Source organism: Nerophis lumbriciformis, linkage group LG03, assembly GCF_033978685.3.
Source record: "Nerophis lumbriciformis linkage group LG03, RoL_Nlum_v2.1, whole genome shotgun sequence".
In the NCBI taxonomy this organism is placed as follows: domain Eukaryota; kingdom Metazoa; phylum Chordata; class Actinopteri; order Syngnathiformes; family Syngnathidae; genus Nerophis; species Nerophis lumbriciformis.
Genome location: NC_084550.2, coordinates 10,548,941 through 10,621,029, shown reverse-complemented (window position 1 = coordinate 10,621,029; position 72,089 = coordinate 10,548,941).

Sequence of the window (72,089 nt, the reverse complement as noted above, 5' to 3'; positions counted from 1 at the left end):
AATAAAAAAGGCACCATGTGTTACCACTTTAAAACTGTCGGAAAACAATTGTTGAATCGATAACAAGTGAAGACGTTAGAAAATGTTTCGCCTCTCGCAAACGCAGAGAGGACAGCTATAGTCTGAGAGCCTGGTGCAGGATCCAAAGTGTTCATTTTTAAGTATTGCTTTTGTGACATGCAAGTTGCACTGAATTGTAATATACCAAACCCGAAACCGGGGAAGTTGGCACGTTGTGTAAATCGTAAATAAAAAACAGAATACAATGATTTGAAAATCCTTTTCAACTTATATTCAATTGAATAGACTGCAAAGACAAGATATTTCCTGTTCGAATTGGAAAATAATCATTAACTTAGAATTTAATGGCAGCAACACACTGCAAAAAAGTTGGCACAAGGGCATTTTTACCACTGTGTTACATGGCCTTTCCTTTTAACAACACTCAGTAAACGTTCGGGAACTGAGGAGACCAATTTTTTTAGCTTTTCAGGTGAATTTCTTTCCCATTCTTGCTTGATGTACAGCTTAAGTTGTTCAACAGTCCGGGGGTCTTCGTTGTGGTATTTTAGGCTTCACATTTTCAATGGGAGACAGGTCTGGACTACAGGCAGGCCAGTCTAGTACCCGCACTCTTTTACTACGAAGCCACGCTGTTGTAACACGTGGCTTGGCATTGTCTTGCTGACATAAGCAGGGGCGTCCATGGTAACGTTGATTGGATGGCAACATATGTTGCTCCAAAACCTGTATGTGTAGTGAGTCTTATTCTGCGTTGTGTGTTTTTTTAAATAAAAGACACTTCACCATGCCGTGGTAACCTGTGTTGGAAACACAAAACACACACACACAGGTCTCAGCCATACTTGCTAACCTTGAGACCTCCGATTTCGGGAGGTGGGGGGTGGGGCGTGGGGGCGAGGTTGGGGGCATGGTTAAGATATATATATATATATATATAAGAAATACTTGACTTTCAGTGAATTCTAGCTATATATATATATATATATATATATATATATATATATATATATATATATATATATATTTTATTACATATATATATATATATATATATATATAAATATATATATATATATATATATATATATATATATATATATATATATATATATATATATGTTAATAAATAAATAAAAGAAATATTTGAATTTCAGTGTTCATTTATTTACACATATACACACACATAACACTCATCTACTCATTGTTGAGTTAAGGGTTGAATTGTCCATCCTTGTTCTATTCTCTGTCACTATTTCAGAACACACACATTATACAAATATACATTATAAAATCAATAAGAAAACGGGAGCTCTAATTTGGGAGTCTGAATTAGGATCAGAAGTTCCTGTATAAACATTGCGCACTCACGTCGCCTTTTTGTATTGATTACTGCAGCTGTGCACTGGATTCATTCACAAATACAAACTACAACTCACAAACACTTTAGAGTTAGGCTCCACCATCAGAATGTGTGCTTAAACGTATAAAGATCACATGGATATTCTTCAGTGAGTTGATTCACCAAAACTAACCTGTTATACAGGAGGAAAAAGCACACAGGACGTTTCAATTGTTCACAGACTGGTCGCGCTCATCAGAATGACAAGACACTTCCGGTCTGCAGGTGATAGCATTCAATTGGGAAGAAACGCCCTACTGCCCCCTACTGACCAATGTGAATACTGATAAATGTGTAATGACAGCTCCAAAAACGAATTCAAACCACAAAATAAAATAAATAAATCAACACAAAAATGTGACACATTATGAGTGGGTCACATATGCATGTACAGTAAATGGCAGTATTGTCCTGTTTAAAAGTGTCACAACATTGCTGTTTACGGCAGACGAACTGCTTTACGGTAGACGAAAACTTGACTGCTGTTGTTGTGTGTTGTTGCCGTGCTGGGAGGACGTTAATGAAACTGCCTAACAATAAACACACATAAGAAACCAAGAACTCGCCCTCCATCATTAGCTGTTTATATTGTGGGAAAGCGGACGTGTGAACAGGCTGTCAACACGTCACTCAGGTCCGCATGGAGCTGGAGGGGGCGTGGCCTCCAGCTCCGCCTGAATTTCGGGAGATTTTCGGGAGAAAATTTGTCCCGGGAGGTTTTCGGGAGAGGCGCTGAATTTCGGGAGTCTCCCGGAAAATCCGGGAGGGTTGGCAAGTATGGTCTCAGCTTTCTGGCGGACTGATTTCTACTCCTGACCAAACAATTCACACAGTCGACAATCTACTTCTTAATTAACGAAATTGTGCAGATAAATAACTTAAAACAACACATCACTTGTACCCACAACATTATTGTGTTAACCTTTAAAGTATTTAGGAAACGTTTAGGAAGAATATTTACAACAGAAGATGAAGAAACACGGACCAATTCAAAAGTCCGAAGCAAGAGGAAGCAAACAACCGAAAAAACAGCAAGGACACTTCCCGCACAGGACATCCGGTTCTTCATAAAATAAAAGCGGTACTTCAAAATAAAATATAACACCCTGTCTAGTTCATAATATAGCGCAACAACATCACACTATTACATATGTACCTTTCAAAATTAATGGTGCCTTCACAGATGTGTAAGTTACCCATGTCTTGGGCACTAATACACCCCCATACCATCACAGATACTGGCTTTTCCACTTTCTGCCTATAACAATCCGGATGGTTCTTTTCTTCTTTGTTTCCGGAGGACACGAAGTCCACAGTTTCCAAAAACAATTTGAAATGTGGACTCGTCAGACCACAGAACACTTTTCCACTTTGTATCAGTCCATCTTAGATGAGCTCAGGCCCAGCGAAGCCGACGGCGTTTCTGGGTGTTGTTGATAAACGGTTTTTGCCTTGCATAGGAGTTTTAACTTGCACTTACAGATGTAGCGACCAACTGTAGTTACTGACAGTGGGTTTCTGAAGTGTTCCTGAGCCCATGTGGTGATATCCTTCACACACTGATGTCGCTTGTTGATGCAGTACACCCTGAGGGATCGAAGGTCACAGGCTTAGCTGCTTACGTGCAGTGATTTCTCCAGATTCTCTGAACCTTTTGATGATAATACGGACCGTAGATGGTGAAATCCCTAAATTCCTTGCAATAGCTGGTTGAGAAAGGTTTTTCTTAAACTGTTCAACAATTTGCTCACGCATTTGTTGACAAAGTGGTGACCCTCGCCCCATCCTTGTTTGTGAATGACTGAGCATTTCATGGAATCTACTTTTATACCCAATCATGGCACCCACCTGTTCCCAATTTGCCTGTTCACCTGTGGGATGTTCCAAATAAGTGTTTGATGAGCATTCCTCAACTTTATCAGTATTTATTGCCACCTTTCCCAACTTCTTTGTCACGTGTTGCTGGCATCAAATTCTAAAGTTAATGATTATTTGCAAAAAAAAAAATGTTTATGAGTTTGAACATCAAATATGTTGTCTTTGTAGCATATTCAACTGAATATGGGTTGAAAATGATTTGCAAATCATTGTATTCCGTTTATATTTACATCTAACACAATTTCCCAACTCATATGGAAACGGGGTTTGTATATATAGTCAATGTTTCTGTGGTTTATCCGTTATACAGTGTTTAATACCGGGGTAGAACGGAATATACGTTAGGTCAGCAAAAAACACAAGAGGCTATACCATCCCTACAAGCCTGTTTCGCAGGTTTCCCTGCTCGTCAGGGGATTTTAGTAGAAATCACATGGACAAAGAAAGATAAGACCTTCGGGAGGAAAGTTATGTGGTCGGATGAAACAAATATTGAGCTGTTTGGCCACAATACCCAGCAATAACCCCCAATTCCAACCCTTGATGCTGAGTGCCAAGCAGAGAGGTAATGGGCATTGGCGTTGTTAGGCCTATTTTGGGGGGGCTCAAGCCCCCCTAAAATACATGCCGACATATTCATTATAAAGTGGCCCGAATATGAGTTTAAATAAATAATAATATAACCTGTCATTATTCACTCAGTTTCCCCTCACTTCATAGCGTAAGGTAGAGAGCCCCTTTAGTGTGTCAGTATCCAATCCATTCCACTTGTTCATATAGAAAATGCCCACATCACTCAAAATCCAGTCTGCATTTTCTATGCGACCTTGCTTGCGGTCCTTGGACTTGTTCATATAGAAAAAAGCCCACATCACTCAAAACCCAGTCTGCATTTTCTCTCTGACCTTGCTTGCGGTCCTGCAGGTGTACGAAGCACATTAGCACACAGCACTGCAGAACAAGAACGTGAACGGATGCAAAATGGACATAAGAAACTTTTTCAAGAAAGTAAGTATTCATCACTGCTTGTAGTAAAATGTATTAGCTCTACTTTACACCAGGTCTGTGTTTGACAAAAAGTTGACATTCCCGCTCTAAAACAATGCTGCTACTTAGTTAGCTAGTTAGCCTGAAATGCATCATTAAGGTCCTGATTATTTATAAAGTTAAATGTGCACTCTTTTTTACCATTTGCTATCTTTGGGGTTACTTCCTTCTGGAGCATCAGCTGTGTTTCTCACTTTACACATGGAGGAGAACAGGAGCTGAGCTCATTCACATATGACTATCATCAGTAGATAATAATAATAATCATCATGCTAGTAATTGTTTCTTGTTGATGCTCTAAACAAAATGTCACTGTGCAAACCCATGTTTGTTGTTGTACTGAACACAGATTGAAAATAAACCGACTGAAATAATAATAATAACAATGAATCATTTCTAAGTCTTTGTTAGCCGTTTGTGAAGTTTTGTGCTCGTGCCCTACGTTCGCTCGCATCCTGTGCATCTCCTGGGGGCTAAGCCCCCCCCTGTCCTTAAAAGCTAGTGACGCCCCTGGTAATGGGTCCAATTTTTATAGTCTTTGGTATGACTCGGCCGGGGTTTGAACTCACAACCTACTGATGTCAGGGCGGACACACTAACCACTAGGCCACTGAGTAGGTGTCAATATTGGCTGCTGAGTTTCATTTTATTATATTTTCTGCTAAAAAGGTGCCTTGGCTCAAAAAAAGGTCGAAACACACCGGCATGGTGAAGTGAATTTTATTTATACGAGTACAGCTCGGCAATTGCATATCATTTCTTGACATGGTGACTTGCTTAACTCGCCATACCACATGTCGTACAACTCCACTGTTAAATTTTGGTCAGTTGATCTGAGGTAGCTTTAGTTAAATGTGTTTTTGTCTTTTTTTGCAAATGTTGTTACAACGTCGGATACTAACGTACTATGCCAAATTCATGCATTTGGGCCTGAACTTGCATAGAGTTTTGGAGTATTTTTTTTTTTAACAGTGTCTACCTACAGTGTTACGTCACAGTGTTGTGGACATTAGGGCTGGGCACAAGGCTGAAAACAGTGTCACGATATAAGTGATTTATATCGATGAATATCGATAATTATTGATATTTTGTTACAACCTATCTATAATAAGGATCTGCAGAAAAAAATATACATTTGTACCCTATGTGTTTTTATTTCGAATGTAAGTAATATAATAGTAATATATAAATATCGCTCAAAGGAAGACATGAAACCGCTACAGGGAAATACCAAAAAAAGAGAAAAAGCCACCAAAATAGGAGCGCAAGACAAGAACTAAAACACTACACACAGGAAAACACCAAAAAAAACTCCAATTAAGTTACGGCGTGATGTGACAGGTGGTGACAGTACACCTACTTTGAGACAAGAGCTATATTGATGCATGGTTGGTTATGGTTTAAAGTAGAGGTGTCCGATAATGTCGGACTGCCGATATTATCGGCCGATAAACGCTTTAAAATTTAATATCGGAAATTATCGGTATCGGTTTCAAAAAGTTAAATTTACGACTTTTTAAAACGCCGCTGTACGTTGTGGTACACGGACGTAGGGAGAAGTACAGAGCGCCAATAAACCTTAAAGGCCCAATCACATAATATCTACAGCTTTTCACACACACATAAGTGAATGCAACTCATACTTGGTCAACAGCCATACAGGTCACACTGAGGGTGGCCGTATAAACAACTTTAGCACTGTGACAAATATGCTCCACACTGTGAACCCACACCAAACAAGAATGACAAACACATTTCGGGAGAACATCCGCACTGTAACACAACATAAACACAACAGAACAAATACCCAGAAACCCTTGCAGCTCTAACTCTTCCAGAACGCTACAATATACACCCCCCGCTACCCCATAGGCCCCCCAACCCCGCCCACCGAGGCATGTTAAAAATAATAATGCACTTTGTGACTTCAGTAATAAATATGGCAGTGCATGTGTACATTTTTTAAGGCATCCAGCGGGGCATCACAACAAAATTAGGCATAATAATGTGTTAATTCCACGACTGTATATATCGGGATCGGTTGATATCGGAAGTTGGACAATATCGGCAAAAAAGCCATTATCCGACATCTCTAGTTTAAAGTCATATCCAACAATTGTGACGACGACTTTTTACTGTCAACTTAGTTTCATTTTTAAAACATTTCTGCTGGTGGTATGCCTGCAGATTTTTTTAAACGCAAAAAATGTGCCTTGGCTCAAAAAAAGGGTTGAAAAACACTGGTATAGATTTACGGAGTCAACAGACCAACTTTGTTGTGTAAATAGTTTTCCCTTGAGAGGATCATTTGTTCATTAATAGGAGTAATTAGTTTTGTCTGTAAACTTCATGCACGCATAATGATTGCACGCCGGTTACCACGGTAACACACCAGTTTTCTCTGATTATAATCCACCAAGCCAGAAAGGAAACACTCAATGTAAACACAATTGCAAAAATAAGATAAAGATTAAGGTGCAAAAATAAGGAATACATAAGAAATGCTCAATAAGGTGTAACAAAATAGTGCCAAGCGTGAAAATGTACAGACAGACAAACCTGAGAACTGTCTTTGCTTGTTAAGTGTCACCTGTGCTTAAGGGTGACGTGGCTATGGTGGTGTGGTATTACAGATTATGAGCGCCTTGGTCTGACCACGGTCCGTTTTAAAAATCCCCAAATCTGTCTGTGATCAGCGCATTGCAGGAGTGAAAGTCAACGCCTCTGTCCATGGTGCTGAAACAGAGCGCCGTCAGATGGGGGCGTGGCATGTACTGACTGCGAGACACAGCTGGCAGATGATTAGATTGCACAGGTGGTACGTGTTAAACTAATCATCTGTTGTCTTTAACAGTGAGAGAGAGACTGGAAAGTCCAAAAAGAAGCCGATTATATGATGTTAGTGTTGAAAAACATTAAAACCTACCGCAAGACAGCGACTTCTACACTGTCATACTGTTGAGGAGACTTTTCCTGTTTTACATCGCTCTTTGCCGTACTGGGGCGGCATAGCTCGGTTGGAAGAGTGGCCGTGCCAGCAACTTGAGGGTTCCGGGTTCGATCCCCACTTTCGCCATCCTAGTTACTGCTGTCGTGTCCTTGGGCAAGACACTTTACCCACCTGCTCCCAGTACCACCAACACTGGTGTAAATGTAACTTAGATATTGGGTTTCACTATGTTAAAGCGCTTTGAGTCACTAGAGAAAAGCGCTATATAAATATAATTCACTTCACACTTTACTTCACTTATGTAGCGCTCCCCAAGAGAGGGCGGTATAGAGACCCGAATATAAGACAACTTCTCTATGGCTTCTTGTCGGGATCCCCAGCAAGAACATCCAGAAGCTGCAATACATACAGAATTGAGTGCGGAAATATGACCATATCACACCAACTCTCAAGTCCCTTCACTGGCTTCCTGTTCCACTCAGGATTGAATTCAAAGTCTCCCTACTAACCCACCAGTGCCTCCATGGAAATGCCCCCCCTCTACCTCAAATAACTACCGTATTTTTCGGAGTATAAGTCGCACCGGAGTATAAGTCTCACCTGCCGAAAATGCATAATAAAGAAGGAAAAAAAAACATTAGGCAACTTTCATAAACTATGAAAAAAACTGCGACTTATATTCCGAAAAATACGGTACTCACCCCCAAATCCTCCACACGACACCTCCGCTCCGGACAGGCTAACCTCCTCCAACCTCCGAGGACAAAGCTACGAACAATGGGACACAGGGCTTTCTGTTGCGCCGCTCCCAGTCTGTGGAACACTCTCCCTGACCACATGAGGGCACCACAGACTGTGGATGCTTTTAAAAAAGGCTTAAAACCCTTATTTTTAAAAAAAGCCTTTTTTTTTTTTTTTAGATACATGCATACTAGTTTTAGCTATTTGGCTGTTCTAGTTTTTATTTTTATTTATTTTTTATTATCTTTTTATTTTTTATTTTATTTATTTTTTATACACCGTAGCACTTTGAGGTTGTTTACTCAATGTAAAGTGATTTTTACAAATAAAATATTGTTATTATTATTATTGTGGCAAAGTTCAAAAAAATATTTCATACAAATATGAATTACATTTTGCGTTGGTAACTGTCGACAATCTGAATATATAGAGCAGTGTTTTTCAACCAATGTGCCGCAGCACACTAATTGGTCCAAAAAATATTTTTTGCAAATTAATAATTATAATCTGCAAATAATGTGCTGTTGCTTAGTGACTTCGCTGTGTAGAGAGCTTGGCAGGGTAACCATGTAGTACTCTTCCATATCAGTAGGTGGCAGCTTTGCTTTGTAAAAGTCGGAATGTGTCGGGTTAAGTTAAAGTTAAAGTTCCAATGATTGTCACACACACACTAGGTGTGGTGAAATGTGTCCTCTGAATTTGACCCATCACCCTTGTTCACGCCCTGGGAGGTGAGGGGAGCAATGGGCAGCTGCGGTGGCCACGCTCTGGAATCATTTTTGGTGATTTATCCCCCAATTCCAACCCTTGATGCTTAGTGCCAAGCAGGGAGGTAATGGGTCCCATTTTTATAGTCTTTGGTATGACTCGGCCGGGGTTTGAACTCACGACCTACCGATCTCAGGGCGGACACTCTAACCACTAGGCCACTGAGTAGGATAGGGTATGTATGTATGTGATGCTTCAACCAAAAGTGAACAAAATGGAAAGGAAAAGGCAATGAAGCATAGGGAAGGCTATGCAAAACGACAGTGAAACTGAACTGGCTACAAAGTAAACAGAAACGGAATGCTGGACGACAGCAAAAACTTGCAGCGTGTCATGTCTGTGTTGATCATGTTTTTGTGTGGCCATGTACTGTTTGGTTTTGGACTCTTTTTAGTTCCTGCTTTTCACTCCCTTGTCTTGTTTCCATGGTTACCCATTAGTTTCACTTGTTCCACGTTTGGACTCATTGTGCACTCTTGTTTGTCACCATAGCAACCCATTAGTTTTCACCTACCCTCACGACTCACGCACCTGTCTTTAATCATGTCACTATTATTTAAACCGATTGTTGCCAGGAAGTCTCGCTGGCGACATAATGTCATGACTTGGTCCTTGGGTTTTGTTTTTCCGGAAGGCAACTGAAAGTTGGCTCGGGCGAGATGGGAATGTAAGTACATGATTTATTAAATATTATCAAAAAAGAACAAACTAAAGGTGCGCACATGGCGGAAGTACAAACTTGACAAATGAAACAAATACTTGCACGTGGGCAAAAAACTAAGGACGTGAACAAAAGTGGCTATCTGTGGCATGAATAGAAACAACTTACTTGGACATGGCATGAAGTGCGCAGAGGTAAACAGAGTGGGAAGCGGAAAGTCAGGGGTATGATGTCGCCAGACAGACAGCCTGGCAACTGGAAGCTTAAATAATAGTGACATGATTAAAGACAGGTGCGTGAGTCGTGAGGGCAGGTGAAAACTAATGGGTTGCTATGGTGACAAACAAGAGTGCACAATGAGTACAAACGTGGAACAGGTGAAACTAATGGGTAACCATGGAAACAAGACAAGGGAGTGAAAAGCCAGAAACTAAAGAGTCCAATAACTAAACAAAACAAAACATGACTAAAACAAAACATGATTACACAGACATGACAGAGCCCCTCCCTTAAGGACAGATACCAGATGTCCATAAAAAAAACCAAAACAAACAATGATCAATAGTCATGGGAGGGCGGGTGGGGGACATGGCGGTGGGTCGCCAGACCACGTGTCCCCATATCCACCGGGGCAGAGTTAGGTGGCGGCGACGCATAGAGCGCCGCTGTACCAGATGAGGTGGGCGACCTGGATATGGCCGCTACCTGGGCGTCCGCCACGCCAGGTTCGCCGACCTCCTCGTCGGCCACGAATGTGGCCATTCCCAGGTCGCCCACCTCGTCTGGTACAGTGGCGCTCTACGCGTCGCCGCCACCTAACTCGGCGACCCACCGCCATGTCCCCCACCCGCCCTCCCATGAATATTGATCATTGTTTTTTTATTTTTATTTTTATGGACATCTGGTATCTGTCCTTAAGGGAGGGGCTCTGTCATGTCTGTGTAATCATGTTTTGTTTTAGTCATGTTTTGTTTTGTTTAGTTATTGGACTCTTTAGTTTCTGGCTTTTCACTCCCTTGTCTTGATAATATTTAATAAATCATGTACTTACATTCCCATCTTGCCCGAGCCAACTTTCCGTTGCCTTCCGGAAAAACAAAACCCAAGGACCAAGTCATGACACAGCGTGCGGAGCAGAGACGTCGTGCGGGGAATAGCGCTCAAAGGAAGACATGAAACTGGTACAGGAAAACACCAACAAAACAGGAAGGCAAGAACTAACGCACCAAACACAGGAAAACACAAACAAACTCAAAAAAAGGCACGACGACCTGGTGAAGTAAAAATTTTTAACGTTTTCTGCTGGTGGTGAGCCTCCGTATTTTTTAATGAAAAAAATGTGCCTTGCCTCAAAAAAGGTTGGAAAACACTGATATAGAGGGGGGAAATCACGTCTTGTATTCGTGTTAATCATCAAGTTTCTTGCTTGCTGATTAAATAAACGCTGCTTCTCCCGACTCATTATAGAACATGATAAATTGTGCAGGCAAAAAAAATGGTGACATTTATCTTCTGCCTTTACTTATCACATCATGCGCCGTTAATAGGAGGATTATTAAAAAACAACATAGCGCAGACACGTATGTTAATATGTGGACAGACTGTATCAGACCAAAGCGTCTGCAGTTACATTAAGAAGCAAAAAAAACGCCCGCGGCTTCAACGCTCCCGGGAATACTTTGTGAATTACATTCCAACCGGGTACTTGATTTGATTTGTAGACAAAGCAAAGGCTTGGAAATTGCCTCAACTGTCCTGATGCTGCCAGTGGATATCTGGAATTGAATCAGTGTCTAATAGAACAAAAACAGTAAATCAAGGCTCACAGTGTGGCATTCCTTTTTAGATGGTGAAACACATTTGGTTAAATTCATGTGTTTTATTCTTTTGAGCTGATCGAATCAAACGCAACACATTGTCACACCTGATGTTATACAGTTCTAAAACCCCTGCAATAATCAAGGGAGCACTCCAATTGGCTGTACTTTACAGTAGACAGTAGGGTTGTCCCGATACCAATATTTTGGTACTGGTACCGGTAATGGGATACAGTCTGGCGTGCCGTGGGAGATGATCTAATTTCACCTATTTGTGTTAAAAATATTTTTTGCAAACCAGTAGTCTGAAAAGGATGTGTTGTTGTTGAGAGCTCGGCAGAGTAACCGTGTAATACTCTTCCATATCAGTAGGTGGCAGCCGGTAGCTAATTGCTTTGTAGATGTCGGAAACAGCGGGAGGCAGGGTGCAGGTAAAAAAGGTGTCTAATGCTTAAACCAAAAATAAAGAAAAGGTGAGTGCCCCTAAGAAAAGGCATTAAAGCTTAGGGAAGGCTATGCAGAGCAAAACTAAAAAGGAACTGGCTACAAAGTAAACAAAAACAGAATGCTGGACGACAGCAAAGACTTACTGTGGAGCAAAGACGGCGTCCACAATGTACATCCGAACATGACATGACAATCAACAATGTCCCCACAAAAGAGGATGAAAACAACTGAAATATTCTTGATTGCTAAAACAAAGTAGATGCGGGAAATATCGCTCAAAGGAAGACAAGGAAACGACAGGAAAATACCAAAAAAAGAGGAAAAGCCACCAAAATAGGAGCGCAAGACAAGAACTAAAACACTACACACAGGAAAACACCAAAAACAATCCAAATAAGTTATGGCGTGATGTGACAGGTGGTGACAGTACACCTACTTTGAGACAAGAGCTATATTGATGCATGCTTGGTTATGGTTTAAAGTAGAGATGTCCGATAATGTCGGTCTGCCGATATTATCGGCCGATAAACGCTTTAAAATATAATATCTTAAAATATCGTTTTCAAAAAGTAAAATTTACGACTTTTTAAAACGCCGCTGCACGTTGTGGTACACGGACGTAGGGAGAAGTACAGAGCGCCAATAAACCTTAAAGGCCCGATCACATAATATCTACAGCTTTTCACACACACATAAGTGAATGCAACTCATACTTGGTCAACAGCCATACAGGTCACACTGAGGGTGCCCGTATAAACAAATTTAGCACTGTTACAAATATGCGCCACACTGTGAACCCACACCAAACAAGAATGACAAACACATTTCGGGAGAGCATCCGCACCGTAACACAACACAAACACAACAGAACAAATACCCAGAAACCCTTGCAAAACCACCGCTACCCCATAGGCCCCCCAACCCCGCCCACCGAGGCATGTTAAAAAAAATAATGCACTTTGTGACTTCAATAATAAATATGGCAGTGCCATGTTGTCATTTTTTTTCCATAACTTGAGTTGATTTATTTTGGAAAACATTGTTACATTTTTTAAGGCATCCAGCGGGGCATCACAACAAAATTAGACATAATAATGTGTTAATTCCACGACTGTATATATCGGGATCGGTTGATATCGGAAGTTGGACAATATCGGAAGATCGGCAAAAAAGCCATTATCCGACATCTGTAGTTTAAAGTCATATCCAACAATTGTGACGACGACTTTTTACTGTCAACTTAGTTTCATTTTTAATACATTTCTGCTGGTGGTGTGCCTCCGGATTTTTTTAAACGCAAAAAAATGTGCCTCGGCTCAAAAAAAGGGTTGAAAAACACTGGTATAGATTTACGGAGTCAACAGACCGACTTTGTTGTGTAAATAGTTTTCCCTTGAGAGGATCATTTGTTCATTAATAGGAGTAATTAGCTTTGTCTGTAAACTTCATAATGATTGCACGCCGGTTACCACGGTAACACACCAGCGCAGATATTCCTTATCCATCCGTCCATGAATGATACATTTCCATTCTCACAGCAGGGGGTCTCAGGTGCATTGCTAATCATGTTTGGCTCCGAGTCGAGACGACTCGAAGAAACGCTTGCAACGGGAGTTTGGAGGGAGTCCAGCCCGCAGCGACCTATTTGACGATAAGCGACCTTTTCATCAAGACGCCACATCTGACCGCCGACAAAAGGGTGCCGTTGGCGAGAGAGAGAGAGAGAGCAGCTCCTAAGCGGGCGACATCAGCTGGCTAAATGTGTACAGAACGTTCTCTATCATGTTCTCCTTCTTTGTCACACTTTACTGCACATTAAGAGAGCGAGGGCGAGTGCTTAACCGCCCCTGTGATGAGGGGTTGCAACCTTCAAGACTGTCCTTTCAATGCACATCTCCTTCATTTTGGAGAGTGGGTAAAAAGGGGAGATGCAGGTGTGCATAAGGAAGAACATCTGTCACAAGGTAAAGATAGAAGAGCGTGCCTCACACAAAGCAGACTGACGCCGGCTCATTATTGAAGACGATGCTGTTATCTTCAGCAGACGCCACTTCATCTGTCCAACACGTGGATTCACACGGAGGGGAAATAGCAAACAACAGTAAATACGAGCGATATAGAGCTTCAGTTGGACATTGTAGGAAAAGTAGCCAAAAAAAAAACTGCTCGGGGTCATTACACTGCAAAAAGTCAGTGTTCAAAAACAAGAAAATAAAATACAAAAATTAGAGGTATTTTATTTGAACTAAGCAAAATTATCTGCCAATAGAACAAGAAAATGTGGCTTTCCAAAACAAGTAAAATTAGCTAAACTCAACGAACCCAAAAATACCTTAAAATAAGTATATTCTCACTAATAACAAGTGCACTTTTCTTGGTAGAAAAAAAAAAAAAAAGAGACGTTTTTGCTCAATATGTTGAAAAATATTCTTAAGTGAAGTAAATGCTAGTGCCATTATCTTGACATAATGAATTACATTTCTTGAAACCAGCAAACTTATACTAAAAACTAATTTATTGTTCTTAATGGAAAGGCAACAAGGCAAGCGCTTGTTACTCTCGGGGTCTCCTAGCCGCTCAGGCAAATCATATTGTCTAAAAATGCATTTTTCCATCGATAACATGACAACATCGAGCCAAGTGCGTGCTCTTTCAGTCAATTAGTGCACATATATACAGCCTGCCCCCCCGGCCAAATTATTTTTTATTGTAATTTTGAAGAATTTATCAGAATGTGCATGAACTATTTCTGTTCAAAATTGTTAGAAATGCCAAATGTTAAATGTTTGAATATTAACTGTCAGTTTACTGTACTGTGCCAACTGTACTACTATATGAGTACGTATTTTCTATTGTTTCATTGAAAATAAAACAGCAAAGTCCATTTGGCTGTCATCTGTTTTAGTTATGAGACACAATTGTGTCAAAATCATGATTTTTTTTTTCATGCTTGAAGTAAGATATTATTACTTTAAAAAAGTAGTTTTATACTTGTGAGTGTTGATGACACAGCTTTGCAACAGTTGATATTCTAGTTTCAAGCATGTTTTACTCAATATAGGTCATCAAATCTTAGCTACAAGATGTAATATCTTACTGAGATCATTTAGGACCAAAACCCTTAAAACAAGTAAAACACTCTAACATAAAATCTGCTAAGTGAGAAGAATTATCTTATAAGACAGAAAATAAGCAAATATATATATATATACACATGCGTCTGTGTATATATATATATATATATATATATATATATATATATATATATATATATATATATATATATATATATATACACACATGTGTCTGTATATATATATATATATATATAATATATTTAATCTTACTTAGATTTCAGTTTCAGTTCATATATATATATATATATATATACATGTGTCTGTATATATATATATATATATATATATATATATATATATATATATATATATATATATATAATATATTTAATCTTACTTAGATTTCAGTTTCAGTTCATATATATATATATATATACATGTGTCTGTATATATATATATATATATATATATATATATATATATATATTTATATATATATATATATATATATATATATATATATATATATATATATATATAAGATATTTAATCTTACTTAGATTTCAGTTTCGGTTCATATATATATATATATATATATATATATATATATATATATATATATATATATATATATATATATCAAGGTTGTAGGGTATACCGGTATTGGTATAGTACCGCGATACTACTGAATCATATTTGGTACTATACCTTCTCTAAAAAGTACCGGTTTTATTTAAGGACAAAATTGCAATAAGAAACATATGTTTAATGCACCGTAAGATTTTTTTGTTAAAATACAACCAATAATGCAATTTTTGTGGTCCCCTTTATTTAGAAAAGTACCGAAAAGTATCGAAATACACTTTGGTACCGGTACCAAAATATTGGTACTGGGACAACACTAATACACGTATATACACATATTACATATATATATATATATATATATATATATATATATATATATATATATATATATATATATATATATATAGGAGAGGGAGTTGCAGTGGGCTGCGAATGACCAAAGATTGGTTATAGAGAGAGGATGCTCTACCAGCGGACACGATGTCCTACACCAGTGTTTTTCAACCTTTTTTGAGCCAAGGCACATTTTTTTCATTGACAAAATCCGGAGGCACACCAAATCATTAAAAAACTCAACTGAGTTGACAGTAAAAAGTCGTTGTCACCATTGTTGGGTATGACTTTGTCATGTCTGTGTGATCATGTTTTTGTTTTGGTCATGTTCGGTTTTGTTTTTGGACTTTTTGTGCACTTTTGTTTTGTCACCATAGCAACCATTAGTTTTCACCTGTCACGTCACGCACCTGTTTCACGTTTTGAGTCACGCACCTGTTTTCGTTAATCATGTCTGTAGTATTTAAGTTCATTGTTTTCAGTTTGTGTTTCTGGTGACATCCCACAATTATGCTCTGCACATTTCTGACACTTGATTTCATGTCCATCGTTCATGCTGCTCCTTTTAGTCCATGCCAAGTAAGTTTTGTTTATTAATGCTATAGTCTTTTGGTTTCATAGTTTGTTCTCCGCCACTGTGCGCGCTTTTCGTTTGTACTTTTTTTTGCTATAGTCTTTTGGTTTCATTGTTTGTTCTCCGCCACTGTGCGCGCTTTTCGTTTGTACTTTATTTTGATATATTAAATAAATCATGTATTTACATTCCCGTCTTGCCCGAGCCAACTTTCCGTTGCATTCCGGAAAAGCAAACACCCAGGACCAAGTCATGACAGACTTTAAACCATAACCAAGCATGCATCACTATAGCTCTTGTCTCAAAGTAGGTGTACTGTCACCACCTGTCACATCACCCCCTGACTTATTTGGAGTTTTTTGCTGTTTTCCTGTGTGTAGTGTTTTAGTTCTTGTCTTGCGCTCCTATTTTGGTGGCTTTTTCTCTTTTTTTGGTATTTTGCTCTAGCAGTTTCATGTCTTCCTTTGCGCGATATTTCCCACATCTACTTTGTTTTAGCAATCAAGAATATTTCAGTTGTTTTCATCCTTCTTTGTGGGGACATTGTTGATTGTCATGTCATGTTTGGATGTACATTGTGGACGCCGTCTTTGCTTCACAGTAAGTCTTTGCTGTCGTCCAGCATTCTGTTTTTGTTTACTTTGTAGCCAGTTCAGTTTTAGTTTCATTCTGCATAGCCTTCCCTAAGCTTCAATGCCTTTTCTTAGGGGCACTCACGTTTTGTTTATTTTTGGTTCAAGCATTAGACACCTTTTTACCTGCACGCTGCCTCCCGCTGTTCCCGACATCTACAAAGCAATTAGCTACCTGCTGCCACCTACTGATATGGAAGAGTATTACACGGTTACTCTGCCAAGCTCTAGACAGCACCGACACTCAACAACAACACATCATTTGCAGACTATAATTACTGGTTTGCAAAAAATATTTTAAACCCAAATAGGTGAAATTAGATCATCTCCCACGGCACACCAGGCTGTATTTCACGACACTAGCCGCGGCACAGTGGTTGAAAACCCCTGCTGTACAACATTCTGACCACAAAATGGCATTTGTGTCTAAATACTAGGCTCTTCTTTCAGTTTATTTAAATTATGTAAGTGAGTAATAACCTGTGATTACTATATATATATATATGGTATGCGAATGCTCCCATTAAAATCTCCTGACGATTGAGGGTACCCCCCCTCATGAAACAGGCCTGTAGAGATGAAATAGTCTTGTGATTTTTTTTCCCACACATACATATATTGCGCTCTACTACGGTATCGAGCACTATTTTTTGGATAACCTTATTAAGACATATACTCCGCTCCAAATTGACATTTGTTGAGCACTGTACGACGATCAGAAATGGAAAAATTCAACATCGACTACTCCACGAAGAACATTCCCATACCCGCGCAGAATGACTACAAGCTAAGGCTCATAGAAAAGACAGAACACTTCCTAAGAAGGATGCGGTGGAAAGCACATTTTTTCCTCCACCCTGAAACAAAAGGAATGCAAAAGGAAACTTACGGATTCAAATCTACCAAGAACCCACCCACAGTTGAGGAACTAAAGGATTTTGAGAACGACATGCTCAAAATGATACAATCAGTCAAATTCAAGCCAATCCGCAACCCACTACTCACCAAGCTGAAAAATGACAAGGAGCGCATCAAGAAAGTAAACAACCTCATCATAGCTGCCGATAAAACCACAAACTTCTACAGAATGGACATACCAGAACACCACACCTTACTGGACAGAAGCATCACCAAATCATACAAAAAAGCGCAACCCAATACCTTACAGAACATCCACCTGGAAAATAAAAGGATCGCGGCTGAACTGGACATTGAGGACAGGGTGGACGCCACAGCCAACAAGGAAGCCTTCATCACATTGAAGGACCACAAACCCAACTTCGCAAATAACCCAACATGCCGACTAATAAACCCAACTAAATCTGAAATAGGAAAAATCAGCAAAATAATCCTGGACAGAGTCAACACAAAAATCAAGGACAAAACACCACTCAACCAATGGAGAAATACAGCAGCAGTAATCAAATGGTTCAACAACATCCAAGACAAACAACAGCACAACTTTATCTCCTTTGATATCGAGGAATTTTACCCTTCCATCACGCAAGACCTACTGACTCAAGCACTAGACTTCGCCTCAGACTACGACTCAATCACAGGCAACGAAAGAAACATCATCATCCACGCAAAAAACTCCATTCTCATCCACAACAGTACACCATGGCAAAAAAAGAACAATGCAACATTTGACGTCACTATGGGAAGTTTTGACGGAGCAGAAACGTGTGAACTCGTTGGGAGTTTCCTCCTCTCCCAGCTCGCTAGCCTCAATCTGAACCTTGGTATTTACCGTGATGAGCAGCGAGAATACCAAGAAGCGCATATGCCAAATTTTCAAAGAGAACGGCCTACGGATCACGATTGAAGCCAACAAGCAAACCGTCAACTTCCTTGACGTCACTTTCAACCTGAGAAATAACAGCTACCAACCATTCACGAAACCCAACACAACACTCCAATATGTGCACCATGACAGCAACCACCCACCCACCACCACGAAAAGAATACCTACCGGAATCAATAAAAGGCTATCGATGCTGTCATCTAGCAAAGCTGAATTTGACCAAGCAACCCCCCCGTACCAAAAAGCCCTTGATGAAAGCGGATACAATTTCACCCTCACCTATGAACCCACGCCAGGAAACCAGCCAAAAAAGAAAAGAAAACGAAACGACATCATCTGGTACAACCCCCCATACAGCAAAAACGTCTCAACGAACATTGGACACAAATTCCTCAATCTGATTGACAAACACTTTCCCAAAGACAACACCCTAAGAAAAGTATTCAACAAGAACAACATTAAATTGAGCTACAGCTACATGAACAATATACGACAAATCATCTCAAACCACAACAAAACAATTGCAAATGAGCCGTCGACCCCCAGTCAGAGCGACTCCAAAACCAACAAAGCATGTAACTGTCGAAAGAAACCTGATTGCCCCCTCAACGGGGGGTGCTTACAAACATCAGTTGTCTACCAATCTAAGGTAATACGCAAGGACATTAACACATCCGACACATATGTAGGATTAACCGAGGGTGAATTCAAAACCAGATGGAACAATCACAAGGCTTCTTTCAGGAACAAAAACCTGCGAAATACCACAGAACTCAGCAAACACATTTGGGACCTCAAAGACAATAATGTTGAATATTCAATAACATGGCAAATTCTTGCATCCAGCACACCTTACAATAGTGGTAATAAAAGATGCAACCTATGCTTGAAAGAGAAGCTGTTTATTATTTACCCTCCAGACCTGTCATCCCTCAACAAGCGCAGCGAAATTGTAACAACATGCCGCCATAGACGGAAACACCTCCTAGGTAACACATGAGCCAATCACCACGCCCCTAGGCCAGCCTGTACCCACCCACTCTGTGCCCTATATAAACCATGGTATGCGAATGCTCCCATTAAAATCTCCTGACGATTGAGGGTACCCCCCCTCATGAAACAGGCCTGTAGAGATGAAATAGTCTTGTGATTTTTTTTCCCACACATACATATATATATATATATATATATATATATATATATATATATATATATATATATATATATATATATATATATATATATATATCTCCTACCCGTGGGGTGGTATCTGTGTCATCCTCCAGCTCGGGTCCTCGACTAGAGGCCTGGGAGTTTGAGGGTCCTGCGCAGTATCTTGGCTGTTCCTAGGACAGTGCTCTTCTGGACTGAGGCTTCAGATGTTGTAACTGGGATCTGTTGGAGCCACTCTCCCAGTTTGGGGGGTTATTGCTCCGAGCGCCCCCAATACCACAGGGACCATCACGCTGGCCTTGACCTTCCACATATGTTCCAGCTGCTCTTTCAAGCCTTGGTACTTTTCAAGTTTCTCGTGTTCCTTCTTCCTGATGTTGGCGTCAGCTGGGATTGCCACGTCTATCACCACCACCCTTTTTCTGCTCTTTGTCCACCACCACTATATCTGGTTGTTTAGCCAGAAGCTGTTTGTCAGTCTGGAAGCTGAAGTCCCACAGAACCTTGGCCCTGTTGCTCTCAGCCACCTTCTGTGTTATGGCCAATTGGGATTATCCATATATATTAGAGATGTCTGACAGTATCGGACTGCCGAATTTATCGGCCGATAAATGCTTTAAAATGTAATATCGGAAATTATCGGCATACTTGGTCAACAGCCATACAGGTCACACTGAGGGTGGCCATATAAAGAACTTTAACACTGTTACAAACATGCGCCACACTGTGAACCCACACCAAACAAGAATGACAAACACATTTCGGGAGAACATCCACACCGTAACACAACATAAACACAACAGAACAAATACCCAGAACCCCTTGCAGCACTAACTCTTCCGGTGCGCTACAATATACACCGCCGCTGCCCCTTCCCCCACCTCCCCCACCTCAACCCCGCCCAACTCAACCTCCTCATACTCTCTCAGGGAGAGCATGTCCCAAATTCCAAGCTGCTGTTTTGAGGCATGTTAAAAAAAATAATGCACTTTGTGACATCAATAATAAATATGGCAGTGCCATGTTGGCATTTTTTTCCATAACTTGAGTTGATTTATTTTGGAAAACCTTGTTACATTGTTTAATGCATCCAGCGGGGCATCACAAAAAAATTAGGCATAATAATGTGTTAATTCCACGACTGAATATGTCGGTATCGGTTCATAAATCGGAATAGGTAATTAAGAGTTGGACAATATCGGAATATCAGATATCGTCAAAGAAGCCATTATCGGACATACAGTACATATATATATATATATATATATATATATATATATATATATATATATATATATATATATATATATGTATGAATATATATATATATATATATATATTAGGGGTGTGGGAAAAAATCGATTCAAATTCGAATCACGATTCTCACGTTGTGCGATTCAGAATCGATTCTCATTTTTAAAAAATCGATTTAAAAAAAAATTGTATTTATTAAAAAAAAATTTTTTAATTAACAATCCAACAAAACAATACACAGCAATACCATAACAATGCAATCCAATTCCAAAACCAAACCCGACCCAGCAACACTCAGAACTGCAATAAACAGAGCAATTGAGAGGAGACACAAACACGACACAGAACAAACCAAAAGTAGTGAAACAAAAATGAATATTAACAGTATCAATATTAGTTACAATTTCAACAGAGCAGTGATTAAAAATCCCTCATTGACATTATCATTAGACATTTATAAAAAAAAAGAACAATAGTGTCACAGTGGCTTACACTTGCATCGCATCTCATAAGCTTGACAACACACTGTGTCCAATATTTTCACAAAGATAAAATAAGTAATATTTTTGGTTCATTTAATAGTTCAAACAAATTGACATTATTGCAATCAGTTGATAAAACATTATTCTTTACAATTATAAAAGCTTTTTACAAAAATCTACTACTCTGCTTGCATGTCAGCAGACTGGGGTAGATCCTGCTGAAATCCTATATATTGAATGAATAGAGAATCCTTTTGAATCGGGAAAATATCGTTTTTGAATCGAGAATCGTGTTGAATTGGAAAAAAAAAAAATCAATTTTGAATCGAATCGTGACCTCAAGAATCGATATTGAATCGAATCGTGGGACACCCAAAGATTCACAGCCCTAATATATATATATATATATGCATATATATCTACATTTATATATATATATATATATATATATATATATATATATATATATATATATATATATATATATATATATATATATATATATATATATATATACATATATATATATATATATATATACATATAAAATATTCAGTCTAATATATTTAGTCTAAGCCTGGGCCCATGGAGAGGGGGTCCAGACTGAGGCCAAGGGGAAAAAACCTCATAGCCATAGCACACATAAGCATATGTGTAAGAGAGAATCATCAAAGAACACAAAGTACATTAAGTACATTAAAAGAGCAGAGCTGATGCAACCCAAGCAGGAATTTTTTTTTGTAATAATAATATAACAAATAAACTCAATGAGTTTTGTGACAAAGACTTAAGCGGATTCCACTGTTTTAGGAGACAACAGCTTTGTGTGTCCACTGTGGAGGCAGCGGAGACGGATTAGGATAATCATAATTTAGGATATTTAGTATGGAACACGGTATTGCTGTTGGGCATCTATAAAATTAGAACAACAGATGGGCAGGTGGGGGTGTTGAGTGGGAGGTGGCGAGTGGGTAACAAGTGTGGAAATGACAGGTGGAAAGTCAATGTTTTAAATAGAAGAGAATAAACTGTAAGGACAACGGGGGACAAAACATTAGTGTGTGTGTGTGTGTGTGTGTGTGTGTGTGTGTGTGTGTGTGTGTGTGGGCTTTGAGCACCACATTCCTGCCAGAGATGACATCTTAATGTGCTAAATGCACTTTTCATGGCTCAGCACATATGCTGCACTGAATTACTTTTAATATGCACACCAGTGGACTATCTTATTGGAGGAGGAACCTTCCCACATTTCCCTCTTTGCTTCCTCTTCCCTCTTGTGTGTTTTCATTTAATTCAGTTATTCCCCCATCCTCACTCTATATCCCTGTGCCATGGATGCTGCTCCTCCCCGCCCCGTGCATAATTGTGCACACTTTGTTTGAGATTTGTCTCATTATGGGCGTGTGGGTGCCTTGATTTGTTTATTTAAATAAGGAAACAGAGGGGGAAAAAAAATAATAGCGTTAATCAACAGCCGTGCAGAGAGAGAGAGACTGAGAGAATGTTTCATATTTGTAAATAAAATAAAACGTCTGACGGCCGCAGAATGCCACGTTGGGGTTATAATCATAATGAACAAACTTCATTTGTGGCGGGTAAACAAAAAAAACACTCAGCAAAAATCAAATTAAGTGCTTTTTTTAATGTTTTTATTTCAAACTGTGTTTACATTGTAAAGTACCGTATTTCCTTGAATTAGCGCCGGGGCGGTAATTAATTTAAAACCTCTTCTCACTCCAGCGCTTACCAAAGGCATGCGGTAAATTTAGGCCTGCGCTTATAAATTTGAGTGTGATGTAAGGATACCATCATGAAACGCACATTTAATAAAAAAAACCGTTATTATGGTCTTACCTTTACTTATAAATGAAGTCCATGCACCGCTCCTTCTGAACAAAAGCATTGATAATTTGTTTATAGAAGTCTTCCTTATCTTTCTTCAGTTTTAAAAGTCTCTCTGTCTCGATGGAGATCTTCCTTTAATTATTACCACCTGCTTCGATTGAAAGTCCAGTTTGGAAAACTGCTGTTGTCACTTCTTCTGCAGCCGAGTAGTCGCAAGAATGATCCCTGGGATCACTAGCGCCCTCTACCACTATGAGGCGGGAGTCATTTAATGTCTCATATTTGACACACGCAGCTATATTAATAAAACATTTTTACTGTTCTTTTTAGCATATTCAATAGCTGGACCTTAAATCCTACTGAATAGCTCTTTATCTTCTTCCCTTTACGCGATTTTAAATCATTGAAATTAGCCTCCTCAATTTTGGAAAATGATGCCTTGAAAGTTGAAGTGTCACTCGTGACGTGACGAGTTTGACCCGGCGGTAAAACGAGGCATATGCTAAATATTCTGCGAAACGAGTTGGACCCGGCGGTAAAACGAGACATGCACTAATTATTTTGCTAAACAAGTTTGACCCGGCAGTAATTCTAAGCATGCGCTAATTATTTTGCGAAACGAGTTTGACCCGGCGGTAAAACAAGGCATGCGGATAATATATACCCGGCGGCAATTCAAGGAAATACGGTAATCAATATTTATTTAGATGTAGTTTTTCATAAAAGTATCAATAGGCTACTGTGGAGGTCTTCCCCCTCCGGGTTCTTCGGACCACCAATCATAATTTTGTAAACTCTTCCAGGTTTACAAAAGTGTTTCATTTTACAAAAAAACGTGCAAAGTCTTTAGGGTGCTTTTCAGCAGTTGTCTGTCTACCAAGTGAGCACACGAATGGTTTCTCTCCAGTGTCGTGTCTCGCTCTCGCTCCCGCTCGTCTTCGCTCTCCACCATCATTCCGACCAACTCTTTTTCAACTCCTTCCCGGCTGCTAACTTTAACAGAGCGACGGGTGATTAGATAAACGCGCCCATGTGGGCCATCTACGCACCTGTCGCTGATCTCGAAGCCGGTCCTGGCACACCCCGCTTCGATGCAGATCTGCAGGCCACGCCCCCCCACAGCTACACTTACAATATCTCGTACGTCGTTATGGGCAGTAACAAGCTACATGTAGTTAAGATAGAAGCCTGTGGCTTATGCCCTGTCTACATTAAGCAGGATAACCCCTTAAATGAATAATCATTTACTGTATTTTCCGGAGTATAAGTCGCTCCGGTGTATAAGTCGCACCGGCCGAAAATGCACAATAAAGAAGGAAAAAAAAAACATATATAAGTCGCACTAGAGTATAAGTCACATTTTTTGGGGACATTTATTTGACAACACCCAACACCAAGAATAGACATTTGAAAGGCAATTTAAAATAAATAAAGAATAGTGAACAACAGGCTGAATAAGTGTACGTTATATGAGGCATAAATAACCAACTGGTATGTTAACGTAACATATTATGGTAAGAGTCATTCAAATAACTATAACATATAGAACATGCTATACGTTTACCAAACAATCTGTCACTCCTAATCGCTAAATCCCATGAAATCTTATACGTCTAGTCTCTTACGTGAATGAGCTAAATAATATTATTTGATATTTTACGCTAATGTGTTAATAATTTCACACATAAGTCGCTCCTGAGTATAAGTCGCACCCCCGGCCAAATTATGAAAAAAACTGCGATTTATAGTCTGAAAAATATGGTAGCCTAATCCCGTTGTATAATTTTTTACACGGGTAAGTGCGCCGTGTATTTCTTGAATCTTCGGCTCTTAGCTTTGTATGGACTCATCGATCGTTTACAAACTGAGTTCGGAGAGGGAGTGACGCCAGAAAGACCGCGCCCCACACAGGAAGCGACGTCAGAAAGAACGCGCCACAGCCAGCTTCATAAGAAGCATCGTAACCATACTTGCCAACCTTGAGACCTCCGAATTCGGGAGATGGGGGGGGGGTTGAGTTGTGGGGGGTGGCAGGGTTGGGGGGGCGGGGTTTGGTGGTAGCGGGGGTGTATATTGTAGCCTGGAAGAGTTAGGGCTGCAAGGGATTCTGGGTATTTGTTCTGTTGTGTTTATGTTGTGTTACGGTGCGGATGTTCTCCCAAAATGTGTTTGTCATTCTTGTTTGGTGCGGGTTCACAGTGTGGCGCATATTTGTAACAGTGTTCAAGTTGTTTATACGGCCACCCTCAGTGTGACCTGTATGGCTGTTGACCAAGTATGTCTTGCAGTCGCTTACATGTGTGTGCAGAAGCCGCATACAACATGTGACTGGGCCGGCATGCTGTTTGTATGGTGAATAAGGGGACGTGACAACAGGTTGTAGAGGACGCTAAAGGCAATGCCATCACGGCACGCCCTTAATATTGTTGTCCGGGTGAAAATCGGGAGAAATTCGGGAGAATGGTTGCACCGGGAGATTTTCGGGAGGGGCAATGAAATTCGGGAGTCTTCCGGAAAAATCGGGAGGGTTGGCAAGTATGCTGTAAGTTTCTCCTCAATTGAGCCAAATTTAATTATGTCTCTGTTTGATTCCTTGCTTCTTGTCTCGTTTCATAGATGTCATCAGTGTTTGAACCTGACATTGTCATTCTGCTTTTGCAAGACGCACATTCCCTCGCAGCGTACAACGGCCCCCGGATGCCAAAAGCTGTCTCGCAATAACGGGCGGAAGCACACAATACAAGTGCACGAGCCGTGGTGTCGTTCCAATCTGCTTGGAGATCCTGAGCGTACAAGCTGATGGAACATTTATGGACCCTCCAGCCAGGCATCGGAGCGCCGGCGTAATTGCAGCTAGAGCGTCTTCCTTTTCCCCGAGACTGAACACAAACACTCTGCACGTCGTCCGCGCGATGAAGCCGTAAAAAGAAGAAAGAAAAAAAAAACAACAGATAAGCGAGACTGCATTTAATGCTTTGCCGCTTTTATTGTGGATGTTAGATCGGAAACAGTTCCTGTATTTATAGAGGCAGGAGTCGTTCCGCTCTTCTCGTAATTTAACAGGACGCTTAAACCTCATCCGGCAGATGCCACCAAGCCATGACTCATTCTGGGCTCATACTTTAATAAGACCTTAAAGTGCAAAAAGAAACGGCGTTATTGCAAATGATCTCATACTGTTTATGGCCCTCCTCGCCCCGGAGATTCATAGACAATCAAGTCAATTACAAAACACAATAGAAACAGCATAAAGATGGTGGTTGTGCAAACTGTATTTTTCCCTTTCATATATCACGGAGAGAGAACGCTTTATGGACGAGCGCCGTTGTACAATCCTTTCATCACGTTGACAGACCTGTCCGTCACGACTTGTGAATACGTCTGTGATTAGTGGCCAAGGCCGCCCGATGCCGTGCCACTCATATAGACGTTGTTGTGCACCACTCGATCTGCCGGCTTTTACATGACCTCCTTCGCATCTTCAAAAAGCTTTTGATTTTGGTTTATCTGTTGTGTCAGAGTTGCAACATTTTGGAATAGTCGCGATAAATAGCACTGATATGCAAAACCCAAACGCCGTGCATTGAGGTCATGTTCGCTGTATTTTTTTAAAGTGTCAAAAAGAAGATGATGTGACTGGCTGCAAATATACTTCGTGTAGGACAGGGGTTTTCAACCACTGTGCCGTGAAATACAGCCTGGTGTGCCGTGGGAGATGATCTAATTTCACCTATTTGGGATTAAAATATTTTTTGCAAACCAGTAATTATAGTCTGCAAATGATGTGTTGTTGTTTAGTGTCTGCACTGTCTAGAGCTCGGCAGAGTAACCGTGTAATACTCTTCCATATCAGTAGGTGGCAGTAGGTAGCTAATTGCTTTGTAGATGTCGGGAACAGCGGGAGGCAGCGTGCAGGTAAAAAGGTGTCTAATGCTTGAACCAAAAATAAACAAAAGGTGAGTGCCCCTAAGAAAAGGCATTGAAGCTTAGAGAAGGCTATGCAGAACGAAACTAAAACTGAACTGGCTACAAAGTAAACAAAAACAGAATGCTGGACGACAGCAAAGACTTACTGTGGAGCAAAGACGGCGTCCACAATGTACATCTGAACATGACATGACAATCAACAATGTCCCCACAAAAAAAGGATAAAAACAACTGAAATATTCTTGATTGCTAAAACAAAGTAGATGTGGGAAATATCGCTCAAAGGAAGACATGAAACTGCTAGAGGAAAATACCAAAAAAAGAGAAAAAGCCACCAAAATAGGAGCGCAAGACAAGAACTAAAACACTACACACAGGAAAACAGCAAAAAAGTCCAAATAAGTCAGGGTGTGATGTGACAGGTGGTGACAGTACACCTACTTTGAGACAAGAGCTATAGTGATACATGCTTGGTTATGGTTTAAAGTCATATCCAACAATGGTGACAACGACTTTTTACTGTCAACTGAGTTGAGTTTTTTAGTGATTTGGTGTGCCTCCGGATTTTGTCAATGCAAAAAATGTGCCTTGGCTCAAAAAAGGTTGAAAAACACTGGTGTACAGGAATCTTTTGTAAATCTTCTTGATACTTGTTACTTGCACGTCATGTATTTACTCAGGACTTGCTCAAAATAGTTTTATGCATACTTAGTGCAAAAAATTTGAAAACATTTAAATGTACAGATGATCTCGCCCACCCGGGCAGTTTCTCCTTCAAACACGAGTCCTCTAACTGAGGTCTGAGAGCTTGAGGGTTCTGCGCAGGATCTCAGCTGTTCCCGGTATTGCACTTTTCTGGACGAAGATGTCAGATGTTGCTCCTGGTATCTGCTGGAGACATCTACCAAGCTCGGCATACCCAATAACTAAAGGCACCACTGTTGCCTTCACACCACACATTTTCTTCAGCTCTTCCTTCATTCTTTGGTATTCTTCAGGCTTTCTGTGTTCCTGTTGCTTCCACTCAGGATTGCTACATCTATCACCACCGCTGTCTTCTGATGTTTATCTATTTCGGGGTGGTTGGCCATAGTCCATTTGTTATTCTGGATCTAGAAGTCCCATGGCCTGGTTGTTCTCAACTACCTTTGGTAGTATCTGCCATCTTGATTCTGGGACCTCCAGTCCATATTTTGTACAGATGTGCCTGCTATGTGGTTATGGTGCTCCACGTACGCCTTGCCTGTCAGAATGTTGCACCCTGCTGTGCTGCACGGTCTCTGGGGCTTCTTTGCACAGCCTGCACCTGGGGTCCTGTCTGATGTGGTAGACCTCGGCCTCTATTGACCTTGTGTTTAGGGCCTGTTTTCTGTGCTGCCATGATTAGTGCCTATGTGCTCTGTTTCAGTCCAGCCACTGGTATGTTTTCTCAATGTCAGCTACTTCTTCAATTTGTCGGTGGTACATGCCATGCAGGGGCTGGTCTTTCAATGACAGCGTGTCCTTACTGCCAGTTGTACAATAAAGTGATTGTTGGTCGACCACTTCCTCAATATCCTTAACCCTTGTGTAATGTTCTTATTGTTGTTACTCAGCCAGCGTTTGTGGGTCTGATGGACCCGTTGCATGTTGTGGCTTTTAATGCCTCACAATCAAACACTTTTATGTTAAAATACTGAACAGATGTTTACCTTATCCCAATAAACATCTGTTCAGTATTTTAACATAAAAGTGTTTGATTGTGAGGCATTAAAAGCCACAAAATGCAACGGGTCCATCAGACCCACAAATGCTGGCTGAGTAACAACATTATGAACATTGCACGGAAAATTTCTCTGCCAGTTACTGCATCCCACAGGGATTCTTCTTTTGTGTTTCTGCACCTGCGGTTCCCACACAAGGTTGCAACATTGTTTGGCAACACTGTCTGCTCTCATTTTCTCGCACATTTGACCCTCTGATGTTCTGTGTACCTACACTCTGTCCTCCTCCTGTCTAGGCCTGGTGTGTGTGTGTGTGTGTGTGTGTGTGTGTGTGTGTGTGTGGGTGTGTGTGTGTGTGTGTGTGTGTGTGTGTGTGTGTGTGTGTGTGTGTGTGTGTGTGGTACACAGACATCAATTTCCACACTTCTATTAGCCCCGGGTCCAGTGGACCCGGACATCTTATATGTAATAGAAATGTGTATGGTGTGTGGTCATTAAATATGTATTCTGATATATGTTCTTCACAGAAAATGAGCCAAAGTCAGTGAGTCTCAGTTTGAAAAATGTATTAATTGTATAATTTTTCTTTCAATAAAAAATGAAAACGGGTCCCACAGACCCGAACACCACACAAGGGTTAACTCTACCGTCTTATTAGGAGACGGTACAGTTGTGCGGTATGCCGGTACTAACGAAATATCGCAGTACTAATGAAATAAAAACGGTGCTATACTGCCTTTGGAAAATACGGGCACATTTTTTTTGAAGTACAGAGGTGAGACGCATGATGTTGAGTGTGTCAAAATGCACACACAAAGCGCATACAAGCAAAAACATCGTGGGGAGAAAGAATGGTTACGCTTTAAACAAGGAGGTGCCGCGCTACAAGTGCGTACGCCTATACTGGCTCACCTGCACTGGCTTCCTGTGCACTTACGATGCGACTTTAAGGTTTTACTACAAACACTGCAAAAAGTCAGTGTTCAAAAACAAGAACAAAAAAAATACAAAAATTAGGGGTATTTTATTTGAAATAAGCAAAATTATCTGCCAATAGAACAAGAAAATTCGGCTTGTCAAGACTTTCCAAAACAAGTAAAATTAGCTAACCTCAATGAACCCCAAAATACCTTAAAATAAGTATATTCTCACTAATAACAAGTGCACTTTTCTTGGTAGAAAAAAAAAAAAAGACCTTTTTGCTCAATATGTTGAAAGATATTCTTAAATGAAGTAAATGCTAGTGCCATTATCTTGACATAATGAATTACATTTCTTGAAACCAGCAAACTTATACTAAAAACTAATTTATTGTTCTTAATGGAAAGGCAACGAGGCAACCGCTTGTTACTCTCGGGGTCTTCTAGCCGCTCAGGCAAATCATATGGTCTAAAAATGCATTTTTCCATGGATAACATGACATCATCGCGCCAAGTGCGTGCTCTTTCAGTCAATTAGTGCGCATATATATACAGCCCGGCCAAACATTTTTTAATTGTAATTTTGAGGAATTTATCTGAATGTGTATGAACTATTTCTGTTCAAAATTGCTTGAAATGTTAATTGTTTAAATATGAACTGTCAGTTTACTGTACTGTGCCAACTGTACTACTATATGAGTACGTATTTTATATTGTTTCATTGAAAATAAAACAATAAAGTCCATTTGGCTGTCATCTGTTTTAATTATTAGACACAATTGTGTCAAAATCATGATTTTTTTCACTTTAAAAAATTAGTTTTATACTTGTGAGTGTTGATGACACAGCTTTGCAACAGTTGATATTCTAGTTTCAAGCATGTTTTACTCAATATAGGTCATCAAATCTCAGCAACAAGCTATAATATCTTACTGAGATCATTTAGGACCAAAACCCTTAAAACAAGTAAAACACTCGAACATAAAATCTGCTTAGTGAGAAGAATTATCTTATCAAACAGAAAATAAGCAAATATCACCCTTATTTCAGATATTTAATCTTACTTGGATTTCAGTTTTTGCAGTGTACGTATAGAATAATAAACGGTCTAGCTACCTCCTATCTTGCCGATTGTATTGTACCATATGTTCCGGCAAGAAATCTGCGTTCTAAGAACTCCGGCTTATTAATGATTCCCAGAGCCCAAAAACAATCTGCGGGCTATAGAGCGTTTTCTATTCGGGCTCCAGTACTCTGGAATGCCCTCCCAGTAACAATTAGAGATGCTACCTCAGTAGAAGCATTTAAGTCCTATCTTAAAACTCATTTGAATACTCTAGCCTTTAAATAGAACCCTCTTTTAGACCAGTTGTATCAATATACATTTTGGTACCGGGGGAAACGCTAAGCAACGACAGGTTTTTTTTCATTCCCGGGTCCTGCGGTTGTGTTTATGTGATTTTGCTATCATTAAAAATAATCGATGTTTGAACATTTGCTGGTGGATATTGACCATCACATGTCATGATGTATTGAAATTTCTACGAATTGGCTCAACCCATCGCTACTATGAAGTATGGAAAAGCGTAATGAATGGAAAATGTGCACATAATAAGAATCAAACAATGATCTCCCACTGTAAGAACTATTTATGATGATTGTCCAACATTTGGTTTTGATCTGATAAGCGACAATTGCTATTCTGTCCCACATCTGCGCTAAAACACGCCGCTGTGTCGAGGAGGCACCCTGCTGGTGGAAAAGGACTCACATCGGAAAATAAAAAAATAACGTTTTGATCTAAAAAGAACACAACGCACTACAAAGAAGTCTCCCAAGACTTTTCACAACAAGGACTCGGAAAACAAATCACATTGGCGCTCCATCGCACTATTATTTACTGATAGAAGAGATAAAAAGGAAAATAGAGATTGACAAGCGAGTGTAGCGTGCAAGGACGGGAGTGGAAGAAGTGTCAAAAGATGGGGCTAACTGTTTTAATGACAATCAGACTTTACCTCAATCAATAACAGAGCAGCATCTCCTCATCCGTGGCTCACTAGTGCAACAACAACAACGCCGGAAATGTGTCCCGTGAAAAACCGTACGACCGGAACTCCCTAATACCTTAAGTTTCTTGGGTGATTAATGTAAACTCACCACACCGGTATGTTTTAGCGCTTTCATGGCGAGTTTACTGACAGATATAAGTAAGAACTTTGCGCTACTCTATATTAGAAATGGCAACAGCGTAAGATGAATGCAACATGGGGCGGCATGGCGTAGTGGGTAGAGCAACCGTGCCAGAAACCTGAGGGTTGCAGGTTCGCTCCCCGCCTCTTACCATCCAAAAATCGCTGCCGTTGTGTCCTTGGGCGGGACACTTCACCCTTTGCCCCCGGTGCCACTCACACCCGTGAATTGAATGATGAATGACAGGTGGTGGTCGGAGGGGCCGTTGGCGCAAATTGCAGCCACGCTTCCGTCAGTCTACCCCAGGGCAGCTGTGGCTATGAAAGTAGCTTACCACCACCAGGTGTGAACGAATGATGGGTTCTACATGTAAAGCGACTTTGGGTACTTAGAAAAGCGCTATATAAATCCCAGTTATTATTATTAGTTATTAACATAAGAAGGTAAAGAAAAAGAAGAAGTTTATGGACTACAGTGGCGGACGCGCTCAAATTTTAAGTACTTATGCAGATCCCAAATACAGATCAGCAGGTACCAGAAGGTAAGAAAAGTTGCTTTTTCATAATATTGCAAAACTAAACGGCAGATAATGCCTGCTAATTGGTGCCATTTTGCGGTCCTTATACACACACACCATAATAATACTCGCATGTCTAATGGACTGACAATCCATAAAGCGGTGCGGCTTCATAGTTTACCGAAGTCATACTAAAAACATTTTGACTGATTTTTGAGCGCCGTGTGTAATGTTCTATATTCTCAGTGGAACATTTAAAGTGTTGGTGTTGTTTACCGGCGCCATCTTGCAGTCTCCACGTGTCTCTTATGTGTGACTGCCATCTACTGGTCACATGTACCAAATAAAATAGCTTCGAGGTCGGTAAGCACAGCCAGTATTATTCCTTACATTAGGCGCACCGGGTTATAAGGCGATTTTTGAGAAAATTAAAGGATTTTAAGTGCGCCGTATAGTCCGAAAAATTCGGTATTTTGCAACATTGGGCAGCACGGTGCTACAGGGGTTAGTGGGTCTGCCTCACAATACGAAGGTTCTGGGTTCGATCCTGCACTCGGGATCTTTCTGTGTGGAGTTTGCATGTTCTCCCCGTGACTGCGTGGGTTCCCTCCGGGTACTCCGGCTTCCCCCCAAATCCAAAGACATGCACCTGGGGATAGGTTGATTGGCAACACTAAATGGTCCCTAGTGTGTGAACAAACAAAAATACAAAAGTGAGGGGTATTTTATTTGAACTAAGCAAAATTATCTGCCAATAGAACAAGAAAATTTGGCTTGTCAAGACTTTCCAAAACAAGTAAAATTAGCTAACCTCAATGAACCCAAAAATACCTTAAAATAAGTATATTCTCACTAATAACAACTGTACTACTATATGAGTACGTATTTTCTATTGTTTCGTTGAAAATAAAACAGCAAAGTCCATTTGGCTGTCATTTGTTTTAATTATGAGACACAATTGTGTCAAAGTCATGATTTTTTTTTTTCATGCTTGAAATAAGAAATGATTACTTTAAAAAAGTAGTTTTATACTTGTGAGTGTTGATGACACAGCTTTGCAACAGTTGATATTCTAGTTTCAAGCATGTTTTACTCAATATAGGTCATCAAATCTCAGCAACAAGCTGTAATATCTTACTGAGATCATTTAGGACCAAAACACTTAAAACAAGTAAAACACCCTAACAAAAATCTTAGCCGCGCAAGTCCCGGGATGCCCAAAATGTCCATAACACACCCAGCCGAGTCCCACGGGAAGGGGGGATAAAAGTTGGAAAAGTCGGCAAAAGTCCCAAAAATGTTCAAAATACCTACCCAGGTTCGAGTCCCACAAGTCCCGATGCCCAAAATGTCCAAAACGCGCCCAGCAAAGTCCCACGGGAAGGCGGGGAGAAAAGTGAGAAAAGTCGGTAAAATGTTCAAAAATCACACCCGGGTTCGAGTGCCACAAGTCTTAAGACTTGTGGCACTCCATGTGGGACTCGAACCTGCGTAGGTATTTTGAACATTTTTGGGACTTTTGCCGACTTTTCCAACTTTTATCCCCCCTTCCCGTGGGACCCGGCTGGGTGTGTTGTGGACATTTTGGCCATCCCGGGACTTGGGCGGCCGGCGGCGAGACTTGTGGGACTCGAACCTGGGTAGGTATTTTGAACATTTTTGGGGACTTTTGATGACTTTTCTCACTTTTCTCCCCCGCTTCCCGTGGGACTTTGCTGGGTGCGTTTTGGACATTTGGACAAAAATAGTTTCAAGCATGACTGGAACCCGGGGAGGTATTTTCGGACAAAATTGGGACTTTTGACCATTTTGGCCGCCTTTTCCCCTCTTCTTCCCCGCCTTCCTGTGCACCATTGCTGGGTGTGTTTTGGACATTTGGACAAAAATAGTTTCAAGCATGTTTTACTCAATATAGATCATAAAATCTCAGCAACAAGCTGTAATATCTTACTGAGATCATTTAGGACCAAAACCCTTAAAACAAGTCAAATACTCTAACAAAAATCTTAGCCGCGCAAGTCCCGGGATGCCCAAAATGTCCATAACACACCCAGCCGAGTCCCACGGGAAGGGGGGATAAAAGTTGGAAAAGTCGGCAAAAGTCCCCAAAATTTTCCAAATACCTACCCAGGTTCGAGTCCCACAAGTCCCGATGCCCAAAATGTCCAAAACGCGCCCAGCAAAGTCCCACGGGAGGGCGGGGAGAAAAGTGAGAAAAGTCGGTAAAATGTTCAAAAATCACACCCGGGTTCGAGTGCCACTTGTGGCACTCCATGTGGGACTCGAACCTGCGTAGGTATTTTGAACATTTTTGGGACTTTTGCCGACTTTTCCAACTTTTATCCCCCCTCCCTGTGGGACTCGGCTGGGTGTGTTATGGACGTTTTGGCCATCCCGGGACTTGGGCGGCCGGCGGCGAGACTTGTGGGACTCGAACCTGGGTAGGTATTTTGAACATTTTTGGGGACTTTTGATGACTTTTCTCACTTTTCTCCCCCACTTCCCGTGGGACTTTGCTGGGTGCGTTTTGGACATTTGGACAAAAATAGTTTCAAGCATGACTGGAACCCGGGGTAGGTATTTTCAGACAAAATTGGGACTTTTGACCATTTTGGCCGCCTTTTCCCCTCTTCTTCCCCGCCTTCCTGTGCACCATTGCTGGGTGTGTTTTGGACATTTGGACAAAAATAGTTTCAAGCATGTTTTACTCAATATAGATCATAAAATCTCAGCAACAAGCTGTAATATCTTACTGAGATCATTTAGGACCAAAGCCCTTAAAACAAGTAAGAATTATCTTATCAGACAGAAAATAAGCAAATATCACCCTTATTTGAGATAATTAATCTTACTTAGATTTCAGTTTTTGCAGTGTGAGATAGGCTCCAGCACCCACGCGACCCCGAACGGGACAAGCGGTACACTGCAAAAACTGAAATCTAAGTAAGATGAAATATCTCAAATAAGGGTGATATTTGCTTATTTTCTGTCTAATAAGATAATTTTTCTCACTAAGCAGATTTTTTGTTAGAGTGTTTTACTTGTTTTAAGGGTTTTGGTCCTAAATGATCTCAGTAAGATATTACAGCTTGTTGCTGAGATTTGATGACCTATATTGAGTAAAACAAGCTTGAAACTAGAATATCAACTGTTGCAAAGCTGTGTCATCAACACTCACAAGTATAAAACTGCTTCTTTTAAAGTAATAATTACTTATTTCAAGCATGAAAAAAAAATCATGACTTTGACACAGTTTTGTCTCATAATTAAAACAGATGACAGCCAAATGGACTTTGCTGTTTTATTTTCAATGAAACAATAGAAAACACGTACTCATATAGTAGTACAGTTGGCACAGTACAGTAAACTGACAGTTAATGTTTAAACATTTAACATGTGACATTTCTAACAATTTTGAACAGAAATAGTTCATGCACATTCAGATAAATTCTTCAAAATTACAATTAAAAATGTTTTGGCCGGGGGCCGGGCTGTATATATGCGCACTAATTGACTGAAAGAGCACGCACTTGGCGCGATGATGTCATGTTATCAATGGAAAAATGCATTTTTAGACCATATGATTTTGGAGACCCCGAGAGTAACAAGCGGTTGCCTTGTTGCCTTTCCATTAAGAACAATAAACTAGTTTTTAGTATAAGTTTGCTGGTTTCAAGAAATGTAATGCCGAGCGCATATCATTATGTCAAGATAAAGGCACTAGCATTTACTTCATTTAAGAATATTTTTCAACATATTGAGCAAAAAGGTCTTTTTTTTTCTACCAAGAAAAGTGCACTTGTTATTAGTGAGAATATACTTATTTTAAGGTATTTTTGGGTTCTTTGAGGTTAGTTAATTTTACTTGTTTTGGAAAGTCTTGACAAGCCAAATTTTCTTGTTCTATTGGCAGATAATTTTGCTTAGTTCAAATAAAATACCCCTCATTTTTGTATTTTTTTTTCTTCTTTTTGAACACTGACTTTTTGCAGTGTAGAAAATGGATGGATGGATGGATGTTTTAAAGTCAGTTTTAAAGGACTTGTATGTGTTATCAACATTGTATCAATGTCTTGTGCCTGCTGGGAGAGGGCGTAAACGAACAAGGGTGAGATTTGTTTGGCGTCCGCATCAATTGGATACTTCTTATCTGCACTTTCTGGGACGTCGCCTCCACCTTGACAGCACCCGGCAATATGTGTAATTATATGCGGGATTTATTTACGTGTCCGTGACTTCCTTAGAAGAATGCACGTGCGCGCATGTATGTGTGTGTGTGTGTGTGTGTGAGTGTGTGTGTGTGTGTGTGTGTGTGTGCAGACAGATAACGCTCTGAGCTGGTGAGATGTGTCAGAAATCTAACGGCGGTCCTGATGCCCTGGCCCGCGCAATCAAAGAATACGAGGCTTCTTTCATTACCTTTGGACGGAGGAACACTTTTGGATGTTTGCCTGCTTCTCGCTCATCCGCCCGGCTGGGAGTGGAGAGGGGTCGGCCATCACAGAAGCCTTTTTTTAATAAGGCGGAGGGAAAAAGGCAAGAAAAAGGTTGCTGTGAGATTGGTGAAGGAGGACGACGGGGGTGGCTGCACTGCTGATGCACGCCCTCATTCACCAATGAACGTTTGAACACTTGCATGAATTTCCAACAAGGTTGTAACGTTTGCCAATGTTTTTGTATCCGGTGAGCGGCGTATCCTAAAGTGTGTCAGAGCTTTTCTGCCCATCGCACGCACTCCAGTGACCAGGCAAGATGCAGCCCACCAGCCAGCAGGCCGAATGCCCGGTCTACCAACACACTGAGTGGCTCGTTAAGCTTTTCAACCACGCCCGTTCCAAATTATTTTGTTTAAAATAGAGATGTCCGATAATATCGGCCGATAAATGCTTTAAAATTTAATTTATCGGTATCGGTTTCAAAATTATCGGTATCGGTTTCAAAAAGTAAAATGTATGACTTTTTAAAACGCCGCTGTGTACACGGACGTAGGGAGAAGTACAGAGCGCCAATAAACCTTAAAGGCACTGCCTTTGCATAATATCTACGGCTTTTCACACACACAAGTGAATGCCAAGGTCAACAGCCATACAGGTCACACCGAGGGTGGCCGTATAAACAATTTTAACACTGTTACAAAAAAGCGCCACACTGTGAACCCACACCAATCAAGAATGACCCCCGCTACCCCTTACCCCTAAACCCCACCCGCCCCAACCCCGCCCACCTCAACCTCCTCATGCTCTCTCAGGGAGAGCATGTCCCAAATTCCAAGCTGCTGTTTTGAGGCCTGTTAAAAAAAAAATAATGCACTTTGTGACTTCAATAATAAATATGGCAGTGCCATGTTGGTCTTTTTTTTTTTCCACAACTTGAGTTGATTTATTTTGGAAAACCTTGTTACATTGTTTAATGCATCCAGCGGGGCATCACAACAAAATTAGGCATAATAATGTGTTAATTCCAAGACTGTATATATTGGTATCGGTTGATATCGGTAATTAAGAGTTGGACAATATCGGAATATCGGATATCAGCAAAAAAAAAGCCATTATCGGACATCTCTAGTTTAAAACTTTCCTCCAATTATTCCTCCAATCGTTGGAATGTGGGCATTTTTATACATACTTTTCGGACTATAAGGCACACTTAAAATCCTTCCATTGTCTCCAAAATCGACAGTGCGCCTTATAATCTGGTGCGTCTATCGTACGGAATAATTCTGGTTGTGCTTACCGACTTCGAAACAATTTTTTTAGGTACATGGTGTCATGATTGTCATGTCTGTGTAATCATGTTTTGTTTTAGTCATGTTTTGTTTTGTTTAGTTATTGGACTCTTTAGTTTCTGGCTTTTCACTCCCTTGTCTTGTTTCCATGGTTACCCATTAGTTTCACCTGTTCCACGTTTGGACTCATTGTGCACTCTTTGTCACCATAGCAACCCATTAGTTTTCACCTGTCACGTCACGCACCTGTTTCACGTTTTGAGTCACGCACCTGTTTTCGTTAATCATGCCTGTAGTATTTAAGTTCATTGTTTTCAGTTTGTCTTGCTGGCGACATCCCCCATTTATGCTGTGCACATTCCTGACACTTTCTTCATGTCCATCGTTCATGCTGCTCCTTTTGTCCATGCCATGTAAGTTTTGTTTATTAATACCACAGTTAGTGTTTTTGTTTAATTGTTCATAGTTTCTGCCTTTGTGCAAGTATTTGTTTTCATAGCCAAGTTGTTTCTCCGCCACTGTGCGCGCTTTTCGTTTGTTTTTTGGATACAATTAAATAAATCATGTACTTACATTCCCTTCTCGCCCGAGCCAACTTTCCGTTGCATCCCGGAAAAGCAAACACCCAGGATCAAGTCATGACAATGATAAGTGTGACCAGTCACACGTAAGAGATATGTGTAGACTGCGATATGACGCCAGTAAACACCAAAACTTTAAATGTTCCATCTACTCAGTGGCCTAGTGGCTGGAGCCCTGAGATCGGTAGGTTGTGAGCAGAGATGTCCGATAATATCGGTATAGTTTTTTTAAATTTGTTTTTATTTTTATTTTTATTAAATCAACATAAAAAACACAAGATACACTTACAATTAGTGCACCAACCCAAAGACCTCCCTCCCCCATTTACACTCATTCACACAAAAAGGGTTGTTTCTTTCTGTTATTAATATTGTGGTTCCTACATTATATATCAATATATATCAATACAGTCTGCAAGGGATACAGTCCGTAAGCACACATGATTGTGCGTGCTGCTGGTCCACTAATAGTACTAACCTTCAACAGTTAATTTTACTCATTTTCATTAATTACAAGTTTCTATGTAACTGTTTTTAAATTGTTTTACTTTCTTTTTTATTCAAGAAGATGTTTTTAATTTATTTATCTTATTTTTTTAAATTAATTTTTAAAAAAGTACCTTATCTTCACCATACCTGGTTGTCCAAATTAGGCATAATAATGTGTTAATTCCACGACTGTATATATCGGTTGATATCGGTATCGGTAATTAAAGAGTTGGACAATATCGGAATATCGGATATCGGCAAAAAGCCATTATCGGACATCCCTAGATGTGAGTTCAAACCCCGGCCGAGTCATACCAGAGACTATAAAAATGGGACCGATTACCCCCCTGCTTGACACTCAGTATCAAGGGTTGGAATTGGGGGTTAAATCACCAAAAATGATTCCCGGGCGCGGCCACCGCTGCTGCGCACTGCTCCCCTCACCTCCCAGGGGGTGGAACAAGGGGATGGGTCAAATGCAGAGGACACATTTCACCACACCTAGTGTGTGTGTGACAATCATTGGTACTTTAATTATTTAAACTGAAAATAAAGGACATTACACTCGGCGCACAATAATCTGTCAAAATGGTTTAGTGCGACTTTGGTAAGCTGTGAAGCCGCTTCAACATACAAGTATTATTATGGTGTGTGTATAAGGTAAGACATATTATCTGCCGTTTTGTTTCGCAGTATTAAGCAAAACCAACATTTATCTTCTGGTACCTGCTGATGTGTATTTGAGATCTGCATAAGTCCTGAAAATTTGCGCACGTCCACCACTGTAGTCATAAATCTATCTTCTTGTTATGGGATATTCATCCTGTTGCCATTTCTAATATAAAGTAGTGTAAAGTTCTTACTTATATCTCGCCGTGAAAGTGCTAAAACATACCGGTGTCGTGAGTTTACATTATTCACCCAAGGAACTTTAGTTATCAGGTCGTACGGTTTTTCACGGGACACATTTCGGGCGTTGTTGTTGCACTAGTGAGCCACGGATGAGGAGATGCCGCTCCGTTATTTATAGAAGTAACGTGTGAATGTCATTAAAACAGTTAGCTCCATCTTTTGACACTTCTTCCACTCCCGTCCTTGCACGCTACACCGCTACAACAAAGATGACGGGGAGAAGACGCTGCCGAAGGTGAGCCACGTAAATAAGACCGCCCACAAAAAGGCGGTCAGAAAGCGACTTGAAGTTGATCTGTAAAACGTCATCTATGCAACATTTTGACCAAAGAACTACCATTACTTGTTATGTAGACCACAAGGAAGTGTTTTACATTTAGAAAAAAATCATAACATGACCCTGTGGGGAGGCGTGGCCGGCAGACCGACAGCGAGGCGGGGCGCGCCGGGATCGTTGCCGTAATAAACATCAGGAGCGTGCACAATTGTGTAATCCCCTCCCAGTGTCTAAAAGGGCGGCAGCGCGAAATCAACAGAGAGCGAGGGACAGACGACGAAGCGGGAGGCTGAAAAGTGACCGGAAGAGCGAGCAGTGGAAGAGGAAGGAGCTGAAAAGCGACCCAACCAGAGACTGAGTACTATTGAAAAATAAATAAAGGCACAAACTGCTTGCAGTCATGTCAGTCCTTGGTGGTCCATGGAACCCCGACAGGGAGAGACTGTCACATGCGCCTTTTTGTATGAAAAAAGACCTGAAAAGACCCGCTCATTGGCAGTGCGCCTTATAATCCGGTGCGCCCTATGGTCCAGAAAATACTAAGATCACCTTCACAGCCTTTACAGCCCGCTCCAGGCTGACAAGGCACGAAGGAGAGTGGGCGGGGTTTGTTTACAAAGTAGCCAGCGTGATAACAAGCTCCTCCCCCTCTGGCACAGAACTTGACTTAATGTCCAAATAAGTAGGAGCCAGACTGCAACACCCCACAAACGGAGGCATCCAAAACTGCGTTCAAGCTAACGGCGAAATGCATAAACTGAATGAGTTGATGCTTGGACATTGTATCCAACATTGGAACAACTTTTATCAGTCAGAAAAAGAAAAAAAACATTCTTTACATGTGTCCTTGAAGAGTTGCATATGCTTGGAAGAGTTGAAAGTTGGAAGAGAAAAAAGTCTTCTTTAATCCAAACTCTTCTTCTAATACAGCGGTGTCACACTGGTTTTCATTGAGGGCCATATCGCAGTGATGGCTTCCATCAAAGGGCCGCTTGAAACAGCAAATGTTATGAATTATGCATTTGATTATTGAAAATATTTTTTTATGTGCACAGTTAAAAAAAAATAAAAAAAACATCTGTAGATTTTACAGGAAAAACATGGCAACTCTTCCTACCAGAACTTTACTGTGAAATATATACGTGTTTTTGGAAATGGAAAAACAATTACAATTCTTTTTAAAATTTTGCCACTTGAGCAGTCAGATTTTTACGGTAATTTTTAGGTTTTCCATTAGCGGTAATACACGTTAAAAACAACAACAAAAACTGGCAGCTCAACGTCACGCGCTGACGTCATCATACCGAGACGTTTTCAGCAGGATATTTCGCGCAAAATTTAAAATTGCACTTTAGTAAGCTAACCCGGCCGTATTGGCATGTGTTGCAATGTTAAGATTTCATCATTGATGTATAAACTATCAGACTGCGTGGTCGGTAGTAGTGGGTTTCAGCAGGCCTTTAAAGTTCTATTCCTAAATGTCAGTAGCACTCACAAACGTTCTGACTGCTGTGTAGAAAAAGTCTTTCAAAAGAGCGCAAGACTGTGAACGGTTCAGGGACAGTTCCACATTTACCTTTGTTTGCACCTTGTTTATATTAGTCAAAACATGAAGTCTTAGCAAGATTGTTGGCCTCATTTCCAAGTAATTTTTCTTTTGAACGCTGGCTCTACTTTTCTGAGCAGATTGTGGCGTTTACCAGTGTTTTCCTGTCCAGCGATGTTAAAAGTAGGAGGTCAGGGTTTTTTTCTTGCATTTGTCACCCAAAAGTGACTTCCCTTCGGAGTCGGAGCTTTTCTTCCTGCTTTTGAATGCCAGGACAAAATTTCTGATGAAACAAATGTTTTCGTATCTGGCTAACAATAAAAAATTGCCCGAGTTCAAGGTATGAGGTTTTTGGTAAACTTTGTATTTATTTGTTGAGCTCGCAACAAAAGCAAGGAGAGTTCAAGGCAGGAGGTTATTGTTTATTGTGTGACGTGATAGCGAGAGAAGAAGACGACAGGGAGACGATGACGTCGTTTAGCTGTCAGCGTGTTTTATTGACAGCTTGGTGTGTGAATGAGATGTGTAATTAAACCAAAGAGATGAAGTGTGACTAAATGTGGAACTTATCTGAGTATGGTTGCCAGAGGGTGTTGAGAGTGCGTGTTGATCCAGGCGGAAGTCCAAATAAGGGCAAGGCAGGCTCGAGTGTTGGAGGACAGGCGGGTGGTCGAGGACAGGAGCGCAGCGTCGTAGTAAGTGGGCAGGCGTGAGGTCGAAATCCAGGAAGGCAAGGGGGATCCACAGGGAGGTCCAATGTGACAAGACACACAGCTTGACGACGAGGAAGGATGACGGGGAGCTGGAGAACGACACAACACAAGAGACGATGAGAACGACGGGGAGGAAGCACAGGGAGAGAAAATGCACAAGTGGGTGAGCGAGATACGTGTGGGCTCACTGTACTGGGTACGAGAAGCTACGTTCTGGCGTCGGATCTCAGGTTGTGTTGGCTCTTGAAGGCAGATCGCTCATCACGGGCAGGTGTGTAGATTACAGATTGGCAGCAGGCGCGAGGAGGCGCGCCCGCAGCGGAGGGAATGCGTCTGTGGGCGTGGTCCGTGGTGCGCTTGTCAGGACGCACAGCAGGAAGAGAAACAGCAGTAGTTTGATCCATAACAGGACCCCCCCCCCTTATGCGAGACTCCCGGCGAGCTTCGGGGTGCCTCAGGGTGAGCTCTGTAAAAGTCTTCGATAAGGGAGGGGTCGGCGATGTAAGAAGCCGGTACCCAGGACCTATCCTCAGGACCATAACCCTCCCAGTCCACAAGGTAGACCCATCCCCTCCCCTGTCGCCGGACCCTGAGAATCTCCTTGACTGTCCAGACTTGGTCCCCATCCTCGAGGACCCTAGGAGGGGGAGGAGCAGGGGTGGGGGAGGACAGGGAACTGCTAACTACTGGTTTGATTTGGGATACATGAAAGACAGGGTGAAATCTCATGGAATGTGGAAGATCCAAATGTACTGCAGCAGGGTTGATCTTGGATTTTACCGTATACGGTCCAACAAAACGTGGTGCAAGTTTCTGGGAGGAGATCGGGAGATGGAGGTCCTTGGCCCGAAGCAGCACCTGCTGTTCGGGCTGGTAGTCGGGAGCCGGAATGCGCCGCCGGTTGGCATTGCGACACATCCTTTCAGATGCCTTTAGTAGGGCAGCGCGGGCGGACCTCCACACTCTGCGACATCGTCTCAGGTGGGCCCGGGTGGAAGGAACTGCCATCTCGATCTCCTGGGAGGGAAACAAGGGAGGTTGAAACCCCAGCCAGCACTCAAACGGGGACATACCAGTAGCTGCGCAGGTCATGGAGTTAAAAGAGTATTCCACCCATGGAATAAATTTTCTCCAGGGGTTGGGCTGTTGCGCAGCCATACATCGCAGCATGGTCTCCACCCCCTGGTTAGCCCTCTCTGCTTGACCATTGCTTTGGGGGTGGTAGCCGGAAGTCAGACTAACCATGGCCCCAACCCCCTTACAGAAGGCCTGCCAGACCCGAGAAATGAATTGGGGGCCACGATCAGAGACAATGTCGGAGGGGATCCCGTGGATCCTGATAACATGCTGGACCAGCAGGTCTGTCGTCTCAGCAGAGGATGGGAGTTTGGGCAATGGAATAAAATGTGCCGCCTTGGAAAACCTGTCGATGATGGTGAGGATTGTGGTGTTACCTCTAGAGGAGGGAAGCCCTGTGATGAAATCAACAGCAATGTGGGACCAAGGTCGACTGGGGATGGGAAGGGGGTGTAAGAGACCGGCAGGAGGCCTGTGGCCTGCCTTGTTCCGGGCGCAGACGCTGCATGCGGCGACGAACTCACAGGTGTCTGCCTCCATGGAAGGCCACCAAAAACGGCGTTGAATAAAACTTACAGACTGACAGGTAAACAAACTTGAGTGAGCCCAGTCATGTACCTTGGCCCTTAAAAGTTCAGGAACGAACAGTCTATCAGGCGGTCCGTTTCCGGGACCAGGGTCGGAACGTAGGGCCGTCTTGACCAAGCCCTCGATTTCCCAAGTTACCATCCCGATGATGCGGTTAGGGGGAAGGATGGTCTCAGGAGTGGATTTAATGGTGGGTTCCTCTGAGAAGATCCGAGAAAGAGCGTCCGCCTTGCCATTACGTGAACCAGGTCTGTAGGTGAGGGTGTAGTTAAATCGACAAAAAAATTGTGCCCAGCGAGCTTGCCTGTCATTCAGTCTTTTAGCGGATCGGATGTGTATGAGGTTGCGATGGTCGGTCAGGACCAGGAACGGATGCTTGGCCCCCTCCAACCAGTGTCTCCATTCAAGCAGTGCCTCGTGGACTGCCAACAGTTCTCGGTTCCCTGCATCGTAGTTCCTCTCGGCTGGAGAGAGGCGTCTAGAAAAAAATGCACACGGGTGCAACACATTATTCCCACTGGAACGTTGGGACAAAACTGCCCCAATCCCAGAGTCAGAAGCGTCCACTTCAACCGTGAACGGCACGTCCGGGTCAGGGTGTACGAGAACGGGGGAGGAACTGAAGCTCCTCTTGAGTCTCTGGAACGCCATGTCTGCCTCCTTGTTCCAAACAAAAGCAGTAAGTGTAGATGTAAGTGCGTGGAGAGGTGCAGCTACCTTACTGAAGTTGAGTATGAATCGATGGTAAAATCCAGCAAAGCCTAGGAATCTCCTCAGTTCAGTACGAGAGGTTGGTTGAGGCCACTCCACCACTGCCTTGACCTTCTTGGGGTCGGCTCGGGTGTTACCCCTTTCGATGATGTGGCCCAGGAAGTTTACGGAAGAAGAATGGAACTCACATTTCTCTGCCTTGATGAACAAGCGGTTCTCCAGGAGGCGCTGTAGAACCAGACGTACGTGCTGCTGATGTTCCTGCCTGTTGTGAGAGAAGATCAGAATATCGTCCAGGTAAACAACAACAAATTTCTCGAGCATGTCTCTTAAAACATCATTGACCAGAGCTTGGAAGACGGCTGGGGCGTTGGTCAGGCCGAAGGGCATGACCCGATACTCGAAATGGCTTAGGTGTGTGTTAAAGGCTGTCTTCCACTCGTCCCCCTTCCTAATGCGGACGAGATGGTAAGCATTGCGGAGGTCAAGTTTGGTGAAGACTGTTGCAGGGGCCAGAGGTTCGAAGGAGGAGCTCATGAGTGGAAGAGGATACCTGTTCTTGACTGTGATGGCGTTGAGTCTTCGGTAATCGATGCAAGGGCGTAGGGAGCCATCCTTCTTGCCGACAAAGAAAAATCCAGCGGCTACTGGTGACTTGGAGGGAGTGATGATTCCTGAAGCGAGTGAGTCCGTGATATAGTCAGACATGGCCTTCTTCTCTGGTATGGACAGGTTGTACAGGCGGCTAGAAGGGAGTACCGCGTCGGGTACGAGATCGATGGCACAGTCGTACGGTCTGTGCGGGGGTAGGGATAGTGCCCGGGCCTTACTGAATACGGCTGCAAGGTCATGGTAGACAGCAGGAACCCCGGACAGGTCGGACGGGGATGACTCGGGCTTGGGGTTCTCCGAGACGGGGGCTGCTGCCTTGAGGCAGTTAGCATGGCATGCCGTGCTCCAGGCCAAGATTCTCCCTGAGACCCAGGAAATATGGGGTCGTGCTGGCGAAGCCATGAGCGGCCGAGGACAAGAGGAGCTACGGGGGAGTTGAGGATCAAAAAACTGATTTGTTCTGTGTGGTTACCTGACAGGGTTAGTGTGACCAGTGCTGTACGGTGGGTGATGGGTCCCAAGGGGTGTCCATCCAAGGCCTGAGCTGGTAAATTCAATCCCGGCTTGACAGGCAAAATCATGGTCCAGGAAGCTCTCATCTGCACCTGAGTCCAAATATGCTCCCACCCTCAGACTCTTTGACTCCCAAGATAAAGTAGCAGGGAAGAGACTGCCAGGGTCACTGCGACCCTGGGGGAAGGTGGTATGGCTCACTAGTACTCCCCTTACTAGTGAGCCTGATCTTTTGGTCGTGTGGGGCAGGTCTGGATCATGTGACCCGCACAACCACAGTAGAGGCAGAGGCGCAGCCGGAACCTCCTCTCCCGTTCCTCAGTGGCAAGTCGAGTTCTGCCCAACTGCATGGGTTCCACCCCAATGGAAGGTGCGGGAAGAAACCCAGACTGGTCCACCAAGGGGGCACCTTCAGCCCGAAATCTGGGAGCAGCAGGGGAATAGGACGCGGTCCGATTCTCCCACGCCGGTCGTCTGGTCCTCTCGCGGGCTGCGAGTCTTCGTTCCGCTGCCCGTTCCTTTAGCCTCTGGTCCATGAGCAGGGCCAACTGGATGAGGTCATGGTAGGTGGCCGGGCGGTCTCGCAACAATCCGTCCTTGATTTCGTCGGAGAGGCCCCGACGGTAAGCGCTCAACAAGGCCTTATTATCCCACCCACTGTCAGCGGCCAGGGTGCGGAACTCGAGGGTGTAGTCTGCAACAGACCGAGAACCTTGCTGGAGGGAGTGAAGACGTGAGGCGGCGTCTCCTCCATCCGTGGGGTGATCAAAAACTGCCTGGAACTCAGGGCGAAACGCGGCAAAGTTAGTGCTGAGGCCAATGTTGTGGTCAACTGCTGCCGTGGCCCACTGGAGGGCCCTTCCTGATAATGAAGAAAAAATAAAGGCTATTTTGGCTCCGTCAGAAGTGTAACGAGAGGGCTGGTGACGAAAAACCATGTCACATTGGACCAAGAAGCCAGGGCAAAGTTCAAAATTCCCTTTGAAGGCTCTGGGACTAGCGATCTTCGGCTCGCAGGAAGCAGGGGGCAGTATGGGTTCTGCAGCGGCAGAGGCGGCTTGCTCGGGCGCCGATGGAGCGGAAGAGCCTGGGGAAATCAATTCAAGTCGAGCTAAAATGTCAGCAAAAGCAGCATCTAACTTGTTTTCTAGTACACAAAAACGCTCTTGGTGCTGCTGGAGTGCCGAGTGCACGCCTGTGATGTTGGATAAAGGGGAGGTTCTGGAAGTGAGCGGGGTACGCGTCATGTCTTTGCCGTCTGGTTCTGACATGGCCAGAACGTACTGTGACGTGATAGCGAGAGAAGAAGACGACAGGGAGACGATGACGTCGTTTAGCTGTCAGCGTGTTTTATTGACAGCTTGGTGTGTGAATGAGATGTGTAATTAAACCAAAGAGATGAAGTGTGACTAAATGTGGAACTTATCTGAGTATGGTTGCCAGAGGATGTTGAGAGTGCGTGTTGATCCAGGCGGAAGTCCAAATAAGGGCAAGGCAGGCTCGAGTGTTGGAGGACAGGCGGGTGGTCGAGGACAGGAGCGCGGCGTCGTAGTAAGTGGGCAGGCGTGAGGTCGAAATCCAGGAAGGCAAGGGGGATCCACAGGGAGGTCCAATGTGACAAGACACACAGCTTGACGACGAGGAAGGATGACGGGGAGCTGGAGAACGACACAACACAAGAGACGATGAGAACGACGGGGAGGAAGCACAGGGAGAGAAAATGCACAAGTGGGTGAGCGAGATACGTGTGGGCTTACTGTACTGGGTACGAGAAGCTACGTTCTGGCGTCGGATCTCAGGTTGTGTTGGCTCTTGAAGGCAGATCGCTCATCACGGGCAGGTGTGTAGATTACAGATTGACAGCAGGCGCGAGGAGGCGCGCCCGCAGCGGAGGGAATGCGTCTGTGGGCGTGGTCCGTGGTGCGCTTGTCAGGACGCACAGCAGGAAGAGAAACAGCAGTAGTTTGATCCATAACATTTTGTTTTTGTTTTGTGTGGTGTTCGGGTCTGTGGGACCCGTTTAAATTTTTTATTAAAAGAGAAATGATACAATTAATTAATTTTTCAAACTGAGACTCACTGACTTTGGCTCATTTTCTGTGAACAACAGCGTGGGGTGGGGGAGCGTGGCCTGCGGACCTGCAGCGAAGCGGGGTGTGCCAGGACCGGTTTCGAGGTTAGCGACAGGTGCGTAGATGGCACACCTGGGCTGGCTTATCTAATCACCGGTCGCTCTGTTACAGAGCAGCAGCCGGGAAGGGTGGAGAGAAAACCAGAGCACGAACGAGAGTGAGGGCGAGACGGACAGAAATGACTGAAAACGAACACAAAAAACATTTATTGCAAAATAAATCATTGTTCAGAAAGATGAACGAGGCGGTCATGTCTGTGATTGGTGGTCTGAAGAACCCGGAAGAGCAAGTCTTCCACAAACATGTATCAGAATACATATTTACACAATACACCCCCACTACGCGTTTCTATTACATATAAGATATTCCGGGTGCACCGGAAATTTATGTTCTGTGTACCACACACACCCAGTCACCCACACACACACACACCCTTTCTAGATATGTAAAGAAGTGTATTTACAACATCAATAATATATACATACTATGCAAATATAAAAAAGCTTGTTGTGAAAAATGAGTTGTAATATTACAAGAAAAACTCTGACAGTATTATAATAAAAGTCACAGTTAAAATTTTACAAAAAAAAACGGAACATTTGTGCAATATAATGACAAAAGTTGGAATTTTACTCAATTAAAGTAGCAATTTTACAAGAAAAAGCTTAACATTTTGGCAATTTTGTGAAAAAATGTTGGCATAATAATAGCGTTAATATAATAATAATCGGAATTTTACTCGACAAAATTACGACAAAAGTCATATTTTTACTCCAAAAGTGTCACTATTTTAGAAGGACGACAAAAAAATTGGCAATATTGTGATAAAAGTCAGCATTTTATATGACAAATGTCGCCATTTTTCAATAAAAAGTAATAATTTTACACAAAAAAAGTAATATTTTGACCAATTGTGTTATTTTTAACCGAATAATCATGGATTGTGTTACTTGGCGCCACCCTAGAAGTATGCTAGCTGTTCCCCTATTAGCATGTTAATGTTTTTTACTGAGATTTTAGCTAATTTTGTTCTTATTGACCTAATAATCATGGATTTTTTTTACTTGGCGCCATGTTCATTGGTCAACTGCTGAATATTTTTGAACTTTTTGAAGCTGAATATAGGGAGGACGAACCGCTGATTATTCCACCATCACCAAGAGTTATTTGTTGTTGTTTCGGAATCTACTGCAAAAAACGCAGGTCACGGATTCTTCCTCTAATAGCATGTCAGATTTAGCATTACAAAATTAGCATGCTAGCATTTTTTTATGCGAGCATCTTAGCTAACTTTGTTATTTTTAAGCTAATAATGGCGGATTTTTTTTACTTCCTCTAATAGCATGTTAAATTTAACAATACAAAATTAGCATGCTAACATTTTTTTATGCTAACTTTGTTATTTTTAAGCTAATAATGGCGGATTTTCTTACTTGGCACTATCTTAAAAATGTGTTATCTGTTCGCCTGTTAGCATGTTAATGTTAGCCTGCAAACGCTAATGTTTTTTGCTAGCATTTAAGCTAATTTTCGTCTTTTTAACCTAATAACCATGGATTTTGTTACTTTTGGCGCCGTCTTAGAAATATGACAGCTGTTCCCCTGTTAGCATGTTAATGTTAACCTGCAAACGCTAATGTTTTTTGCTAGCATTTAAGCTAATATTCTTCTTTTTAACCCAATAACCATGGATTGTGAAACTTGGTGCCGTTTTAGGAATATGACAGCTGTTCCCCTGTTAGCATGTTAATGTTAGCCTGCAAACGCTAATGTTTTTTGCTAGCATTTAAGCTAATTTTCTTCTTTTTAACCTTATAACCATGGATTTTGTTACTTGGCGCCGTCTTGGAAGTACGCCAGCTGTTCCTCTAATTGCATGTTACATTTAACATTACAAAATTAGCATGCTAACATTTTTTTATGCGAGCATCTTAGCTAACTTTGTTATTTTTAAGCTAATAATGTCGGATTTTCTTACTTGGCACCATCGTAAAAGTGTGTTAGCCGTTCCCCTGTTAGCATATTAATGTTAACCTGCAAATGCTAATGTTTTTTGCTAGCATTTAAGCTATTTTTCATCTTTTTAACCTAATAACCATGGATTTTGTTACTTGGCGCCATCTTGGAAGTACGCCAGCTGTTCCTCTAATAGCATGTTAAAATTAACATTACAAAATTAGCATGCTAACGTTTTTTTTATGCGAGCATCTTAGCTAACTTTGTTATTTTTAAGCTAATAATGGCGGATTTTCTTACTTGGCACCATCTTAAAAGTGTGTTAGCCGTTCCCCTGTTAGCATGTTTATGTTAGCCTGCAAACGCTAGTGTTTTTTGCTCGCATTTAAGCTAATTTTCGTCTTTTCAACCTAATAACCATGAATTTTGTTACTTGGCGCCGTCTTAGAAATATGACAGCTGTTCCCCTGTTTGCATGTTAATGTTAACCTGCAAACGCTAATGTTTTTTGCTAGCATTTAAGCTAATTTTCTTCTTTTTAACCTAATAACCATGGATTTTGTTACTTGGCGCCAGCTTGGAAGTAAGCCAGCTGTTCCTCTAATAGCATGTTACATTTAACATTACAAAATTAGCATGCTAACATTTTTTTTATGCGAGCATCTTAACTAACTTTGTTATTTTTAAGCTAATAATGGCGGATTTTCTTACTTGGCACTATCTTAAAAGTGTGTTAGCCGTTCCCCTGTTAGCATGTTAATGTTAGCCTGCAAACGCTAATGTTTTTTTCTCGCATTTAAGCTAATTTTTGTCTTTTCAACCTAATAACCATGGATTTTGTTACTTGGCACCGTCTTAGAAATATGACAGCTGTTCCCCTGTTAGCATGTTAATGTTAGCCTGCAAATGCTAATGTTTTTTGCTAGCATTTAAGCTAATGTTCTTCTTTGTAACCTAATAACCATGGATTTTGTTACTTGGCGCCGTCTTGGAAGTACGCCAGCTGTTCCTCTAATAGCATGTTAAAATTAACATTACAAAATTAGCATGCTAACATTTTTTTTATGCGAGCATCTTAGCTAACTTTGTTATTTTTAAGCTAATAATGGCGGATTTTCTTACTCGGCACCATCTTAAAAGTGTGTTAGCCGTTCCCCTGTTAGCATGTTAATGTTAACCTGCAAACGCTAATGTTTTTTGCTCGCATTTAAGCTAATTTTTGTCTTTTCAACCTAATAACCATGAATTTTGTTACTTGGCGCCGTCTTAGAAATATGACAGCTGTTCCCCTGTTAGCATTTTAATGTTAACCTGCAAACGCTAATGTTTTTTTGCTAGCATTTAAGCTAATTTTTGTCTTTTTAACCTAATAACCATGGATTTTGTTACTTTGCGATGTCTTAGAAATATGACAGCTGTTCCCCTGTTAGCATGTTTAAATAGTAAAATGAAATAATTGATAATAAATAAAGAATGTAATAATTGTCATGATCAGAGAATAGAATAGAATAGAATATATCTTTATTGTCATTGTATGTTGTACAACGAAATTGTAAGCAAAACTAATTTATTGCAAATTCATAATAACACATAAAAACAGATAAATTATCATCATCATACTAATAATCTTGATAATAATAGTTATAGGAAGACGTGAACATTTCCAAACTGCTCCAGTGTAAAAAGTCTGCAAACTTCTAATGAGATCCATCATCTTGAGGCAGCGTTTCTAAAGCCGGCGTTCAACTTTGATGAATACATTTATTAAAAGCCACGTTGCAAATGTGACTGCAGAGAGAGGAATATGAAGGTGTCACCGAAAAAAAAAAAAAAGCAGGAATGAAAACTCGGGGGGTGAAGGACGGTGAAATGTTGCCGACCGCAGCAAAGAGAAAGCAAAAGTAGAAGGGGAGCGTGATGAAGGTGAATACAAGAGTGAGGCATATCTCAGTCAAGTGCTGTGTGAAGATGGCGACTTATTCTCTCTCACGCTCTCTTGTGGCTCTCACTCTGCTAAAAGTGTGAGTTGTCAAAAAAAGGTCCTGCGAGGTCGATTACGCAACAAGCTAATATTGTCACAAAGACCTTCTGGAGACAGATGGCGGCTCCGACTGCAAACGCAACGACCGCAAGGAGACAAAACCTGCTCGTCAATACGAAAGAAAGCCACTGAAAAACAATTTCTCCTAAAACAGACATTAACTCAACTGCAGAGGGTACTAGGTGTTAATTGAAAGTCAAACATTTACAGTTTCAGCCTGTGGATTGGTCAACTGCTGAATATTTTTTAACTTTTTGAAGCTGAATATAGGGAGGATGAACCGCTGATTATTCCACCATCACCAAGAGTTCTTTGTTGTTGTTTTCGGAATCTACTGCAAAAAAAACGCAGGTCACGGATTCTTCTTGTCAAGAACACTCCTCAAAGATCTTCTATACCAGGGGTGTGAAACTCATTTTAGCTCAGGGGCCGCATGGAGGAAAATCTGTGCAGACTATTAAAATCATGGCATTAAAACTAAAAAATAAAGATCGGATCTGCTTTTAACCAGTGATTAGTGTTCTGTGTCTTGTAATGTCCCGTCTTGTAAATGTCCAGTATTATTACGTATTTTACAATGTATCCATCCATCGATTTTCTACCGCTTGTCCCTTCCGGGGTCGCTGCAGCCTATCTCAGCTGTACTGCTTTTATATTTCCTGTATTTTATATTATTACTTTGAACTGTTTTATATTTAAATTGTTTATCCTGTAAAGCGTCTTTGAGTACTCTGAAAAGCGCTTTTTTTAATTAGTATTTATTTCATATACTAACAGCATTACATGATTAATATTTATAAATTAAGATTCCTAATAAATGACACTATAATAAGCACACATTTGATTGGTAAATCATATTGTAACGACCTGGAATGACACTTTCTGTGTGGTGTTGGAGTTGTCCGACTTTTTGTGTGGCTGTAAACGCATCACTGGCTAAGTGCCATATGTGCACGTGTTGGCGCAAGTGAGAAAGAGCGAGCGGCTGCAGTTGATATAACAAAGTTGTTTTTGGTCTGGTTTGTACTGCAGAAAATGACCACTTTTCATACTTGCCAACCTTGAGACCTCCGATTTCGGGAGGTGGGGGGTGGGGGGCGTGGTCGGGGGTGGGGCGGGGGGCGTGGTTGGGGGCGTGGTTAATATATATATATATAAGAAATACTTGACTTTCAGTGAATTCTAGCTATATATACATATATTTTATTACATATATATATATATATATATATATATATATATATATATATATATATATATATATATATATATATATATATATATATATATAAATATGTGTATACATATACATATATATATATATATATATATATATATATATATATATATATATATATATATATATATATATATATATATATATAAATAGAAGAAATACTTGAATTTCAGTATTCATTTATTTACACATTTACACACACATAACACTCATCTACTCATTGTTGAGTTAAGGGTTGAATTGTCCATCCTTGTTCTATTCTCTGTCACTATTTCAGAACACACACATTATACCAATATAAATTATAAAATCAATAAGAAAACGGGAGCTCTAATTTGGGAGTCTGAATTAGGATCAGAAGTTCCTATATAAACATTGCGCACTCACGTCGCCTTTTTGTATTGATTACTGCAGCTGTGCACTGGATTCATTCACAAATACAAACTACAACTCAGAAACACTTTAGAGTTAGGCTCCACCATCAGAATGTGTACTTAAACTTATAAAAATCACATGGATATTATTCAGTGAGTTGATTCACCAAAACTAACCTGTTATACAGGAGGAAAAAGCACACAGGACGTTTCAATTGTTCACAGACTGGTCGCGCTCATCAGAATGACAAGACACTTCCGGTCTGCAGGTGATAGCATTCAATTGGGAAGAAACGCCCTACTGCCCCCTACTGACCAATGTGAATACTGATAAATGTGTAATGACAGCTCCAAAAACGAATTCAAACCACAAAATAAAATAAATAAATCAACACAAAAATGTGACACATTATGGGTGGGTCACATATGCATGTACAGTAGATGGCAGTATTGTTCTGTTTAAAAGTGTCACAACATTGCTGTTTTCGGCAGACAAACTGCTTTAGGGGGGACGAAAACTTGACTGCTGTTGTTGTGTGTTGTTGCCGCGCTGGGAGGACGTTAATGAAACTGCCTAACAATAAACCCACATAAGAAACATAGAATTCGCCCTCGATCATTAGCTGTTTATATGGTGGGAAAGCGGACGTGAGAACAGGCTGTCAACACGTCACTCAGGTCCGCATGGAGCTGGAGGGGGCGTGGCCTCCAGCTCCGCCTGAATTTCGGGAGATTTTCGGGAGAAAATTTGTCCCGGGAGGTTTTCGGGAGAGCCGCTGAATTTCGGGAGTCTCCCGGAAAATCCGGGAGGGTTGGCAAGTATGACTTTTGCTAGATACAATTTTTTTTACTAATGTTTTGGTGATGTGTTTATGGCCGACAATAAAGAGTTTTGCTCAGTAAAGTGATGGATGGAATTCATGTCCTCAAAAAGCGTCTCGACAGACGTTACAATATTTGAACAATGATGACGAAAACTGTTTTCTCTGTCGTGTCCGTGTGTCGAAAATTGTTTTGCGCTTATTTTTTTATTTGATTTTGTGCGTGGCGTAGATTTGCCGTGCGCAGAGGACGCTTGAGCAGTGCGCAATTGCACAGGCGCGCACCTTAGAGGGAACATTGATCATGATGTGTTGGTACTGGTACCAAAATGTATTTTGATACTTTTCGTTATTTTTTAAAAATAAAGGGCACCACAAAGAAACATTTCAAAGAAAGTCTTATGATACACTAGATTCCTATAAACAGCAGAACATGAAAATGTCTAGTAAACACAATTTACAAGACAAGAGACATTTTAATTGACGTTGGCTTCTTTAAAATGGAGAATGCATGCAGTGTGATGTTGCACGCTCAACTAAAGCAGCAAAAGAGGACAAAAAGTCGCTGGATTCGGCGCGAGGGCGACAAATCAAATGTCAAAGATGTCCTGAGGCCTTTCCTCTCTTTTCTCTCGCGGGAAATCAGCAGAGACAGCGGGATAAATCCAGACGTGGTAATTGGACAAAGATGATGCGAGCGACTCCCATAAACCCGGGAGGTTAGAAGTCGACTTCCTGTCAGGAGCGGGGCCCCGCGCTTCCTGGAGGTCAGAGGTCAGGGATGGGGGTCAGCGTCCTGCTTCACGTCAAGCTTTGGCGTCTTTTGTTCGGTCACATTCGGGCTTCGCATGGCGATCCCTCGCCACTCGCCATCTCCGGCCCGCCGCCCCGAGGCCAGCACGCCGCCACACACTCCCAGATCAAATTAGCATGTGGACAACACGGCGTAATAAAAGCTAATGGCTTGTTATACGAGCGACACACTCCCAGGCCTTGGGTCTTGCTGCTGCTTGCTTACTTACTTCAAATGTTTGGCCCACTCGGCTCCTCACAACAATTGTCATTGTGTTGTTTTTCCAATATGACTGATTTTTTTTTATGACTTTTTCACTAATATCTTCATATTGCGTCCCCGGGAAATGGAATGTATAAACGGTCCGAGGGAGAGAAGTGTGTGTTGTCATGTGGAAAGACTCCAAAGGTGGAATTTGTACGCTGCTTAGGAAAGTACAGACATTGTTTTTGTTCATAAAAACGGCAAAACACTCCTGATAAATAGAGGATCTTTGATTTGCATTTTTTGTACTGGATTCCCATGAACAGCAACAGAATCCTGACCTATATATTAAGGATCTTTGGCTTACTGTTTGCACTTGATTCATAAAATAAGCAAAACACTCCTGATGTATAGAGGATCTTTGACTCGCGTTTTTGCACAAGATTTATAAAAACAGCAAAACACTCCTGACAAATAGAGGATCTTCGATTAGCATTTTTTGCACTGGATTCCTATAAACAGCAACAGAATCCTGATCTTCATATTAAGGATCTTTGGCTTACGTTTTTGCACTTGATTCATAAAAAGAGCAAAATACTCCTGATGTATAGAGGATCTTTGACTAGCGTTTTTGCACAAGATTCATAAAAACACCAAAACACTCCTGACAAATAGAGGACCTTTGATTTGTATTTTTTTTTAACTAGATTCCTATAAACAGCAACAGAATCCTGACCTATATATTAAGGATCTTTGGCTTACGTTTTTGCACTTGATTCATAAAAACAGCAAAACACTCTGATGTATAGAGGATCTTTGACTAGTGTTTTTGCACAAGATTCATAAAAACAGCAAAACACTCCTGACAAAGAGAGGATCTTTAATTGCATGTTTTGCACTAGATTCGTATAAACAGCAACAGAATCCTGACCTATATATTAAGGATCTTTGGCTTACGTTTTTGCACTTGATTCATAAAAAAAGCAAAATACACCTGATGTATAGAGGATCTTTGACTAGCGTTTTTGCACAAGATTCATAAAAACAGCAAAACACTCTTGACAAATAGAGGACCTTTGATAAGCATTTTTTGAACTAGATTCCTATAAACAGCAACAGAATCCTGACCTATATATTAAGGATCTTTGGCTACATTTTTGCACTTGATTCATAAAAACAGCAAAACACTCCTGACAAATAGAAAATCTTTAATTAGCATGTTTTCCACAAGATTCCTATAAACATCAACAGAATCCTGACCTATATATTAAGGATCTTTGGCTTACGTTTTTGCACTTGATTCATAAAAACAGGAAAACACTCTGATGTATAGAGGATCTTTGACTAGCGTTTTTGCACAAGATTCATAAAAACAGCAAAACACTCTTGACAAATAGAGGACCTTTGATAAGCATTTTTTTAACTAGATTCCTATAAACAGCAACAGAATCCTGACCTATATATTAAGGATCTTTGGCTACATTTTTGCACTTGATTCATAAAAACAGCAAAACACTCCTGACAAATAGAAAATCTTTAATTAGCATGTTTTCCACAAGATTCCTATAAACATCAACAGAATCCTGACCTATATATTAAGGATCTTTGGCTTACGTTTTTGCACTTGATTCATAAAAACAGCAAAACACTCCTGATGTATGAAGGATCTTTGACTCACGTTTTTGCACTAGTTTCAAAAACGTGCTAAACACCCCTGATGTATAGAGGATCTTTGACTGGTGTTTTTGCACACGATTCATAAAAACAGCAAAACACTCCTGACAAATGGAGGATCTTTGATTAGCATTTTTTTCACTACATTCCTATAAACAGCAACAGAATCCTGACCTATATATTAAGGAACTTTGGCTTACGTTTTTGCAGTAGTTTCAAAAACGTGCTAAACACCCCTGATGTATAGAGGATCTTTGACTAGTGTTTTTGTACAAGATTCATAAAAACAGCAAAACACTCCTGACAAATGGAGGATCTTTGATTAGCATTTTTTTCACTACATTCCTATAAACAGCAACAGAATCCTGACCTATATATTAAGGATCTTTGGCTTACGTTTTTGCACTTGATTCATAAACGTGCTAAACACCCCTGATGTATAGAGGATCTTTGACTAGTGTTTTTGTACAAGATTCATAAAAACAGCAAAACAATCCTGACAAAGAGAGGATCTTTAATTGGCATTTTTTTCACTAGATTCCTATAAACAGCAACAGAATCCTGACCTATATATTAAGGATCTTTGACTTACATTTTTTCCTCTTGATTCATAAAAACAGCAAAACACTCCTGATGTATGGAGGATCTTTGACTAGCGTTTTTGCACTAGTTTCAAAAACGTGCTAAACAATTCTGATGTATAGAGGATCTTTGACTAGTGTTTTTGCACAAGATTCATTAAAACAGCAAAACACTCCTGACAAATAGAGGATTTTGATTAGCATTTTTTGCACCAGAGTCCTATAAACAGCAACAGAATCCTGACCTATATATTAAGGATCTTTGGCTTACGTTTTGGCACTTGATTCATAAAAACAGTTAAAAACTCCTGATGTATAGAGGATCTTTAACTGGCATTTTTGCACGAGCTTCATAAAACAGCAAAACACTCCTGATGTATAGAGGATCTATGACTAGCGTTCTTTTGCACAAGTTTCAAAAAAGAGCTAAAAAACACTGATGTATAGAGGATCTTTCACTAGCGTTTTGCACAAGATTCATAAAAACAGCCAAACACTCCTAAAGTATAGTCAATCTTTAACTAGCATCTTTTGCACAAGCTTCATAAAAAAGCAAAACACTCCTAATGTATAGAGGATCTTTGACTAGCGTTTTTGCACCTTGTTCATTAAAACAGCAAAACACTTCTGATGCATAGAGGATCTTTGACTAGCGTTTTTGCACCTTGTTCTTTAAAACAGCAAAACACTCCTGATGTATAGAGGATCTTTGACCAGCGTTTTTGCACCTTGTTCATAAAAACAGCAAAACACTCAAAGTATAGACGATCTTTAACTAGCATTTTTTTGCACAAGCTTCATAAAACAGCAAAACACTCCTGATGTATAGAGAATCTTTGACTAGCGTTTTTGCACCTTGTTCTTTAAAACAGCAAAACACTCCTGATGCATAGAGGATCTTTGACTAGCGTTTTTGCACCTTGTTTTTTAAAACAGCAAAACACTCCTGATGTATAGAGGATCTTTGAGTAGCGTTTTTGCACCTTGTTCTTTAAAACAGCAAAACACCCCTGATGTATAGAGGATCTTTGACCAGCGTTTTTGCACCTTGTTCATAAAAACAGCAAAACACTCAAAGTATAGACGATCTTTAACTAGCATTTTTTTGCACATGCTTCATAAAACAGCAAAACACTCCTGATGTATAGAGGATCTTTAACTAGCGTTTTTGCACTTTGTTCTTTAAAACAGCAAAACACTCCTGATGCATAGAGGATCTCTGACTAGCGTTTTTGCACCTTGTTCATTAAAACAGCAATACACTCCTGATGTTGAGAGGATCTTTGTCTAGTGGTTTTGCACCTTGTTCTTTAAAACAGCAAAACACTCCTGATGTATAGAGGATCTTTGAGTAGCGTTTTTGCACCTTGTTCTTTAAAACAGCAAAACACTCCTGATGTATAGAGGATCTTTGACTAGCGTTTTTGCACCTTGTTCATAAAAACAGCAAAACACTCAAAGTATAGACGATCTTTAACTAGCATTTTTTTGCAGGAGCTTCATAAAACAGCAAAACACTCCTGATGTATAGAGGATCTTTGACTATCGTTTTTGCACCTTGTTCATTAAAACAGCAAAACACTCCTGACGTATAGAGGATCTTTGTCTAGTGGTTTTGCACTAGATTCATAAAAACAGCAGGGTTGTCCTGATACCAAATGTATTTAGATACTTTTCGTTATTTTTCCAAATAAAGGGGACCACAAGAAACATTTCAATGAAAATCCCCACTCGGCTCTTCACAACAATTGTGATTGTGTTGTTTTTCTCTCTCGCAGGAATGAATATGACAGCTTTTTTTTTTTTATGACTTTTTGGTTAATATCTTTATATTGCGTCCCCGGGAAATGGAATGTATAAACGGTGCGAGGGAGAGAAGTGTGTGTTGTCATGTGGAAAGACTCCAAACGTGGAATTTGTCTGCTGCTTAGGAAAGTACAGACCCTCCATTGTTTCCCTGCCGGGTGCTATCTTCTGTGTACACATGCTATCTGCCTGACCTTTTCACCTTTGACCTTTGGGAGTGTCGAGGAAGGAGTGTTCATTGTTGAGGCGCTCGCAATGGTGGAGACAAAGTGGTGTGTGTCAGGAATGTCACCTCAAAGCCTTTTATTAAAAATGGTTTCTTAATGTTGTTGTCAATAAAGTTGCCATCCTATGATTCCACAGCTGCAAAATCAAAAACCGTGAATGTTTTGGGGAATACTGCCACGTTGTCATCTGAAGTGGATCTGGATTCAGCCGTAATTAGGGGTGGGAAATCCGTCGATATGGCAATATATCGCAATTATAATCTCAAGGTGGAAACTGGTGACTAAACCTCATGCTAAACTCCTGACGTTTTTGCACCAGCTTCACAAAAAACAGCAAAACACTCCTGACAAATAGATGATCTTTGTCATCTTTTATGAATTGATTATGGGTCTATGAACATGTGAGCAAAACTGCTGGGTCAAAAGTATACATACAGCAATGTTAATATTTGCTTACATGTCCCTTGGCAACTTTCATTGCAATAAGGCGCCAGTTGATGTTGATAGGAGTCCAGTGCAAAAATGCTAGTTAACGGTCCTCTGTTTGTCAGGAGTGTTTTGCCGTTTTTATGAATCTTGTGCAAAATGCTAGTCAAAGATCCTCTATACATGTTTAGCTCTTTTTTGAAACTAGTGCAAGATTTGATGGCATTTTAATGTTTTGCTGTTTTTAGGAATATAGTGCAAAAAGTCTAGTTAAAGATCCTCTGTATGTCAGGGGTGTTTTAAGCTGGTGCAAAAACACGAGTCAAAGATCTTCTATACATCAGGAGTGTTTTCCTGTTTTATGAAGCATGTGCAAAAATGCTAGTTAAAGATCTTCTATACAGCAGGGGTGTTTAGCACGTTTTTGAATCGAGTGCAAAAGCGCTAGTCAAAGATCCTCTATACATCAGGAGTGTTTTGCCGTTTTTTTTTAATCTTGTGCCAAAATGCTAGTCTAAAGATCCTCTATACATCGGAAGGTGTTTAGCTCTTTTTTGAAACTAGTGCAAGATTTGATGGCATTTTAATGTTTTGCTGTTTTTAGGAATCTAGTGCAAAAAGTCTAGTAAAAGATCCTCTGTATGTCAGAGGTGTTTTAAGCTGGTGCAAAAACGCGAGTCAAAGATCTTCTATACATCAGGAGTGTTTTGCTGTTTTATGAAGCATGTGCAAAAATGCTAGTTAAAGATCTTCTATACATCAGGGGTGTTTAGCACGTTTTTGAATCGAGTGCAAAAGCACTAGTCAAAGATCCTCTATACATCAGGAGTGTTTTGCCGTTGTTATGAATCTTGTGCCAAAATGCTAGTCTAAAGATCCTCTATACATCGGAAGGTGTTTAGCTCTTTTTTGAAACTAGTGCAAGATTTGATGGCATTTTAATGTTTTGCTGTTTATAGGAATCTAGTGCAAAACGTCTAGTTAAAGATCCTCTGTATGTCAGGGGTGTTTTAAGCTGGTGCAAAAACACGAGTCAAAGATCTTCTATACATCAGGAGTGTTTTGCGGTTTTATGAAGCTAGTGCTAAAATGCTAGTTACAGATCTTCTATACATGAGGGTTGTTTAGCACGTTTTTGAATCGAGTGCAAAAGCGCTAGTCAAAGATCCTCTATATATCAGGAATATTTTGCCGTTTTTATGAATCTTGTGCCAAAATGCTAGTCTAAAGATCCTCTATACATCAGAGGGTGTTTAGCTCTTTTTTGAAACTAATGCAAGATTTGATGGCATTTTAGTGTTTTGCTGTTCATAGGAATCTAGTGCAAAAAGTCTAGTTAAAGATCCTCTGTATGTCAGAGGTCTTTTAAGCTGGTGCAAAAATACGAGTCAAAGATCTTCTATACATCAGGAGTGTTTTGCTGTTTTATGAAGCATGTGCAAAAATGCTAGTTAAAGATCTTCTATACATCAGGGGTGTTTAGCACGTTTTTTAATCGAGTGCAAAAGCGCTAGTCAAAGATCCTCTATACATCAGGAGTGTTTTGCCGTTTTTATGAATCTTGTGCCAAAATGCTAGTCTAAAGATCCTCTATACATCGGAAGGTGTTTAGCTCTTTTTTGAAACTAGTGCAAGATTTGATGACATTTTAATGTTTTGCTGTTTATAGGAATCTAGTGCAAAAAGTCTAGTTAAAGATCCTCTGTATGTCAGAGGTGTTTTAAGCTGGTGCAAAAATACGAGTCAAAGATCTTCTATACATCAGGAGTGTTTTGCTGTTTTATGAAGCATGTGCAAAAATGCTAGTTAAAGATCTTCTATACATCAGGGGTGTTTAGCACGTTTTTTAATCGAGTGCAAAAGCGCTAGTCAAAGATCCTCTATACATCAGGAGTGTTTTGCCGGTTTTTTTTATCTTGTGCCAAAATGCTAGTCTAAAGATCCTCTATACATCGGAAAGTGTTTAGCTCTTTTTTGAAACTAGTGCAAGATTTGATGGCATTTTAATGTTTTGCTGTTTATAGGAATCTAGTGCAAAAAGTCTAGTTAAAGATCCTCTGTATGTCAGGGGTGTTTTAAGCTGGTGCAAAAACACACGTCAAAGATATTCTATACATCAGGGGTGTTTTGCGGTTTTCTGAAGCTAGTGCTAAAATGCTAGTTACAGATCTTCTATACATCAGGGGTGTTTAGCACGTTTTTGAATCGAGTGCAAAAGCGCTAGTCAAAGATCCTCTATACATCAGGAGTGTTTTGCCATTTTTATGAATCTTGTGCAAAAATGCTAGTCAAAGATCCTCTATACATCGGGGGGTTGTTTAGCTCTTTTTTGAAACTAGTGCAAGATTTGATGGCATTTTAATGTTTTGCTGTTTATAGGAATCTAGTGTAAAAAGTCTAGTTAAAGATCCTCTGTATGTCAGGGGTGTTTTAAGCTGGTGCAAAAACGCGAGTCAAAGATCTTCTATACATCAGGAGTGTTTTGCTGTTTTATGAAGCATGTGCAAAAATGCTAGTTTAAGATCTTCTATACATCAGGGGTGTTTAGCATGTTTTTGAATCGAGTGCAAAAGTGCTAGTCAAAGATGCTCTATACATCAGGAGTGTTTTGCTGTTTTTATGAATCAAGAGCAAAAACGTAAGCCAACGATCCTTAATATATAGGTTTGTTGCTGTTTATAGGAATCAATTGCAAAACAAGCTAATCACAGATCCTCTACTTGTCAGGAGTGTTTTGCTGTTTTAATGAATCTTGTGCAAAAACGCCAGTCAAAGATCTTCTATACATCAGGAGTGTTTTGCTGTTTTTATGAATTAAGTGCAAAAACGTAAGCCAGAGATCCTTAATATATAGGTCAGGATTCTGTTGCTGTTTTTATGAATGTTGTGCAAAAACGCCAGTCAAAGATCCTCTATACATCAGGAGTGTTTTGCTGTTTTTATGAATCAAGAGCAAAAATGTAAGCCAAAGATCCTTAATATATAGGTCAGGATTCTGTTGCTTTTTTTATGAATGTTGTGCAAAAACGCCAGTCAAAGATCCTCTATACATCAGGAGTGTTTTGCTGTTTTTATGAATCAAGAGCAAAAACGTAAGCCAAAGATCCTTAATATATACCGTAGGTCAGGATTCTGTTGCTGTTTATAGGAATCTAGTGTATCATAAGATTTTCATTTAAATGTTTTTTGTGGTCCCCTTTATTTTGAAAAATAACGAAAAGTATCGAAATACATTTTGGTACCGGTACCAAAATATCATGATCAACCCTACTGTTTTTATGAATCTAGTGCAAAAACGCAAGGCAAAGATCCTCTATACATCAGGAGTGTTTTGCTGTTTTTATAAATGAAGTGCAAAAACGTAAGCCAAAGATCCTTAATATATAGGTCAGGATTATGTTGCTGTTTATAGGACTCTAGTGCAAAACATGCTAATTAAATATATTCTATTTGTCAGGAGTGTTTTGCTGTTTTTATGAATCTTGTGCAAAAACGTAAGTGAAAGATCCTCTATACATCAGGGGTGTTTTGCTGTTTTATGAAGCTAGTGCAAAAATGCTAGTTAAAGATCCTCTATACTTTAGGAGTGTTTTGCTGTTTTTATGAATCAAGTGCAAAAACGTAAGTCAAAGATCCTCAATATATAGGTCAGGATTATGTTGCTGTTTATAGGAATCTAGTGCAAAAATGCCCATCAAAGATCCTCTATTTGTCAGGAGTGTTTTGCTGTTTTCATGAATCTTGTGCAAAAACACTAGTCAAAGATCCTCTGTACATCAGGGGTGTTTAGGACTTTTTTTGAAACAAGTGCAAAAAGTTGTGGAACTTACTCAAGTAAATGTAACAAAGTAAATGTAGCGTGTTACTACCCACCTGTGGTATAAATACAGCATAATTATGTGTTAGCGTGTTTAGTAAACCTAAAACAGGTCAGATTACATAAACCTTGTTTTTTATACGTGCCATTTCACATATGAGTCAGTTAGTAGCCAGGCGGCAGCAGGCGGGTGCATTCAATCGGCTCAATCAGCAATCTTCACACCTGTCGCTGATGAGCTTCCGTGCCTTCTTAAGCCAGTGCAAACCTGCGTTCCGGGCCAGAACGTAGTTTCCTGTTTCGTACAGTAAACCAACTCGTATCAAGCTCTATGCTTTCTCTCTCCTTTCCCGCGTTACGAGCTGTGTGTCTCGATTCCCAGTATTCCCTCTGGTTCCCTGGCTGCCTCTGGGATCTGGACCTCCCGCCTGGAGACGGACTTTGACGCCTCTCGACCTCACACCTGCTCACGGACCTCCGAGCTTGTCTTGCCCCCTTGGACTTTTGCACCGCGCTCAACACTCCCGGTAACACACTACAGCTAATCTTTACACACAGTCGTTCACCACACTTTTGGATTAGTTTCACACTCCATTCTATTGTGTATATATAATAGTATATATTTTTGCAACATTAGAAACTATTAGTAAATCAGAGGCTACTCAAAAGGTGAGATAACTCCTGGAAAATACTGGCTTTTAATGGCCAAAGGAGTGTCCAAATTAGAGGAAACGTCTTCTTATAATGGATTTATTACAATCTTTGCAAGCTGGGTAATGTTTGCTGTGGTCTGGAACAACATGATCTGAAATGCAGCCAATATTACACACAGATAATGTGTCATGAGACATGCAAATATAAATTATATAAAAAGAGGATAAAAGTAAAGGATATTAAATCAGCTCAAATATACCTACAAATGATGCAATATGTACAAACAGCTAGCCTAAATAGCACGTTAGCATTGATTAGCTTGCAGTCGTGCACTGACCAAATATGCCTGATTAGCGCTCCAACAAGTCCATAACATCAACAAAGCTCACCTTTTGCGCATTCACGCACAGCCTAAAACGTTTGGTGGACAAAATGAGACGAAGAAGGAGTGGAAGATTTTACATGTAAACAAACTGTTGCGTCACAGTCCACACTATGGTGGGTTCAAGAACCATTAAAATTAGTAGGACACAACGGTGTTCACCAAATAGTGTCATCAGTGAAGCATACACACAAACATATTAAAAAGTGGGCGTTCTAACAATTGGGAAGGTTTGTGTCCTCAAACAAAAAACATGCTAAAACAAAAAAAATTATTTTCCCCCCATCTTTTTCCATTTTTAATAATGTTTTAAAAAATGCTCCAGGGAGCCACTAGGGTTGCTGACCCCTGGCCTTTAACAAACTAGTCCTTTTCTTATCATTACGCAGAATTGAGTGTCCACACAAAGAAAACCACTTGTTGCTCTCTGTGCTTTTTTTTTTTTAAGGAGCACCAGTGCAAAGTCAGCCACCATGGGGCCGAAGAATGTTGTGAGTGCCAGCACTTGGATATATTTACACTATGAATAAAAAATTTAAAAAAACTCGAAGCAAAGTACAAAGGTGCTCATTACCATCTTTTCCAGCATAATAGACCAGATTGTGTTCAACCTTAGATGCCTCTTCATACTACTAATAATAATAATAATAGATTTTATTTGTAAAAAGCACGTGCTACAGTGTATTAAAAAACTGAATAAATAAAAAGATAATAAAAAAATAAATAAAAATAAAAACTAGAACAGCCAAATAGCTAAAACTAGTATGCATATATCTAAAAAATATTTTTTTTTAAAAGAAGGGTTTTTAAGCTTCACAGTCTGTGGTGCCCTCAGGTGGTCAGGGAGAGCGTTCCACAGACTGGGAGCGGCGGAGCAGAAACCCCGGTCTCCCATTGTTCTTAGCTTTGTCCTCGGAGGTTGGAGGAGGTTAGCCTGTCCACAGTTTGGAGTTCTGTCCCAATTGCGGTACACTTTTAACACAACAAAGCTGCAATACATAGCTTTCCCCAGCACCGGACGATAAAAAAAAAAAAAGTTAGCCCTTTGTAGTCACTTCACAAATGTCAGGGCCGGCTTTTTTTTTGTTGTTGTTGTTTCTGCCGTTGATTACAGTGGTGAGGAACACAAAAAAGGGGGTTTTGACAGCATTTACTGGCGACTTTGTTGTTTTACAAAGGAAGCTGTCTGGCAGCAGCGAGAGATGGAGTCCCACAACAAAGGACGAGAGGGACGAGAGGAAAGCCAGCAATGACACATGGACGCAGCAGGCAGCGCTGCAATAAAACAGCAAAAGAAAGACCACCTCATGGGGACACAAACACAAGCTGGCCTATTAAGGGTCGAGTGGAGACCGGACACACGCTTAAAGACCAGGAGATGTTCATGGAATCAGACGGGGACACAAGATTGATACAGGAATAAGTATCATGCCCTCATCTTTTTAAATAGACTCAATGACAATTGGGACAAAATTGCAGGCTTTCAAGTCTAACTCTGCATCCCTGCCGTTGATGTTTGCTACATGCAACTCCATCTTGTGTTTAGGCCCACTTACAATGACAATAACAAAAAAATATTGTTTTTCATGAACTGTGTACTTGTATTGTTTGTCTGGGTGGAGGTCCTGCTTTGGAAATAATTTGTACCCCTTTCAGACATTGCATTTAGTTCCCATTAAAACATTCACATGTTGCACAATGAGATGTAAGCAGGGGATCATGTGTACATTTCTGCAGCTTCCTGTTTGTAAAAAATATATTAGTATTTATTTCATATACTAACAGCATTTCATGATTAATATTTATAAATGAAGATTCCTAAAAAAAATGACACACATTTGATTGGTAAATCATAGTGTAACGACCTGGAATGACACTTTATGTGTGGTGTTGGAGTTGTCCGACTTTTTGTGTGGCTGTAAACGCATCACTGGCTACGTGCCATATGTGCACGTGTTGGCGCAAGTGAGAAAGAGCGAGCGGCTGCTGTTGATATAACAAATGTCAGGATTTGTAGGAGCCGAACCCCAAGATGCAGAGAAGGCGGAAGGCATTGTGCAAGAAAACATGATTTAATTAAACACCAAGGCAAAACAACAAACAAAAGGGTAATAACAAAAGGCGCGCACAAGGCGGAGAACAAACTTGGTTTTGAACTAAAATAGCACAGAGGCTAACTTTGGACAAGGAACAAAAACACTTACTGTGACACGAAGGAACTAGGACATGAGCAGAGTGAAACAAAAGTAGACAGAGCACAAGTTTTAAGACAGGTAGTAATGAAAATGACAATGACAATGACAATGACAATGACAATAATCCAGCACTGACTGGAGGGGAAGGCAGGTTTAAATAGCAGCTGGCTGATTGACACCAGGTGTGGCCAGGTGCCAATCAGCCACAGCTGAGGGGAAGCAGCACTCAGGGAGACAATCAGGAATATAAGACAAAATAAAAAGCGCTGACAGAAAACTAAGACAAACGCAGAGGAAAAACTAAAACACAGTCAAACTGTCAGGGACAAGTCTGACAACAAAGTTGCTTTTGGTCTGGTTTGTACTGCAGAAAATGACCACTTTTGCTAGATATCTTTTTTTTTTACTAATGTTTTGGTGATGTGTTTATGGCCGACAATAAAGAGTTTTGCTCAGTAAAGTGATGGATGGAATTCATGTCCTCAAAGCGTCTCGAGAGACGTTACAGTATTTGAACAATGATGACGAAAACTGTTTTCTCCGTTGTGTCCGTGTGTCGAAAATTGTTGCTTATTTTTTTATTTGATTTTGTGCGTGGCATAGATTTGCCGTGCGCGGAGGACGCTTGAGCAGTGCGCAATTGCACAGGCGCGCACCTTAGAGGGAACGTTGGTGCAATGCAATGTTTAGGTTCTGTAAAAAAAGCATTTTAAAAAAAATATAAAAATACAATTATATTTTAAAGGTATCAAAATTAATCGTGTGATTATTCACAAGAAACAATTTGATTAATTTATTTGTTTAATGTATTTATTTTTGTCTCCTGGACTCCACCGGGGGTTATGTTACAATTCATTATAATTATTTTGATATTCTTGTTAATTATTATTAAATCAAAACTTTTGTTTGGGCATAAAAGCTACATCATTGCCGTGGTTACTAATTATAATTACAACTACAATAAAATAAAAAAAAAGAATTATAAATACAGTCATGGTCAAAATGCGGTGCATCCTCCAAACACAGGGGGGAAAGGAGGGCGCATTCGTCGGCTGCGTTCGGAGGAGCCTTCCAATTTGAATGAATTGGGATTGCCTTCACGCAGCGTTGTGACGTAAGCGGCCTTCAAATTCGCCCTTCGAAGGATGCTTTTGTGTGCGGCCTGTGGAGGCACCACCTGTGTCTGCCTCACTTCTCGTCTGCCTTGTTATTTTCATCAGGAAACACGGAATTTCCGCGATTTTGACCATGAAAATGATCAAAATAGACAGGAACCACACCAACATCACATAGAAAGCATAGACCAAAAGAAAAATATTAAAACTTTGTCTTTGAACATCTCATGGTTAAGCCTTTTACCCCCACACCCCTGGTGGCAAGGTGAGGCACTGCCTCACTTGCCTCCCCTGACAGCACGTCACTGGTTGTAACCTTACGTTTACAAAAAGAGCCTCAACTTGTGTGTGTGTCTGCGTGTGTGTGTGTGTGCCTGTAAGCTAGCGCAGTGTTTTTCAACCACTCGTGTGCCGTGAGATACAGTCTGGTGTGTCGTGGGAGATTATTTAAATTCACCTATTTGGGTTAAAAATATTTTTTTGCAAACCAGTAATTATAGTCTGCAAATGATGTGTTGTTGTTGAGTGTCAGGGCTGTCTAGAGCTCTGCAGAGTAACCGCGTAATACTCTTCCATATCAGTAGGTGGCAGCTGGTAGCTAATTGCTTTGTAGATGTCGGAAACAGCGGGAGGCAGCGTGCAGGTAAAAAGGTATCTAATGCTTAAACCCAAAATAAACAAAAGGTGAGTGCCCCTAAGAAAAGGCATTAAAGCTTAGGGAAGGCTATGCAGAGCAAAACTAAAAATTAACTGGCTACAAAGTAAACAAAAACAGAATGCTGGACGACAGCAAAGACTTACTGTGGAGCAAAGACGGCGTCCACAATGTACATCCGAACATGACTTGACAATCAACAATGTCCCCACAAAGAAGGATAAAAAAACAACTGAAATATCCTTGATTGCTAAAACAAAGTAGATGCGGGAAATATCGCTCAAAGGAAGACCTGAAACTGCTACAGGAAAATACCAAAAAAAAGAGAAAAAGCCACCAAAATAGGAGCGCAAGACAAGAACTAAAACACTACACACAGAAAAACAGCAAAAAACTCCAAATAAGTCACGGCGTGATGTGACAGGTCGTGACAGTACACCTACATTGAGACAAGAGCTATAGTGATGCATGCTTGGTTATGGTTTAAAGTCATACCCAACAATTGCGACGACGACTTTTTACTGTCAACTGACTGCTGGTGGTGTGCCACCGGATTTTTTCAACGCAAAAAATGTGCCTCGGCTCCAAAACAGGTTAAAAAACACTGAGCTAGCGCCCCAGCAGAGACAAAGATAGTGTATGACTGACAAGAGGCTTCCTCTCATTCTGCTGTAAATAGCTTAAAAAGTTATTGTCAGATTGTGATTGAACTCTCAGAAAACATCACGAAAGGGATAAGGAATAAGTGATTGCATTTTTGGAGCTGATTCGGATCACCATCCGGATTCAGGACTTTGCGATCGTAGGACCTAGCAGAGGTCTGTGCTCTTTTCCAGTTACTCCATATACAGTACTTGTTGTTGTTCTTGCTTTTTTTCCCGATATATTTCTTGCAAGATGAGTCACGACCGAGAGACATCCTCCTTTTATTCCAGCGAGAATTAATCACGCCTGTTGCTATGGCGATCTCTCCAAACCAGAACCACAGTTCGGGGAAAAATAAATGCATCCATCTTAATGCTGATGGATGTATTGTCCGTAATAATGCCAGACATCAATCAAGTGTGGACATCCATAGCAACCACAAGGATCTATGTCTTCAAGACCTAAACATTAACGTGATACTAGTTAGTAATTCCATCAACTTAAGTTAAAACAATGAAAGGTTTGCCCAGCCGGTGGTCACTTAACCTCTTCTGTCTATCTGCCGCTCTTTGATGACAGTGTACACAGCAGAGTCTTGACAAACTCATTCTTCATGTCCACAATCAAGCGTCCTTCAGCGCGGACAGTGTGGAGTGGGGGTCTTTGCACGAGCAAATAATGAGCAGGCTCTGCCGAACAAGACTCACCCCAACGATTTACGACGTTGCCTGTCAGCCTTGCGGGTATACGTGGTGATGGAGGGCGTCCAAGGATCGCATTGCAACCTTTGAGTCTGATAGTGAAGCTGTAAATATGGGAAAATTGACATACTGTATGATAGATAACACTTAGCTTTCTACATTTTTAGACCTGTTTTTGAGCAGTCTAAGCAAAGAAGCCCAGACTTTCCTCTCCCCAGCCACTTCGTCCAGCTCTTCCCGGGGGATACAGAGGCGTTCCCAGGCCAGCCGGGAGACATAGTCTTCCCAACGTGTCCTGGGTCTTCCCCGTGGCATCCTACCGGTTGGACGTGCCCTAAACACCTCCTTGGGGAGGCGTTCGGGTGGCATCCTGACCAGATGCCCGAACCACCTCATCTGGCTCCTCTCGATGTGGAGGAGCAGCGGCTCCCCCCGGATGACAGAGCTTCTCACCCTATCTCTAAGGGAGAGCCCTGCCACCTGGCGGAGGAAACTCATTTCGGCCGCTTGTACCCGTGATCTTGTCCTTTCGATCATAACCCAAAGCTCATGACCATAGGTGAGGATGGGAACGTAGATCCATCCATCCATCCATCCATCTTCTTCCGCTTATCCGTGGTCGGGTCGCGGGGGCAGCAGCCTAAGCAGAGAAGCCCAGACTTTCCTCTCCCCAGCCACTTCGTCCAGCTCTTCCCGGGGGATACAGAGGCGTTCCCAGGCCAGCCGGGAGACATAGTCTTCCCAACGTGTCCTGGGTCTTCCCCATGGCCTCCTACCGGGCAGACGTGCCCTAAAAAGGCGTTCGGGTGGCATCCTGACCAGATGCCCGAAACACCTCATCTGGCTCTTCTCGATGTGGAGGAGCAGCGGCTTTACTTTGAGCTCCCCCCGGATGTCAGAGCTTCTCACCCTATCTCTAAGGGAGAGCCCGCCACCCGGTGTAGGAAACTCATTTCGGCCGCTTGTACCCATGATCTTGTCCTTTCGGTCATAACCCAAAGCTCATGACCATAGGTGAGGATGGGAACGTAGATCGACCGGTAAATTGAGAGCTTTGCCTTCCGGCTCAGCTCCTTCTTCACCACAACAGATCGATACAGCGTCCGCATTACTGAAGACGCCGCACCGATCCGCCTGTCAATCTCACGATCCACT